The sequence below is a fragment of the Trichoplusia ni genome, unplaced genomic scaffold, assembly GCF_003590095.1.
Source record: "Trichoplusia ni isolate ovarian cell line Hi5 unplaced genomic scaffold, tn1 tig00000182, whole genome shotgun sequence".
Taxonomy (NCBI): domain Eukaryota; kingdom Metazoa; phylum Arthropoda; class Insecta; order Lepidoptera; family Noctuidae; genus Trichoplusia; species Trichoplusia ni.
The window spans coordinates 139,003-211,091 of record NW_020799994.1 but is presented as its reverse complement, the minus strand read 5'-3'; the positions used below and the strand labels follow the sequence as shown (position 1 = coordinate 211,091).

Sequence of the window (72,089 nt, the reverse complement as noted above, 5' to 3'; positions counted from 1 at the left end):
CATTTAAGTGATACACATATCTAGCGAACCATGAATACCATAAAACAATATTACAGCTTGCAATTAAATGTCTGAATATCGTTTTACTTACGTCCGAGTATGTGGGTACTTACTACATACTTAGTGACTATTAGTGGACATTGCTAAAATGTGTTATCATTTTTTTACTCTTACTTTTATTGGTATTCTGTTTTAAATAAGTTCTTGGTTTGGACGTGAGTAATTTAACTGTTGTGTCCGGTGAGTATGCAGTAAATAATGTCCACGCGATCAAACCTGATTAGTAAAGTGTTCACCTAGTAAAAGTGTTCCATATTCAAGTTCGTTTTACACGCATTGGATAGCTAGCATTGTTAGATAGGAGTTTTATAACTGGTTCCACCTATTCCGGTTGTGGAGGTTATATCAGGGATTTGAACAGAAACGTCGGTTAAGATATAAATAACTTTGATTTACCTATTATAAGTTCTAAATCTAAGTTACGATATTTGTTTTGAAGTTTTAAGCACTTTCTATAGTTTGGTTTTATTCAGTTCAGTATTTGCCAAAATAAAAGGTAGCGTGAATCAAGTCGTGTATAGAGCCATCCTGTGCAGTTAATTACCGTAAAGTATGAAAATCATTCAAAGATTACAAAATTAATGTATTTGCGATGACCGAAAAAAAAAACAATTCTGTTTCATTAATATTTAATTGGTCGTAGGAAAGGATTTAAGCCATTATTAAAGGCAGATTGAACCAAACACAGCTATATGAAATGAAGCGCAGCATTCAAGAACATTTAGTCCCTTAATTATAAAGTCCTCCGGCTATTAAACCATCGGCTGTAATAAATATAAATAAAATTTATTTCTGTGAGCTCGTAATTATAGATATTCAATACAGAATCCGATCTTGTTATGGTGTCGTTAAGTAGATTGGACAAAATCATTTTTCCATTATTTTTAGGGTTCCGTATACAATCGGTTAGAAGTAGAATCCTAACGCTCCGCTGATCTTCCGTCCATCACCAAGTTGAATCTTGTGAATAATCGTTAGGTAGACAGTTAAAAGTTTCATAGAAGATTTATTCCTGCTGCCCCTATGTCATGAAACTAAAAGTAGAAATAAAGATCGATATTAAATTAACGAGGTGAAAATTTTATAAGTACTAAAAAAATTGTCCGGAACCCTGAATGTCGAGAGTCCGCCTCGCACTTGACCAATTTTTTTATTTCGATCTAGTAACTTTATCCCCATACTTGATAGTCGTAATATACTCTACCTAAAGAGCTTCAGTGGTTCTTCTTTGAAGATGACAGATGCTTTTGTTTTATATCCAGGTTGGTTATCTTAATACGACGTTATCAGTTTTATTGCTGTTTCCTCTCAAAATAATATTCTTTTATCTTTTTGTAGCATTGCTTGAGAGCCTTGTGATTAAGTTGCGTAAGGTAGATTATTTAAAAACACATGTGGTTGTTTATTTTTCTTTCAAACCTTAATTATTTTTTAATAACGGTTGACTCAAGCGTAGTTATCATAATTATACGACCACCACAGCTTCAGCTCATGATGAAGGACTCCGGTTAGGTCTGAAAGTAGTCGGGGGATCCCGATAAATACGCGTGAATAAACCGAGAGATTACAGAGAGTTTGAGGAATTGTAAAAAAAATGAACATAAACTCTATGTTTACTTGTTAGGTGAATTGTTTGGTGTCTAACTGGCGACCCAAAGTGATAGCAATTTTGATAAAAAAAAAATACTTTTTTATTTGGTGCTTTCTTTTTGAATGTTAGAGAACTCCGCTGGAATAAAAAGCTCTTTTAAAGAAGAACTCCTTACTTATACCAGTTTATCTCCTTGATAATACATCGTTTATTAATCTTGGGCAAGTATAAATAATCCATAAAAGGCGATATTATATAGATCACGAAATGATGCATCGAGTTGATCTAGTGCGGAATGTGACCCCGCCCCAAGTACGACGTAACGTTTTAAATTTCAAAATCGAAACGGTGTATCGTTTCGATTTTTCCATAGAAATATATTAATGTTGTAATTAACGTTGATGTGGTGTGTAGATGTTTAAAAAAGTAACTGGTCAAGTGCATGTCGGTCTCTCAACGCTGAAGGATCCTTTAAAAAAGTCTTAAGAAAAGCAATTCGGTTGGGTTTCAAGTTTAAGTGTGGGGAGACCAGGAAGTAATTCGTCACCAAAACAGTAATTGTAATAACCGTTGCTTAACCGCGATCACATCGGTAAAAAAAAACTTTCTAGCAATCACCATCGTTTATGAGATTCAGCCTGGTGAAAGACGAAGGGACAGCCAGCGGACCCTTAATAATAACTAATAAGGTTGCGTTTTTATCTTTTAGGCCTGAAACCCTAAAAAGAATACATGATACACAATTACATATTTTTAAATTATGTAAGTAAATTTTAATTTTGTTGAATGTGCTTGGGTAGCCTTATGCCAAAAGTGGTACAGGAAAATCGAATTGACTGTGCAGGCGACGTTTTCTAAGAATTGGTATTGGTATTGTGCTAGTCATCTTTCAATGAATTGAAGTAAAATCGTTTATTGACATATTCAATTTGGTGTCCTGGAACAAAATATTAAAATGTAGAGTCGATCTGACATCAGAAGTCAGGAATTAAAACTTCAGCGTTTAAGTAGAGACAAAATTATTCTCTTGGTTTTAGAACTTATCTAATGACCTTTTTTAAATGCATATATCAGATTTATGAATAACCAGCAATTAAAACAGTCGTTTCAGAAACTGACCACAAAATAATATTAAATAGTTTTGTTCCCATATTCATACCTACGAGTATATCTTGTATTGTATCATATAATTTTGATTAGTCATGAAAGGTAATCGGAAGAAAAGTTTTTGTCTTATACTGTACGTATCCTCGAAAGGGTTATAATGCTTAAACAACTATTCCAGCTAAACTGGGCCATGAAATAAATAAGTTGTAATTAGCCATACGAAACGATTACCTGGTTTGTAATAGTATGAATTAAGTAAGTTATTTTGTATTACAAATAACCACTTATCAAATGTTCTAAATTTATGAACTGAAGTAGCCCGTTAGATGCCTGACAGCGTTTTGCATACAATAAAATTATTTGACCGAATAAGGCTCGCGCGAATCTCAATATGGGCAACCCGCCCGAAATCGAATGGTCAAGAATAATGTGTAACACATCACCGCTAACATTCTATTTATAACGTAACCAAATAGGTAAGAAAGCATTTTATTTTGATCCAATTTTTTCAGTCTCGAAATTGAAAATTAGTATTCTAACCTCTTTTATAGGTAACTCGCATCGTAAATGTGGTATGTGTACAACTAAATGGTGATAAAGTATCTAACATATTAACTTCAAGGACAAATAGTTTACGGTAAAAACTTGAAATCTATGTGTCGTGTGGTGAAAGGGAAAAGAACCTACTTACAAGTACGTACTAATATGTTGAAACAATTTTGATATGCCTTCATACCTCTACAATTCAAAAAATGTTTATTCTTATAAGCGTTTTCAATTTTCGTTATTTTTTGTTCTACAGCTAAAGAAGACGTACAGCAGTTAAACCGTAAAATTAAAATTACTGCGATTATTTGTTTCATCGGGAAAGCCCCACAATAATCTTAACGACTACATTTGTGTAAATTGTAGAGCTATTTACAGTCAGAGAGTGTGTGTAAAAATTCCATAGCGAGAGACGAGGGTGCCATGTTTATAGCTGTTAAGAAATGAAACCATACAGTATCCACGTCGTGAACACTATAGACACGCCATCTGGTGGCCATCAACCATTCCAGAAAAAATAAACCTTGAGTAAAAATAAATAAACGCAGTAGGTATTACAAATAAACAGTGCTGTTGAAGTTAAACAATTTCTATATTTTGATTTAATAGATGCGTTTACGGCATTACTGCTTGGAAAGGTGTTGCGTTGTTCTATTCCATAACCGCGCTCTACATACAGGTACTAGATAAACAATTACTTAATTTATAAATAATATATTTTCTTTTATATCCATAATAATTGTTCAATGTCATAATGAATACACTTTAAACTAATTAATTATTACAAGTTGGTTAAACAATGAAGAAATTAATTTGAAACGAGCATATTATTTGCAAAATATGTGATCATAAAAGTTTAAAAATGAATACCTCTGTTAAAAACTTAAAACTCAATAACATTAAAATTCATATTAAATTATTTTAGTTGACCACGCAGTAAAAGTTAATTCGATGCTGACTCGTATAAACATTGTTTAGTCTCCGCGTCGTGTATACAAAAATGAAAATAAAAAGAGACTAAAAATTGTAGAACCGGTCCCGGGTATCGTGGCTCGGAGAGCGTCGGAGGACTGACCTCAGTTGGCCTTGACAGCTGCGCTCACTCCGTCCGACGTGAGCCTCTCGGCTGATTCAACCACTAATAACTTCACTATAACATTATAATGCTCTCGATGCAACTATGCGTTACATTATATTACATACTCATACACCACGACGCCACGCTCTGTTCTCGGCGACTGAATAGTCAAGCTCTCGTCTAAACATGATTTGTCGATGCTCATTTGTCTTCACCATTAACTATATGGTGTCCTATTATGCAGAGGTACTTGCTCTTCTTATAAGTCTTAAGGCAGACACGTTTTGTTGTGAATGCAAAGAACTCAGTTCATAATTATGAGGTACCTACTTGCGTTTTCTTTAAATACTAGGCTACAAAAGTTAAGCTGACTAATATAATGACTGAACACGTCTCATGAGAAGCCTTATTGGTTTGAAATATCGGTCAGACCACCTGGCTCAGTATAAAAATGTCTAGAACCAATCGCAACACTCATTAGAATCAAGTTACTTGAGTTAGAACTTCGACAGGCTCTAATATGTGATAATGACTTTATTTTATTAAAGTACCTACAGATAATTGATTTATTGCATTCGAACTTTTTCATTTTAAATTAAATAGTATCTATGTTTTAGTAAAATTACACGTGTGCTTAATCGCCCCATCATGTTTGACAGCTTCTTCTAATTCCTAGAGTTATAGTGCAGAAAACTATCATTACATCATTTTTGGTTTTGTCTAATATATTTCTATGTAGCCGGTTAGATCGAAGTCATGACACAAAAACAAATGATATGATATAGTAAAATAAAGTCGCATGGCATAATATAGCCGCAATCCTGAAATGTAATGCAATTCACTGAAATTATGATAGAAATGTTAACTTTCAAAAGAAGTCTTAATTTGCAATAATGCTCTTTAAAAGACAAGAGTTGGTAAAATATTGGTTACACTTAAATATCCGTGGTAGAGTCGATTTCGAAAGTCCTTTTTGCCATATTTATCTTCCGCATACACTAAGGGTGGACGTTGTTAGAGTTTCTATTATTACAAAAAGTCATCAATCAACCTTCTCGTTAGAATAATGTGTTATCAAAAAAAATGTGATAAATTTGTCAACAAAACCAGAAAGCTTATAATCTTATACAATCGTATCAAAATCTACCAAAAAGTTGAGAATATTTGAAAGAATAAAATTCATAGTTCAAATAAACAAATGTAGCTATTGACATTAAGTGGCTTGGCAATACTTGGCATAACATCATATCGACGGGACAATGGGCATTCCAGCGCGGGCGGGCAGAGGGGCAGCCGGCGGGCGGTGCGGGGCGAGACGGGGGGGGGGGGGATCGACGTGTCCCGTCCTATCCTATTGTGCAAGTCGACGTTTCCCGGACACCAACTTATTAATTAAGTACATAATGTTAATAACAACAATGTTTGCTTTGTTTTATCTCTTACACAGACTGATGGTTTTGCTCTGCTTATACACAGTTCCTTACTGTATCAGCTTAATAAAATTTATTGGTGATGGGCTTTTGTTAGTTACTAACCTATGTCTAAGCATCGAGTATTTGCCGTTGAGGCTTATTTTTGATAAAGATGCTTGCGTGAAAAATTCAAAGGAAACTCGTTCAGCGACGTCGGGAACGCGCCCAACTCGTAAGAATATGTAGGTAAGTGGGTATTCAACTAGATTGTGTGCGAGCGGTTCATTAGCCAGCAAATTGTCTCTGTAATAGGTACCTCTCTGCCTGTTACAAATCTATACAGGTAAACAAAACAACTCAACTTTAAAGCGCCAAGATTTTAGGCTTCGCATTCCAGCATCGAATTTCATTTTTATGAATTTATTATTACGTGTATGCTATCAATAAAGCGCATAAATGCATGAAATTGAAATTGGATATCAAATAAAACTTGCTTAACAGAATATACGTGATATACGGCTGCCTCGATATGTTTTTGTAAAACGTTATGTAGAGCCAAACGATGCATCAGCAAATAGTTTAAATTCACACTTAAGCAATTACAAAAAGCCTTCATTATATTTAAAGCAGTCTTAAACGAGCTTAAGTGATTTTTAAACGTTAAAGGTAGGTCAATGAACATAATAATTTATTTATAACTTACTTAAATTTAACCAGTCGCAAGTCATAAAGCGTACATAAGTAAGTTTGTTCAAACTTAAGAACCGGTCCGTAAGAGAAATTGTTAACTGTACTTGATGACTTCGTAACTAAACACATATTACGGAATAATGTATCAACACAATATACCTTTTATGTTATTAAATACGGCTCTCAGAAAATTAATTAAAAAACTATGACTAGTTTTTTAATAAAAAATAATATAATTTACTTAACAATACTAAGACTACTTACGTAATAAGATTCTACTACGTTCTTGAGGCCTTTTGTTATTATAAATTTAATATAAGTTGTATTAAGTCGTACTCGCCAAATGTGATTGTCCCAAAAATAATATATCTATTTGGTATTTGTACAGATGTGCTGTTATTTATTGACGGTCTATATATTTTGCTTATACTAAGATTATAAGTATGTATGTAATAGTGCAGACTAGTGATTTAGTACAGGTTTTGCTCGCGAGGATCTATATTTCTTAGTTCGCATCGAGGGAAGACGTTATGACTGAAACTTAAACCAGTGGAATAGTGTTACCACGATATTTTTTAAAAGTTTTGATTTTATTTCTATTTAAATTTATTTTTTTTTGTTTTATGTGTAAAAAGTAAAGAAAATATTTTTTTTCATTACCTATTGATTTTGATGAATGTTTTTCTTTATAGGAAAAATTAAATTTATCTTTAAATTAGCAGTGCTTCAAGTAGTTATTTTTTGGAAATGCTATTATTTACAGATTATTTAGCTTTATTTAATTTTCTGAAAAATAATAGTTTCTCAAACGTAACGGTACTGTTGCCTGCAGATATAACACCGACTTAAGTCTCTATTATTATGATATCTCCGTGTATAATATACTGGAAAATTATGATGGCAACATAAGCTTAAATTACCTAAGGAATAAGTTCTAAGTCGTTTTATATTAATAATTAATGAATCTCCAAGGTTTCCCTGTTCTGTTCGCAAAAGTAGGTTTACCCACACTAGAGAAAATCCAATTCGCTGTGTCGTGCACACGCGCGCACACAGCGACGCGTGACTTGAGGGAAAAATAAAATTTCTCGCTAAGTTTATAATGGGAAAACTTTGAGAACCACTTAATTATGTTAATGTTTGAAACAAAATTTTAGAAGAGACGTTTAAACACGACAATAATTTAATTCTAAAATAGTAATGTATTGGTGTAGTTATTGGTATTAGCTATATTAGGACAAGCTAAAATGATAAACGATTATGTTAAGCAGATCTATAATGATTATGCTAAGGTAATATGTACGAGAGATTTCAAAAGCAATGTTTAAGTAAATAACATTGCAGATTTAATTGCATTTTAGTAGGTATGTGAGGGAAATTAATATCTGGAACTAATCAAAGTTTAGTTGGTGTTGCCGCAGTATGAACATATCTAACTAAGTAGCTAGGTATTGGTTTGTTTTCTTATTTCTAGGATGTATTACGTAACTTATTTTAAGAGATCGCTACTTTAAGCTTTCGAGATTACTTCAATGAAATACTATTTGTACCATGATTGTTTTTCTCAAAGTAATTTTTACGCTTTCAGCATATTTTTCATTATTTCCTTTAGACATAAAATATGGCAAGCAGGTTTATCCTAGCTTGCAAGTAAGAGCCTGCTGCTGAGCAAAACGCATATGTTTAAAAAAGAAAAATCCCATGAACCTCATTTTCATTTTAATGAAAATATCATTTCCTTCCAAGGAGGTATATCCAAAGTTTACATCCGTCATTTTGCATGGGCCAACGGTCGAGTGGCGGTGGCAGGGGTGCAAGGGGGTCGGCGCGGCGGGTGGAGCGGTGCCACCCCGCGAGCGCCCCCCACCCCCTTCGCGGGATCGATACGTCATTTGAGCTGGTCGCCATGGAGACCGCGAACGGAGCGGGGCGGCGCCGCGGCCTCGGGATGGTGGGTGCACGGCACTCCGCGGAGCCCGCGAGCCCGCGCCAAATGAAAAAATAGATACAACCTTATTTGGGACAAATCCCTCTATAAAAATTTGCCATGTTGAGATTCCTTTAAATTATATTTCGTATTTGTATTATCTAGAGATTAGTTAGATACTCTGCAAGTAAATTGGTTTCTTAGCTTACGTTTATCGAAATTATTTCATTCGAACGATTATTTTGTTCGAACAACATAAAAAATAATTTAATTGATATTTGCGTTGGCATTAAATAACCAAATTGAATAAATACTCAAAGTTTGCTTTATGTTAAATTTATAGATCTTTTTCCATGACACGAGTATCGAATGAACGATAATTTTAGTAAGTACGTCAATAAAACTCCTCATCCTACATTCTAGACATTGCGAACATTCCTACCTACTGTCTTTTTCATCGTGTCATTGCCCTATGAAAATATGTATATAGGAGGGTAGCTGGCAGGAACCTAGCAATAGGTTTCATGTCATTTTGATTAAAATGTTGTTTCTGCTCTGTAGCGATCATAGCGTTAGTATAATAATGTCTAGGGTGATGGGAATGATGCTGGGCTATGTGCTGTAGTATTAATTAAATATTTCGCCTTTATTGCTTTCCGCGTTCACGGTGATAGTTTAACATTATTCTTTGATAAGTATAAAGTTTTGTAAGGCGTCTTTATCGGTTATTGATAAATGAAATTGTTTAATAAAATGCAGAGCTTTATTTTTGTTGGTTATTGGGGAAATATGCCTATTATTCAAACTGTGGTTTAATCTACGATTGTTAGAGGATTTAATCGGCTGCTCACGAATACTAACTGTGTCGTAAAACTCTATGGACCGTTAAGATGAAGAGATGAATGTCCAGTACATTAATTATGTGTACATATAACAATTTATCAACTGTTGAATTCCAATACTTTTTGGATTGATAACTGTGCTGTCGAATAATGTTTAAAACTTTAATTAATTGCAAATAAAATCTTTTTTTTAACAAATTTCTGCTACACTAGATAATTTAAACTACGGTTAGGGTCATATATATTTTAAAATAAAAACATTTATTGTATTTAATAATAGCTTAATCGCGGAAACAAATCTAAAATCATAAACCTATATTGTAGTGTTTGTTATTTAAGTTCTGTAATGCTGAGTTCAGACCGAAAATCAAATCCACTCATATCAGATAGTCGTGTTTGCATCCACGAGACCAGACATGCTCTGTTAGATCGATATTTATTGTAATGCCAGGCTTTATTGCTACACGTCGGCATGGCGGGCCAATTAAAATATATTTTGCATCTTATAAAAAGTTATTACTCAATATTTAAAGCTTACTGAAAGATTAGACACAAGCAGATAAAAGCCCGTTCCACGGTACTAAGGCATCAATACTTAATGAGGGAATACAAAGCGAGGGAGAGCACAGAATTCAGAGTTGCTTATTTTTCGTTCATGTAAACATTTTATGTGTTTATTTTCGTCGTTACTATTAAATGTTTGTTGAATAAAGGGAATACACGTTGGTTATGCGCTGAGAGGGATCGCGATCATCACAGACTGTGTACCCCATAGTCTGCGTTCCTATAGAGATTGGTGTGTTGTTACACACACACAACATTTCGCCAGACAGTATAGACCTATGTAATGGGGGGTGAGCTATTGGCATTTATCGGACACAAATTACTTTAGTAGGCGGTCATTGATATTCGTATCTCATTGTAGATCGATTAGGTAAAATGTAGAGATAAGATTTATATTTATAAATTAGTTTGTGGTTTCAAATTATGGTCTCTTGGAGATGAAATCGTGAGGTTGACTATGATTGGGTAAAATAATCTTTAACTGTGCAGGTATTGTGGGTGCTATGTTTTCTATTATTTCGATATCATCGATGGAATTGTAAGGGTTAAAGTATATAAAATAAGGGTAAACGTAAGGGTCGTTCCTCAGTTTCTTTCACCACAAATTGTTAACTCACCTACCTATACACTCAGTTAGCAAAAATTATGTCAAAATTTAAAATTAGTAGTCGGAATGCCATAAACAAATATCAATAGACACGTATCGTGGTCTGCTTAAACCGACCCATCTGTGTAATATGTACTCAATACCTGAACGTTTATAACCAATTCATGAATAAAACAAAAGCAACACTCTAATGATACATTAAAATCTTTAGAACTGTACGAACCGACATCTACTTATCACTGTACAATACAATCTACAAATATACAAACTTTCAAATACGTGTATTTGCTTATACAAACAAGAAAGTTAGCGAACAATATAAAAGTAATGGGATAGACAGAGACAACACGGGCAAGTCGGGCCTTGTGCGAGGGAGATGGAGTTATTCAAATTGAGGGTACATATTTCTACATAGGTAACAAATAGCTTGTTGAGAAAAATATGGATATTCCGTTTGCGCTCCAGATCTCGAGTTATGAATTAAAAATAAAATAACCTACATTTTATAAATAGCCCAGAAAACTGTTTTAGGTGAATGTAACGCACTATAAATACTTAGATCGTGAGTTTATTCGTATCGTGTATATCGATAAAACTGATTACTTTCCCAAATGTAATTTTGTATTCAAATACATGTTTATTGGAGGAATTCAATCAATATCATCTTGGAAACGATTAAAGACAATAAAATACTTTTTGTTATTCAACGTTAACCATCACATTAATGCGGTTGGGAATAATAACCTATTATCACGCGGAATGAGCCCTCCCACCGACATCGTCTATAAAGAAAACATTTATCCATCCGCCGTATAAGGTTTTACTTCTACAAAATCGATTTCATTTGTTACCTTATTGTGGACAAGTTTATTAATTTCAGAGATCTTTATCTTAATTATAATCAAGTTGTACTATTTTTAAACCAGCGCTTGTGTATTTAACTTTTTAAGTTAATGTAAAAAAAAATGTTTTATAATTATTTTGTAATTTAAAACGGTTTTTAAATGTTTAAGTCATAGACTTAATGAATTATCAAGCTGTCATTTTGTCATTATAATAATGTTGTTTATTATTGGTTGGGCCTCTAAGCTGCCAGCGTGGTATTTCCACGTTATGATTATTGAACAAAAAGTAGAAAAGTTGAAGAGAGTTGCAGGAGCAACTTCAAGAACAGGTATTTACACTGTTTGATTATGTAGGTTGTGCAGGTAGTTTGAAATTATTTTCTATAAATTTCGTTAATTCATAAGATGACATAATCCTCAATGAGTTTTCTTGTATTCTTTAATAGAAAATAAGAATGAAAAGATAAAACATAAAGATGGTGGAATATCGTTCCAAAAAGGTTTTATTTTATCGAATGGTAAAACAAGTATTCATAACTTTATGATTTATAACTGTAGTCTGTTAATAAGTGTTAATATACTGTAATATTATTAAATTACTGTGTTTAAATAGAAAACCTTTTTTATATTCTAAATTTGATGTGAAAACTAATTATAAATTTTGATTATTTTTATCCTTATTTACATATTTATTTCGAGTTCCTTTTAATTTTTAAGTGACGTATTTCTACATTAGCGACTATCAAGCATATTGTTGTAATAACCGAGTTTTATTCATATTAAATAAATATCTAAGTTACTAAATTGTCTTCTAAGGTGAAGACATCGTGCGGCACCTAGTGGCGAAGCTTTGTATTAGAATTCAAAGGTTCTTCTTTAACAAGGACGGTAGAGCCATCTCTGAGAGATGAGGGTCAACCGTATGCGTCGTGCATGTTGCATTTGACTCTATATTTTTAACGGACACTCGAGCTGCATTACCGTTTATCTTTATAAATCATACATTAGATGTAATTATACGACTTAAGTTATCCCTTAAAACCTTGTTTTAAGGTAAATAGTATTTTATAAGTTTACTAACATTATAATAAAAGTATATACGACGATACGATGCTCGTCAGACGCCTTAAAGTTTTATCACTGCTACTTAACAAATAAGGAAATGTTTTGTTTATCATAGGCTTCGTTACATGTAAACTATATATATTTTTGTAAATTTTTATTTTTGTGTGAATCGTCAGTACTACTATATCTAATATATAAAATTCCCGTGTCACGATGTTAGTTACCGTACTCCTCCAAAACGGCTTAACCGATTTTTACCAAATTTTATATGCGTTTTCTGTAGGTCTGAGAATAGAACAACATCTATTTTTCATAAACATAAGAGATAAGGGTTGCTGACACTAAAAAAATATATTTCATTTTTTGGACGAAATTGTTTGTTTTTATTTTTTTTATAATTTGGCATTAAAACTACATAAAACTAAAAAAAAAATCGGCAAAAAAAAGTTTGCTGGGTCAGCTAGTATCATTATAATAATAATATATTCGTTAATCGTTAATAGTGAGTGTGAATCGTCGGTATTACTATATATATCATTATAAGTTCGTTAATAGTGAGTGTGGTGTTATTATTCGTTCACCTGGACCCTGGAATTTTATTCATGGCATTATTAAGGTTTTTATTTTTGAAATTTGATGTTTACTTATAACTTATAACATGTGCTGTATGGTAGAGTTCTTGCTATGACATTCCTAGCAGGCGAAGAAACTTAAGGACCTTTTTACTGACTCTTTATCGTGAACTTATTATTGACAATCTTCACATATTATAAGTTCAAAGTTTTCATTAATATAAATTGTACGATACGAATGATAAGTTTTAACATTAATAAATAGAACTCTACGCTAGCACGCAAATTGCTATGACTAAAATATCACGCTTTTAGATTGTACGAAATGAAAATATACTACTACTTATACTAATATAAGAATAACAACCATAATCGGAATAATATTAATCGAATATATAAGAATAACCTTGGTAAGGTTTTTGGCTGCCCACAAATACCTTATACTCTTTAAGTACTGGTACTATATAAAGTACAGGATTTTTTTTAACTCATGCCTATCGTATCGAATGTTTTGCGCAGAACTTCAGTCCCAAATAAATATTATGCCCTCTGATTCAACAACTATTTCTTTTTAATTCTTAGTTGATAGGATTTAAAAGAATTCAACTCTACGATAATAATTATTATAATATTCTACAGCTTTCACACAACGCCTCCTGGTCCTAAACTAAGCGGAGCTTGTGTTATGAGTAAAGGACTAGTTTATACCTTAGGCTGTTTAAAAAATATGATAAATTTTCGTTTTAATACGCAACTGTAGAGCTGCCTACTATGATAAATAAACCAATAAGCAAAAGTTTTCAATTGCGTAATATAAAGTGCTACTCGACTAGTTAAGCACTCAGTGAAGTAGGTACTGTAGCTGAAAAAATAAGTATCTTTTTAGTTATGAAAAGAACAATATCAATAGCAATGAGAGGTCTTACGGTAATAGTGATCTGTAAAAAAATCCATACAACAATAATAATTGAAAAAGTAAAAAATGCAATGTACAGCAAACGCGATTATTCATATTGTGAGTAGACTGTAACGATATTAGCTGATCTCAAAGTGAAAAATAACGTTGATTTGTTATCTATACTAATATTATAAAGCTGAAGAGTTTGTTTGTTTGTTTGAAAGCGCTAATCTCAGGATCTACATGTTCGAATTGAAAAAATATAATATTTTTGTGTTGAATAGACCATTTATCAAAGAAGCCTTTAGGCTCTATAACATCACGCTGCGACTAATAGGAGCTCGATGGAAATGTGGAAAAAACGGCGAGTATTATTCATCTTTGAGGGCTTCCGTTGCTTGCGCTGCTTGCGCTGCGAAAACGGTTAAAGATCTTCTAGCCACGTGGTCCAAGTCGCGGGCAACAAATAGCGATTTTATGCAATTGCAGAAGGCATGCTTTAAGCTCTTGAATTGATAAAGCTTTGTGTTTGATCCGATTGCACTTGTTTTCACGTAGGTGGGCACTACATGTGTAGTGGATTAGAAATAGTTGACAGTTTAATCATGAGTCAATCTGATTACTAGAGAGCCAGTAATAAGAATATTGCAGTAACAAAGGTGCCCTAAAAATGAGCTTTAAGGCTAAGTTTATGGGGATCTCTACAAAAATTGATGTCAATTTAAGGTACTTGAGGTAGAAAAAGTTCCAGAATAAAAAAATATTAAACAATGCAACGGTTTACCTACTCAAGCGTATTTATCGGTAGTGCTTCTAAAAGCTTAAGAAACATACTGTGTCGTACCATCAGCATCTTAGCAGATTACATTGTATGGATGTAGGTTTGCACCATTAAGGAAGATCTGAAGAAACGAATTGAAGCTTTCTGAATGTGGACTTATAGACTTCTGAGCCTAGTTACAAGAGAGCATTTGTCTTTCCCTCTGAGGAATCGTCTGAGATTGTTGGCAAAAAAAGTAATCCAGCAGTGTATGTATCGTTACCCTATAACAAACTTTCATAGGGTTCTGATTAATAAGTTATTATATCATATTGATTCTAAGATTTTTACTTTAAATCATAATTGTAATTTTTTTAAGTCATCAAAATTTCGGTATAAAATTTTGAGTAAGTTCCAAGGTGTAATAGAATCTAGGTGTATGTTTCAATCAGTTCCAATGCAATACTGTAGGTATAATTTTTATGATGTTGGCAATCTCACATTACGGCTATCTAAATATTCATAAAGTGTTTAACTTTTACAAGATGTTGAAGGTATCTTTAGGTGCAGAACATCTTGTAAAGTGTCATGAATAAGGTGATTATTACTCTAATTTATAAAATTCATATGTATGTTTCACTTTATTTATTGAATTAAATCATCCTAATATTCTCTCAACGACATTTTCAAAGGACAATATTTTAAAACTCATTGTAGAATGGGTTGTGTGAGGAAAAATGAGGAAACAAGGTATCATTTGAAATATTTTATTCAAAACTCATTCGCACAGTTGTACAGACAGCAAGATCGTCGCTTGTCTTGGTAAAATATCATAAACAAATAAAATATGATTTTAATGATATATTTTGTTGTGAATTAATTAATTTCTTTGTAAAACGGTGAAATTTTCAATTCACAATATTTTTTGACCAATACTTCTATTGCTACGACTTTAAATAAATAAGAAGAAATATAACTACAACTTGCGTACAGATAAAGGTTGGTACGAATTAATGCAATCCAATCGTGGGCATCTACTCACACCCACAACGGTCACAACAGTCTAATTAACTTTCGTACCCATCTCGATCTGCTTCTGTTTAAAAACTACCAGCACTTTAATATCAAAAGTTACAAAAGATCCTACAATATGTTCTTTCATGTTATCATATTGTAAAGTTTTTTTTACAAAACGATTAAAATATTGGCCACTATCACTGAGTAAGTGCTAGTAAAAACACGTCTTTCACGAATTAAAGAAAACAAGGTTGGTCACTTTCTGTAAAACGTGTAAGAAGGAAAAGCGTCGGCCAAGGATACCTCGTCGATCGGCGCTTTTCTTATGTATCGTAAACGGCCTTTTTACTTCTAAAATTATAATAGTCACTGGTCTCAAAACATGGCTTAAGTACTATACACCTAAAATATATAAATTATTACAAATTAAGTAAGGCATTTACAACATCAGGGATCCTTAAGATTACTTTATACTTACACGATACTAGTTCGCTTATAGTAACATCGTGTAAAAACAAAGAAATTGACTAAGCTTATATCGGTAAAACAATTAAGTTTACATTAAAAATGGTCAAGATTTCGGCTATCTCAGTGACCCTTGAAGCTTATCTTGGTCTAGCTTGATTATTATATTGAGAGTATATAGCTTCGCTTTGGTCAATACGATTTTGTGAGTGACATTTGATAATTTTGAACGTTTTTATTATAAAGGCATAGTCGTTTACAACTTAGCACTATCGTTTGGCACTGACTTTTGTTAGAAAAGATAAATAATATAATAATAAATTAGCCCTAAATTGAAGACTCAAAATTCGTAAAAATTTTAGTTTCAGAATTAACATTATTTTAATCACAGTCATGAACAGTTATTTTCTTAATTGATTTGCGCGTGCCACGACGTATTGTGAAAAGTAAAAACAAAACAATAGCATAGATTACTACATATGACACGAAATCTTAAACTACTCCATGGGGATAATTTGAGTTGAGCATTATTCTTGTGCATAGAAGAGTAGATGGAATTAATTATCACATAGGCGCTTCACCCTTGTGATCGCGTGTACGAGACAATTTGGGATCTCTCGTAGGGCTTTCACCTTCGTCTTTTGGCGGATACAGCAGCTGCTATCATTTGCCTTAGCATGGGCTCTGGAGTGCACGCCTTGGGATCGCATTTCATCTGGCCGTCTCCTCCACATCTGTAATTGAGAAAATTGATTAGCATTAAGTAACGTTATTTAAGTAAATGATTTAAATAAGTTTTAATATCAAAATCATTCATAAGTTGTGTAAGAGTATGAAATGTATCAGAGTAGGTACTTACGTGCAATGTAAACATGGTCCTGATGATGATCGCACTACTTCCCCTACTTTGTACGTGTGTCCCTTTATTTGGCAGCCTCTTCTTTGTGCTGCGCCCTTGTACGAATGAGTCGGGAAATGTGGAGGCAGGGTGGTAGTCGTTGTCGTAGTGGTCGTTGTGACGTTGACTGTGGTTGCCATAGACACTGGACATTCATATCGGGGACAACAGAAACCTTGAATCGGTTCCTCATGACATCCATGAATAGGCGGTGGACAACTTTGTTGTAAACAGATAATATCACTTCTAAAGCAGAAGCAGAAATCGCATGGATCGTCTCGTGGTATCTGTTGTGCAGAAACATATACCTTGCCACCGTAGCGACAAGTACCAGGGCCGAATGCTTGATCTTCTTCAATATAATCGGGTTCGCCGTATCCGTTAGGTCCCGTTGAAGGGAATTCTTCCTCTGGCTCCGGAATCTTTTCGGTAGGCTGTGTGTCCGTGATACTAGGTTTCTGAACTTCAGCGGCTGTGCTTGTTGGTGGCACTTCACTGGTCAAAGCAGGCCTGTCTTCTGGTTTAGCTACCTTATCATCTGAGATTTCTTCTTCTTGTCTAAGAGTTGTTGCTTTAGTTGTAGAGAAGATTATTTCATCTTCAGCTACGGATGTTTCTTGTGTTGGTTTCTCTGAGGAAAGTGGTTCTTTTGTGCTCGATTCAGAAATGCCAGTTTCCGAAACAGAAACTATTGCTGGTTCTGTAATAGCTTCTGGAGTTGTTTCCTCGGAGACTTGAGTTGGTGCAGAAGTAGTGTATTCTTTATGGGCAGTCGTGTACTTACTATCTTCGGCCGTGTCTTGTACAGTGACTTCTACTTCTTTTTCGGTCACTCCTTCTTCAACAGGGGTTTCTTCACTAGGTTTCCTGTCAACTTCGGTATCTTTTGTAGCAATCTCTAGTGCTTTTTCTGTAGTCATTTCTGGCTGTTGATGTTCAGTTCCGGGGTAAACTGTCGAGCGTTCGTTGTCGATTGGTGATTCGCTTGGATTATGTTCTGTAACCTTTGGAGTATGGTCTTCATAAGGTGAAACATCGCTAGTTTCCTCAGTAACCTCATTTTCAGAAGGCAACTCTGTTGTAACTTCTGCAGCCGTCTTATGAGTATGTTCTTCTAAAATAATTAAGTCTGGTGTCGTTTCTGAAGTTTCAGTCTGAGATTCGGTAGCTTCATGTGGTTTGGTATCTACTTGCGGTTTTTCTGTTGGCTCTTCATGACTATGAGGGGATGATTCTCGTAGAGTAGTTAGAGTTTCTTGTTTCTCAGTAACTGGTTCCTCAGGCACTAAAGTTACTTTACTAATATCTTCTGTGGCTGTTTCTTTAACATCATGTTCTTCCGCAGGTTCTGTCATATAAATAGGTACCTTTGTTTGTTGCTCTTCAGGTACGGTAACCACATCAGGCAACTCTGGTATTTTAGTAGTTTCTTGAATTTGTACTGTAACAACTTCCTGATCTTGTGACTCTTTTTCGGAAATCGTGGTTTCTGAGTGTTCAGTTACAAGTGATTGAGGAGTTTCACTTGTCACTTGCACTTCAGGTTGCTCTGTTTTTGAATCTTCTGAGGAAATTGGCAATTTAGTAGACTGTTCTTGTATTTCTGTAACAGTAGGTTGTTTCATCTCATGGTCATGCGATTCCGTATACAACAAACTTGGTTCAGTTTGGTCCTCAATCTTTTCTGTTGTCTTCGGAATCTCAGTGGGCATGACTTCAGAATCATTCGAGCCCTCTGATTTTGTACTACTTTCTGCAATTTCTGGTGTATCATATGTGTCAGGGGCTTTGGAATGGACTTCTTCTGTAGTAGCTTCATGCTCTTGTGAATATTCTTCTATAGGCGTCGTACCTTTATGTGTTTGATGAGTTTCTTCAGATACACCTGTCTTTTCGTCATCCTTTTGAGATTCAGTTATATCCAATACTGGCTCTTCTGTAGCGTTTGTCAAGTTGTCTTGTTCATCTTTGTTAAGTTCTGATGATTGTGTACTATGTTCCAAATCGTCCCTAATGGCTTGGTCAGGTAGTTCTGTTGCTCCAATTTCTGGTATGTAGTATTTAACTGTGGTACCTTCTTCACTTATTTTTTGAGTTTCTAAAGGTATTTGATGTTCTGTTGATACATCTTGACTACTCATTGGAGTTTCTGTAATAGTTTTATCTTGTTCTTCATCTTTTGGTTTGTCCGATTCCGAAGTTTCGGAAGTTGTTTTCTTATCATCCTGAATATCTGGCTGTCCAGACACTTGAAAAGGGTGCTCGGTTACATCAGATGTACTTTCAGATTCAGGTGTAACAGCAATTGCTTGATCAGTCATATGTGACTCTGGAACTGGTTTTATGTCACTTTCTTCATACATTTTCGTTGTCATTTCATCCTCCATCAGACCACTTTCTGGTTGTTTATGTTTATCATCTTCAGGTCCTTCTTGAGGCTCTATTTTCACAAGTTCATCGCCTTGTTTTCGCGTTGTTAGTGATTCGAGGTCTGGTATATCAGTGGACGTCTCTTCTTGTTGACCTAGTGTGGACTTGGTTGTAATTTCATCTGATGCTGTTTCATCATGTAGTTTTGTCGCTTGAGTACTGGGTTTCTCTTCGACGTCTTGTTTCGGACTAGTAACTTCATAGGTTTCTTTTTCGATGTCCTGGCCGGAAGTAATAGCTACATTAGGAGTAGTTTCATAGACTCCCATTGTTGTCGCCTCGTCTTCGTCTGGCTGAGATTTGGTTGGTGTTTCAGGAACGAATTCTGCTTCCTCAGTTTGCGTTGATTTGGAAGGTAAATCTTCGATCGGCATTGATGTACTTACATCAGATGGCTCAATTACAGCAGATTCTGTGCTAAATGCGGGTACATCTTCACCTGCAAGTGTAGTTGATTCATGATAAGGCGTCTTTGTGACTTCTTGTAATTCTGAGGTTGAATCTGTAGAATGTAATGAAATTTCAGGAGTCACTTCTTCAATATCGGATTTCGTTCTTTCTATTTCAGGAAGCTCGGTTCTAGATCCTTCCTCAGTTACCATTGTCGGTGTTTTCGTAACCTCGTTTATGGATTGGTCTGTTACTCCTACATCATCACCGGAATCTGAAACAGGTTTCTTTGTGGTTTCCTCTGCTGGTACCGTCGATTTAATTATGTCTTCATCAAGCAAAGTAGGCTTATCTGTCATCTTTTCATCGATTTCTGTGGGTTTTGTTCTCATATCATCTGTTGGAGTGTATTTTTCAGTTACTTGATCGTCAACGACTGTTTGTGTTTCCTTAACATCAATCTCGGTGACAGCTGGTTTCTCAGTTATAACATTTTCAGTGACAGGAGATGTTTCCTTGTCATTATCATCCATTGGCACAGGGATTTTCGTTATTTCTTCATCAGCATCTGATGGTTTGTATTTAGCATCTTCGTCTATTTGGATAGGTTTCATTGTGACGTCAACTTCTGTGAATGAATCTTTTTCATCATCATTGGTGACAGCAGGTATTGCAGTTACTTTTTCTTGAATATCTAAAGGCGTATCGGATACGACTTCATCTATGGCTGTCGGTCTAGTTTTTGCATCTTCATCAATCTCAGCAGGTTTCTCAGTTAAATCTTCAACGTTGGCAGATGTTTCTTTTCTGTCATCTTCTGATAGTACGGGCTTCTCAGTTACATCACCTTGAAGGACAGGCGGTTGTTTATCGTCATCTACCAAAGTAGGTTCTTGTGTCGTTTCTCCATCAGTATCTGTTGGCTTTCCTTTACCATCATCAAACTGGGAAGGTTTATCAGTAACATTTTCATCGATTACCGTGGTTTGTACTTTGTCATGTTCGTCATCAGTCAATGAAGATTTTTCAGTTATTCCTTCTTCAGTATCAGTAGTTTTTCTCCTGCTGTTATCATCTGTCACATCAGGTTTATCTGTTACATACTCATCAATAACTGTTGGTTTAGATTTGTTTTCTTCATCAAAGTAATCAGGTTTGCCCGTTACTTCGTCGTCATCGACTGTCGGTTTAACTTTGCTATCTTCATCAGCAATGTCAGGTTTAGCGGTAGCATCCTCACCTATTTTTGCGGGTTTTATTTTTTCTTCTTCATCTACTGCATCTGGTTTATTTGTTACATTTTCATCAAAGGCTGTCGGTATGATTTTGGTATCTTCATCAATTGTATCAGGTTTACCTGTTGTATCCTCATTAATGATCGTCGGTTTTACTTTTCCATCTTCATCAATCAGTTCAGGTTTTCCTGTTGCATCCTCATCAATGACTGTTGGTTTTATTTTGTTGGCATCATCAACTATATCAGGTTTGCTTGTTACATCTTCATCGACGACTAATGGTTTTACTTTGCCATCTTCATCAATAAAATCAGGTTTACCTGTTACATCTTCATCAATGATTGTCGGTTTAACTTTACCATCTTCATCTTCCACATAGGGTTTACCTGTTACATCCTCATCAATGACTGGTGGTGATACTTTGCCGTCTTCATCAGGTTTACCTGTTACATCTTCATCAATTATTGTCGGCTTTACCTTGTCATCTTCATCACCCATATCAGGCTTGCTTGTTACATCCTCATCGATAATTGTCGGTTTTTCTTTACCATCTTCATCAGCCATATCAGGTTTACCTGTGACGTCCTCATTAACGACTGTCGGCCTAAGTTTGACATCGTCATCTATTGAGTTAGGTTTATCTGTTACATCCTCATCAATAATTGTCGGTTTAACTTTGCCATCTTCATTAGTCGTATCAGGCTTGCCTGTAACATCCTCATCAGTGACCGGACTCGTTTTGCCATCTTCATTGGTAACAGCAGGCTTTTCAGTCAATTCTTCCGTTATAACAGATGTCACCTTCTCATCACCTTCTTCAGTTAGCACAGGTATGTCTGTAACTATGTCGGATGTTTCTTTTTCGTCATCACCAGGTAATTTTGGCTTCTTAGTTACTTCTTCATCTATAGCTGTTAGCTTTTCTTTACCATCGTCATCTGTCAGGGCTGGTGTTTCAGTTATTTCTTCACTGATAACAGTAGGTTTCAATTTTTCATCACTCTCCGTCATTGTGGGTGACTCTGTAACCTCTGCGTCCATAGATGTGGGTTTTACTTTATCATTTTCGTCTCTCAGAACTGGTTTTTCAGTTACTTTTTCATCAATATCAGTTGGTTTACCCTTAAAGTCTTCATCAACATGTTCGGGTTTCTCTGTTAAATCTTCATCAATGACTGGGGGTTTTAATTTGCTGTCATCGTCTATGATGGATGGCTTTTCAGTTAGTTCCTCTTCAATTTCAGTAGATGATCCTTTTTCGTAATCATCGGTAACGGCAGGTACGTCAGTTACTGTTTCTTGGGCATTGACTGGTTTTTCTGTTATAACCTCATTAACGTCTGTTGGTTTAAATTCACCATGATCATCTGTCACAGTAGGTTTCTCAGTTATATCATCTACCATGGCAGATGTTTCTTTTTGGTCATCATCGTAAGAAACAGGTTTTTCCGTCATTGTTTCTTTAGTATCAATAGGTGTTTCTTTATCGTCATCTAAAATCTGTATTTTTTCTGTCACTTCGTCATCTATGTCTGCAGGCTTTTTCGTTTCCAGTTCTTCATTAATTGCAGGTTCTTTTTCACCGTCATCTTTGCTTGGTTTCATGGCATCAAGTTGTTTTTCTGTTGTGTAAGTGTCTGTTTCTTGTGGTTGTTTTGTTGTTTCGGGTACTTCAGTTACTTTACCTTCATGCAAAACCTCTACCTTTTCTGTTACTTCCTCTGTAGGTATAGATGATTTTGTACTTGTGTAGACAACATCTTGGGTTGTTATTTCCTTTTCTGATATGCAATTAGGACCATCACATTCAGATGGTATCTTTGCACTTGTATCAGATGTTTCTTTCCTTCTACAAGGCTCTTCTCCAGTGCATTCTTGGGCGGCAATATCTTGAGGAGTCTTGTGTGTGTAGTCAGGTACAAATATAGCGTTAGGATCACAATTATCTCCTGTGCAATCAACCTTTTTGCACGAATCTCCCTCACAAGAAGTGGCCTCTTGAGTAGGAATTTCCACGGATTTGCAATCTGCCTCATTTTCACAGGTTGGACTTGTATGGGGTAATTCAGATTTCGGACCAGTCTCACCTGAACAACTATCAGCAGTACAAGGTTCAGATCTTTCTGTAGATTGTTTGACTGGTTCGCTAATTTCGCATTGGTCACCACGGCACTCAATTGAAGGTGATGAAAGAGGAGACTCAGTTCCAGACATTTGATTGTCTGATTGAGGCGGAACTGTCTCTCTAGGATGGTCACAAACATATGTAGGACAACAACCATCAGGAGAGTCATAGATGGATTGACAATTGTCCATGTAATCAGGTGGTGGGCTACATATTATAGGATCGCATTTGATAATGCTACTCACGCACCTACATCCTGTATGGCAGTTGTTAGTGCTTGGCACCACTGAGTTGTTTCTGAAAGTAACTCCGTTTAATAAACAATCTCCTTCGCCGGGAATGCGGCTTGGTTCCTCGTGATGTTCGACATCTTCAACAAATGCAGTTGTTTCTGTCGGTTTTTCTGTGCTGTATAATGTTTCACCTTCATGATCTGCGGAGGGTTCAGAGTGTTTCACAGGTTCGCTTTCAGTTACTTCTGAAATATCGAGGTTTAAGTCTGGACTGGTTGATTTCGAACCTTCAGTTTCTTCCATATCTTTCGTGTATTCTGGTATTAAAGTGGTCATGTCTTCTTCGATTGACGGACTTTCAGAACTCGAACCAATCTTTTCATCATGCGTCGATGTAGGTATTAAACCTTCATCTACGAACTCTGGCCTTACTGTGGTAGATATAAAGTCTATTGTCTTTTTGGTAGATACACTAATTTCATCTTCTTTTCTAAATGATGGTTCTGTTGTCACTGTGTACTGATCACCTTTAGTAACCATAACATCTGGAGTCAGAGTTGCGGTGTCTAGTGTCATTGTTTGTTTCATGTCCTCATCTTGTGTTTCTGGTTCAGTAGTCTTGGTATCTACTAAGTGGGGGGCTGAAGATGTCGATTCTTCGTTAACTTCATTAGGTATAGTATTCAATCCCTTATCTGGTTCTTCTGTACTGATTTCACCGTCATGTGAAGTGATTGTTGTAGTAGGTACAAATTCACTCGGCCTTGAAACTTCATCTATAGCTGTTTTGTCAGTGGCTGATTCTTGTTCGACATTAACAACAGTCGTTTTCTCACCCTCAATCGAAGGTTCAGGTACTTCCGTGACATTCGGAATATGTGAATCGGTTGTATCCTCTTCAGCTACAGCTACAGTATTTTGGGCGTGATCTGGTTCAGTCGTCTGTTTTATATCCTCTTCTGCTGGAATATTTGTAGAGCTTGAAATGAATGGTTGAGGTGTAGAACTTTCTAATTCATTATCAATTTTTTCTGTTTGTTCCTCTTCTTTAGCGACAGTAGTTCTTGAAATATCTTTTTCACCATCAGAGATTTCTTTTTCTGGTGTAAATGTTGATGTGTCGAATTCAGATGCAGAAGTAGCGGCAGTAACAAATTCTGTCTTTTCAGATGATACTGTAGTTCTACTATCTTCATTTACGGTTGAAGATGTGCTTTCACTGACTTCTATCGTTGGTTCACTTGTAGTAAGTAGAGTTGGTTCACCATGAGATTTAGTATCGTCAACATCGTGAACTTCATCAGGAACAGTATTTAGGGATTCAACATATTCTGTGCTTGTTTTTTCAGGGCTTGTTGTGGTATAATGTTCGTGAGGCTTCAACTCTGCTGTTACTTCGTCTAACTTGTCAGTAACTTTTTCTATGGAAGACATCGTTGTTGCTACACTATCATGAGGTTCTAAGGTTAGGTCTTCTACATTTTTGTCAGTTTCTGTGGCAGGATGCTCCTGATCTTCATGCATAGGAGCCTTTGTGACAGATATGAATTGCTCACCATCTTCAGTGGGAGGTATTGTTTCACCATCATATTCTGGTTTTGATGTATCATGATCATCTCCGCTACCTTCGACTTCAGGTTCCATAGTCGGAATGGATGTGTATAGAGCTTCGTCAGGTTCATTTCTGTACCCGCTGCCTTCAACACCAGTTCTTCTTGGAGGCAATAACGTTGTGACCTTTTCCAATACAGATTCTGTAGTTGTTTCTGTAGGCAATTCAGAGCTTAGCTCGTCCCCTTCACATATATAGGTATCTGGGCAGCATTGGCCCTCTCGTGGAGGTAGGGAAGTGCAGTTCTTGCCTTCATTCTCCATGGGTGCGCCACATTCCTGTACAACACAAACTATATCTCCCTTCATACAATAGCAATGTTCACAGGCTTTTTCGGTTTTTATTAAAGCTCCATCCGCGAATATTTGGTCATCGTGCACACAGTCTTGAGTCATTTGTGTAACAGGCGAAACAGTTGTTGTAGTCAGTAAAAATCCTGGAGTTGGACGAACAGTAGTTGACATGTCGTCCAGTAGAGGCATTTCGTCGTCTAGGTGATCTGAAATGGTAAAGCAAATCTATTAGCGCACCAGACATTATATATAACAAAATGGTGTAATAGGTACTAGAGAAGTCGTGCTTATTTTGTTCTTATTAGTACTTTATCAACATACTAAATTTCAAGATTTAAAACTTAGCAGGCAAATTTACTTACCACAAGAATAACGGACCGGGCAGCAAACATCTTTGTGGTAGATCGGTGTACAACCATCTACATGCAGAGTACATTCTTGCATAACACAAGTCGTCATATTTCGTATACAGTAACAATGTTCGCAAGGTTTGTTCGGTGTCGGGGGCACTTTAGATCCTTCAGGGAAATATTTGCCGTTGATACTGCATCCGTATTTGTCCAATTTGCCAAGTCCAGTTGCTCCATATTCAGCTGGAGACGTGGTCGACGTAGATGTGAGTAGGTCAACTGGAACTGTTTACAAAATTGAATTGAATTTACTGTGAATAATTATAATTAGCAATGATCATATTGTCAACCTATGAAACTATTTTAAATCATAAACAGTGTACTATAAATGGCAGTAATAAGAAATGAAATTATTGCCAGGCAAGTCCTTAAAACAAATATGTAAACAAAATTCCCATAGCTATTCAAAAACAATGGCTGCTTAATTCAAAGTGCATGTGAACAAATCGATTAACATATTCGAAGATTTGCAATAAGATTTTGATAAAAACTCACCGTCCGGGCATGTAACGATAGGGCAACACTGGTCCGCTCGTTTTTCGACAGTGCAGTCTTGACCGATGGCTTTTGTGAAGGGACATACCCTCAAGTAGCACATCAGCATTCGGTTGTGGCAAGTGCAGTTTAGGCAAGGCTCGTTCGTCATAATTCGATCGCCTTCGCCATAATGTTGGAAGTTGTAGTAACAACCTTCCGGAGCTCCTGGAACATAAACGCCAACATTAATTTTAGCAGATAGTGAGAGGCGCATATATTTTACATTTCATGGTGTTTTCAAGGCATAGCAATTTTAATTGGGTTTATTTACGATTAAACCCTAAATTGCGTAAAACGTACTTCATTGTATTTGTAGTCAGGTAATGATTGTGTTAAAATCTGATATTTTTATTTGCTTCTACTAGGAAATGAAAAGAGTTACAACACTTTGGATCTCATAACGTATCCATAATAGTGTCTCCCCGTCACGTAGCAAAATAATAATGACATTATGTCCGATTGCCTTACCTTCGTATAAATCTAAAGATGTCTGATTGCTGGCTGTAGGTGCTGAAAACATAATAAAACGAAAATTAAATACAATTCATAAAACATTTAAATATAATGTTAATTAATGTTGTTTGCGTACTGCCTCTCAGTGTTAATTTAATTTTTCAGTTTCTCGTAATTTTCTTATCGGGTATTGCGGTAAAGTGACTCGTGTAAAATATGTTCCGCTTGCATGTTGCCGGATTATATTTTTTTCTTCAATCATTTTCAATGTCATGTAAACTCATAGTGAACCCTTGTAAAAGTAACAATCTTATTTCACGTGCTCAATGTCGATTGATTAAATACATTATTTTGTAAAATATCTGCTGAATGTATTTAACGTGATGAAAATGAAAAAGAGACTACTCTATTGTTTGAAGGTTTTGTTCGAACATCAACTGCTGTTAAGAGAAAAATATCGATACAGACATTAAAGTCAGAGTGTTCTGAGAATGTTTTACTGCTGTTTTACGACTGACTTATTAAGCACGTTACAGCTGGGCAGGATATTAGCTGCAAATCGCTCGAGACCCGTGATCGGTCATCGTCTTAAAGTCGTTTTACATATCCGTTTTACTGCGTATAATTACTGAAGCTGAGCGGCGAGGCGACAAAGCTGTAATTAAACTAACGGAGAGAGTCGTTAACATGGAAACACCGACTTCTCTTCGATTTTACTTAAAAATGAATTAAAATACTGAAAGAAGTGTAATTATATTGAACACAAAACAGCTTATTCATAAGCTTGTTGCATTTTGTAAATAAGTTAATAAAAATAAATGATGTAATTGACCATTAAGAGTAGCAAAGTACCTAACAGTTCAAGTTACTAAGTAATGTATAAAACAAGCAAGATACAGCATTTAATTTGAATAAGTAGCGAAGTAAATGCGCGTTTCAAAATTTTCAGAACTTGAATAGTTTAAAATCAAAATGCAAGTGGTGGAGTTGATGCAGTGTGTGTAGTGCTTATCAGAGGACACCGTTAGGGCCGCGGTCTCGGCGGTGTCGGCGCGCCGGAGTATGGCGGGTGCGCGTGCGCAGTGGCGCCGCAGCCAGATCGTCCACCTAACGGTCGCCAGGAATGTCGTTAGCATCCAGTTTTTGCCAGTTTTTGGATTTCGAATATGCTATTTCCACTCTCACGATCAAAGTTGGCTCTAAAAGCAACGGAGCTCTGATTACATCTAACGGGTACATATTTCCTGTTTTGAATATTTAAAATAACTTAATTCGCGATAGATCGCTTAATTTGAGATGTAAAGTGGGTTACTCCCACGTAAAAAGAATAAGTATGTACCGTGAGCGATGAAATGTCCAAATTCCAAGTGAGCTAACTGAATAATAAGTACCGAATCATACCCGAGTTTTCGGGTACGTGACGTAGCATTTCTAATTCCCATGATACCTAATGAATCGCGTTTTCGTATAAGTGTGACGTTATAAATGGCTTTGCATGAACAAAAAACTACTTAATGCAAAATCGTGCGCTTAGGAACACGGGTCGAGGCAATCGAAATGAGGAGGCAGCTTGAATTTAAAATTTGCACTACATTAATATGGATTGTTGTTTCAATGAATGAATGTCGGCGTGGTCGCCATGCGTGATGAAGTTCACACGGGTAGACCTAAACATTGTAGGCCGCATTTAAATATACTTCCTATGTATAACATAAATTCAATTCGAATTCTTTGAAGGAACCGTGCTGCGGATACTAAATCTGCGCGGACCAAAATAGCTTCATTTAATAACATGCATCGCGAAACAGACACGCACTCGGAGCGTTCAGACCTCAGTACAGTTAGTCGCGGCTGAGGGAAGATACGGTCACGTGGCCGCGCCCTGCGAGCCTGCACTCTCAAACTTGGGCTATTATACTAAACTTAGCACTTCCATAATAACTACTCTTGTTGAACTTCTTTCGACATTTCGCTAATTCAAACATAGTAACCATAAACATACACCATATTTGTGAGAGAGGCATTCGTTTAAGAGAACGTCGCTTGTAACGGTGCGGCACATTTAATGTCTGGTTATAAAACTGCCATAACTTGAGATGCGTATGTAATTATTGAGATAAATGATACACAAACATACATCATACCTGACCAAAAGTGCATAGACGTTAACTGTGAATGAGCTATAACGTCGAGGCCAATTAAAATAAACGTTCAATAGTCCAATTAAATAGATAGCGTTTTTAGATCATAAGATTACCTACATATTTCATTTAATTATATTCCTGACTTTTGTACAGTTATTTTATAATGTGCTCTTGGATTTGGAAAAACATTTTGTGTTTGACATGTCGTTGGAACTTGGGCACGATATTGTCACGACTGCTACGAAACACGATAACAAAATATAAGATCCTATTGTATAACCACGATCAAAGTACAATAAATCAGAATTGGTTTAACGCCTAAACGAACTCATTAGCATTGGTATTACCTGTTGGAATTTATTCGTCGAAATATATATTGTCATCATCAGACTTGATATTATTTATAGTCTATTTGCAATGCATATGTTTACAAGGATATAAATAACTAGGTGTATCCACTGTAAATACATACATATTAATGAATAAATGGAAAGGAAGACTAAATAACGACACCTATTGCATAATGATTGTATGCAGATTTGTCCACTGTATCAGTGATAATAGTTAACAATTAATTGAATTATTTCCTTTCATTATTTTAATGTGTGTAAGTGTTGCCAAAAAAAAAATACATCAGTCGTAAAAATAGCAGTGAATGTATAGTTTTTGATAATTTCATATTCACGATAATTTATTGTGCGGCATTTACTCGCTCGTTTACAGTTTTATGGTAAACATTAAACGTGTTTTGCAAATAAATAGCTTTATAAAAGCCACAAAATGTAGAGCTAAACGAGCCTAGCTTTATTTTCTTTTTCGTATAACAAATTGTGTGTTGGTTTGTTCGATGGAGAGAGCAACGCAAACACAATGAGAGCAGGCGGGTATCCCCACAGCAGCATCTACCCTTGTAGGAGGGACTCACCCGCAGCCGAGCACGCGAAGCACGCGGCCAGCGCGATCAGCGCCCCCGCCGCGCGCCGCCGATCCATCTGACCCCGTCCGTCTGCAACAATCACACAATCGAATCAATTACTGTCGCATCGTATCATCTCCACCTACGGCGACACTCTTACAGTCACAGGGGGAATGGAATTGTTTTACGATTCAATTCCAAGCGCGTGCCGGGGATAGTTAACGTTAACTATAATGGTGCCAATACATTTACACTGACACTATAGGTTAATAGAAAATTTCTGAAAGAAAAATATTGTTAAAAGTATCGATTTTGCATTAAACAATCAGCAATTAAGTTGTAACATTTAAAAAACTAAGCAAGACCCGAATAAAAAGTACTACTTAAGTAAAAATACTCATAAATAAATGACAAGAGTTCAAAACATTTTTTTTCATTTCTATAACGCCGATCACCAAAAAAACTTGTATGATGAAAGTCAACTGCTGTAACATTTTCACTATTATTTGGTTGATTAACATTGTACTGTAGAACAGTAAAAATACTAATTGACTATATTACAAAAACGAATATGTATTGTGAGTACAGGCACCTTAAGAGGCTCTTGTTACTTACACCCCTGCGACGCGTGCTTGAGAGGGAGAAGCGTTAGGGTCAAAGTACATAAAGAGACTCGGTACCAACATATACTAGCTTACTACCATACGGATATACATATAATAACACAGTATCTTATAAAATGTAAACATCTGCCTATAAATTTTATTCGAAATCAGTAAGTAGGTATATTACTCTTACTAAGTAGGAAGACGTGTGTGTGGAAGGGCAATATGAAATTCTACTTAACCGATATTGTTGAACGGTACTAAGAGTCGGGAGCTAGGCCAAGAAATGCGGAAATGTAAGGTTCGCACAAAAATGTGCCCATTTAGCTGTGAGTGAATGGGGAGTTTAACTGTCCATTCAGAGTGGCTGGAACGACAGCAATTCAAAACAATGTTGGCAGTGGGCAGTTTTAAAGGATTTTCAATGAAATACAACATGCTCACGTATGTGCTAACATATTTCTAGAAACAGCTGTGAATATTAAATATTGGCAGTCTCTGACACCTTCCACTATAGTTTAGGACCACATTCTCTACAGTTACTGATAACAGTTACACGTTAAGTATATTTCGATTTATGTTGAATGGTTCGAATTCACGAGCTGAAATATTTTCGAGTTGATATTTTATCGATATTGTTTTTATAATCATCGAGTAAATTGTACCTTATGTTCTCGATACAAATATAACCGTTTCCATGGCTGAAAGAGTCAATAACTGCGGAGCAAATTATTGTAACTCCAGGGTCCGTAGCGTAAGGCGAGCGTTACCGTGGGAACGCATCCGCGCCCGCCGCGTTCTGCACACTCGCGCACACACACACACCTACTCATTACGTACCGCGTACACCTTACACGCATTTTTTAACAGCCACCCTTACCTCCTCTGTCAGTCGTTGGGGAGCTTTCTGTATTTTTTCTTGTCATAAGAATACTCACATGCCTATGCGAAGGTATGTGAGGTCATGAGTACTCGTTAAAACGACTCCTTTAGTAATAAGTGATGTATTATTCCAATCTAAATTTTTGGAAAGTTATGTCTTATAATATTCGCTATATTCTGCAATTTACAAAATACACGAAGAAAAAGGTGCGCAAATATCCATAGATATAATCTAAATGGTTATTGTAGGGTACCCTCCGTCTAGACACTCTATGCAAGTCACCTCTGTCGAGAGGGTGAGGGTGCGGAGAGCCACCACTATCTATTTATTTGCTTTACTAAAATACCACGTGTTCCTGACGTTGAGAGCTATTCACAATGTATATATAAAATGTGTATAAAAACGCTATATTTGTACGAATATAGCGTTTTTTCTATGGCCTGTGTATAAATAACAACATTATAATCGTTTAACTCTACTATAATTGTCCCTACTATAATATACACAAGTACCGAAATAATTAACATAAAACTCGTATTACATTATGAATATATGTCTGGGACTCTGATTCTTTCCTTGTACACAATAGAGACCCACTTCTCAAGTATAATTTGGCATACCGTTTTTTACATCGTAGTGACGTCAAAAGTAACAGTTAATCCGATTAAAATAAACCAGAATTTGAAACGCAGTCAGATGGAAAGCCACAAAATATGTGGCGCACTTAATTGTTTTTGTGAACTCGTAACTGTCGAGCTTGAGACGAGTGTCTCGTCATTGATCTCACCTATCTACTCATCTACACGAACACTTCAACAGCTACGCGGCGCTACGCAGCCTCTGTAGACTAGACTTCATGCTTTAATTGTATTGTCTTGTAAAAAAATCACGCGATATTATTGCGTATTTTCCATAACACATCGATTAAATAAAAAATGTCTTCACATACATATGTGAATAACAATGCATTTCTATATTTTGGATTGAATATTTATAAACATAGGACATAGGTAATGGTCCTATTGACTGTCGTAAAATTCTTGGCAAATACGTGATGTGATTGAATCAGATCAGAAGGGCGTACCGGGTGTACGGCCGGGGCCCGCGCGGCATGTCCGCCTTGCGATGTTGCCCAACACATAATTTCGGAACACTGCAACCGCAGCGAACATTGACACCAATTTCTTGAACATTGAACAACTGCTTTGTGATTGGGAAGCTCTATAATGCATTGTTATTTTAAATGTAAGTTCGATATTTCTATTCCATTTTTCGTGAATTATTTGTTGATTTGGATTCATTTCGAAAGTCCATTGTTTTAGGTGTTTACTTAGGTATTAGATGAATTATGTTCTCATAAATAAATAGTATTAGTTTCCCATGACAATTCAAATAAGTACTGAGCTTCAAAATTTATTCGTAAATTATTTATAGTAGCAGCCTCATGTATACCGAAAGGTATATTTAGCTGATGAATGTTCTCTACCTATTATTTCAGTCCATAAAAGTGTTTAGCTAAGGCCGGATCGTAGGCTAAGAGACAGCGTACTAGATGTGAGCCGCGATGACCGGCGGGTCACTCGGCAGGAGGGCACAGAGTCACGGAGCACTCCCACCTACTCCGCGAATGCGCCATGTATCCATGCCACTTTTATATTCTCCTTATAGATAGCAATCTAAACGTGGTGCATGTACAATTATATCGCAGCGCAGTCGTATCGATTTGTAAATTCTCGCAAGACGTTCTCACAGCTTTGAGTTCGCAGGCGCAGCTGTATTGGCGAAGCACTCACCTACCCAATGCGCGCACGCGGTTCGCACAATGCGCTCACGTACGCGTGTCGCGATTATCGGTCGTCGTAAATTACAAGTGATTAGCATAGAAGTCGTGTACACGGCGACGGTGCGACGTTATTAGATTCGGCTACAAGGCGACACTACGTCGTTATTAGGCGATAATTGTCACTGAAGTGTAGCGGTCGATTAACGGCAGACGCGAGCAGCCACGTACATACTAAGTAGACGCGGCATGCACACGTCGCATACCACATATGTAATGTACACTCACCCGTGTATGGCGATTATTATAAAAAGGAATACCTGTTTTTAATAAAATATTACTCCAAAGATTTGTACTCTAACTTATAGCAACCAGAGGATAATAAAAATTGAAAAAGGTTATTCATAAAAGTAGAAGCATGTCGAGGAAGTAACTCGTGGCACGGTTTGTGTGCCTCAAGGGAACGGGTAGGAAGATGGCAAATATTAGTTTCCTTCACGAGGTGCTCGCGGTATGTTGACCCACGCAAATTTTGTGCCAAGAGACGAAGAGATACATCGGAATATAAATTATCTATACCGCTCTTTGCGAACAAAACAAAACTTGACATTTCTTATTTGTAGTCAATATTCGTTGTGAGTAGGAACTTTATGGTTATTTATATAAAGTTAATAACAAGCAAACACAAAACTGAACATAAAATTCATGATTGTAAAGCATGATTCCCGCAAGGGTTGCAGGAAAAATATTTTGTCGAAAGAAAGAACAGTGCGCGGAGGCACGCACTCGTAGCTAACGTAGTCCGAATAATTTAGGTAAAACCACTTTAGACGTCTCCATCACCGTTACATACCGTGTTAACATTCCGCTCATGCACTCGAACGAATTATCTTATTTCCAGGCTATTTCGTGATGTCGATCCGATCAAAAATTTTAATCGACTATTTACAGTAATTCATGCTAATCATTATATTGAAAGTATTCAAGCGTTATTGTTGCGATATATCCGCTAGAAGAGTTAACGCGATTTCTTTTGCACTAAAGCTCACTTTTAATGTCACTAAGACCATCAAAGCTCAAAACTCGTAAGTACATTCTATGTCTGTGTGCTCGAGCCTCGAAGAAAGCCACCGTTAGTGTGAGTGGCTGTTGCTAGGCATAGCTTGAATTCGCGATTGTTGGTCCGCGGCCGCGTCGCTCACACGATGAGCGTTGCCCCCGTACGTCGCCTGCTGCTTACTTAGCTATAACTCCACTCAGCTACGTTCCAGGTTGCCGTTTACTGACACCTCTCACAATTAACTAATACAATGTTTTGTTTTTGTAAATACAGCCATTCTTTAATAAAAACTTTATGACTTTACGTACTCACTTTTATGATTTGAGAAATATTGCTGTTTAGATTGGGAGCAGCATTTTTTAAGATCTATGCGACTAAAAGTGATGTGATGCGTGTACCCCTCGCGGTTAACGACATCCTCGGTGTGAGCTCGCCGGCCCCGCCGCGGAGGACGCGCCCTGCGGGTCCGCTCTCTGACACAAGCTATTAGGGCGTCCGCTGACCCGTGCGCCACCCACCCCTAACGCGGCCGAGGAAACCATGTGTGTCTCATTGCCCACTAAATCAGTGACCTTTGAGTTCCGCATCCTTTTTATAGACATGTGTATATAATTAGAGTGCTAAAGTTTGACGACATTGTCGTGTGGGGTGTGTGGGCTCTATGGCCGTGTGCCACATAACAGTTAGGTACGCGGACCAGGAAGTGAGCGCCCTCGGCATGATGTCTATTGACTTGTATTCGCAGCCATGTTCGAATGCTTCGTGTCGAACAGTGTTTACGAGCGCCTGGCCGATAGCTGACCAGCCGGCCAGTCATTACCGGCCATATCTCTATGTAAGGAATGAATGCCAAGTGTTCACAAACGAACGCTAGAGTTTTGCTTAAACGAGTGAGCAAAAGCACGTAGTACAGTTTAAACTTTGCGGATATTTCCTTGTTAACCGTTTTACTGTTCGCACATGAATTTCAAGAAAACCTTGATAGTCGGTGCTTTGTTATGCAGGAACACTATATTTAAGAAAAGATTACATGCAGAAATCAATTACAACGATAAAGTTTTGCGCTGAGAATTAATAGCATGAGAAGTTCAACTCGATACTTTCTCAAAGTGCTAATAATGCACTTGCATAAACTTACTTCACGTGCACTGAAGTACCTACAAAAATAACAATAATAGCTATAGAGCCCTGTTTTCGCAGTGGAACTGCATTGTAAAGAACAGGTTATTGCGCAAAAACGATAATAAAGAGCCCTAGACATGAAATATTTATACATCGCATTATCATATTACACGGGAATCGTGGTCATCGTTTAGAAAATTATGCAATTCATTTTCACTTGGAAACCACAGGCAGTACAAAAAATACGGAAAAAAATAACAAAGGTACGCTTAGGTGAAGCAAGCTGACCCTCGTCCCTTTCTGCGCTTGGATAACTTCCATAAACATATATTACAGCAAATGCCAGCAATTATAAATGTATGATAGCCAAGAATTATGAGAGCCAAGTTACAGAGTAATGGACATCGTAAGTAAGTTGTAAAGAAAAAGTTAAGTACTAAATAATGGCTATACTCGACACAGATCTCGATTTCCCGAACTCGTTGTGGACTCGGAACCGTGACCTTAAATACATCGAGGTTGATATTTTGAACTCTCTTATGTTATACGTATTGAGATGCGCGATCAATTTGAATGAATTACCCTTCAGCACAGCACGGCCGGGGTCAACTAATGCGTGCGGCACCGACCTACATTTGAAGGATTACAAGTAGCTGCCGAGAAATTTTACCGCTAACATTGCCATATAAGCTGTATGAATTTTAGGTCGGTACAAGCATAGCATGCTCTTGCGCCGACATCTGCGCAAATATTGATTTAGTAAGTGGAAGCCACAATGGCGGCGGTCGCCCGCTTGCGCGCCCTACGCTCTCCATGCCACGGTACCACCGCCTATCACCGTTCTTTCACCAACGTACTCTATCATCTATGTTAAGTAAATAATATCAGATTTTTCTCACGAGTTATTCACTTGCGGCTAACTTATATAATATTTGTTTTACAGTAAGTAAAGAGCTTGTTTTAATGGCGGAACAAGTATTCCCGTAGACTTTGTCATACTCATTTGCTGTGAGTATACCGATAACCAACATATTTTTATATAATTCTCAATTTAAATTATTTTCAATCGCGACGGGGCTAAAGTATTAAAATCAGTACAATGACCGCGTCCGGAGATCACCGTGAGTGTCGTGTTTACCCGTCGATTATATAGTTGCAGGCATTTGGTTCGCTTTGAATCATCACTTAACAATATACTGATCGAATTCACTTAAAAAGCTGTTAACTCTCTGTGACTTGAATTTTGTTAACTTAATTTACAGTTTCGTTTGGTTTAAAACTGTTTATTTGTGAATCGTTTTACTTGGAGGTGGTTTAACCTATAATTTGCTAAAAACTGAGAAAGGCACTTTGCAAATAACGATTTAATTTTATATTTAGTACCAGGAACTGTAAAAGCAGATAATTGAAAGACATTAACTTTGACTTTACACATTTCAATAACTCGGAATTAAGATTACCGTTAGGGCATTACCGTCATTACAATTTTAATATATGTTTTTCAGGACAATTTATGTGTCATAATTATGAGTTTATATATTTATACATATTTACCGTTTCTTTTTTTATTTGATGTTAACAATTAACCTAAAACTTAATGATAATCGATACTACTTTACCATTTGATAATATTATTGAGAAGGATTATACGAAGAAGGCATCGACAGTGATGATTGGGCTTCCTATATAAATTAAAATAAACTAAGGAAGCGTAATATTATAAGAGATTACGTCAATTCTATAGTTAGCTAAGCTCTATAATCGCCATCAAGCACGATGCCTTTTTTTAAGTCTTATGAGAACAGCGACGCTCGTGATTAGCTCTAGCATCAAGATATTGAATGAATACTTGTAAAAATTATCATTATTGGTGTAGAAAAAACTGTCGAGAAAAAATGCCTATGTTAGTTCAAGGTGAAGATGTCGGCGCACGAATGTTTAAAAGCAAATTCAGGGAAGCGCCACGAATCAGGAAGTACTACGCCACAAATTAATCCTAATAACCTAATGATCGTTGTAACGCGTAGACACGAGCCTCGTCAGTCTGTAAACACGACGGCTGCTATTGTTAACGAAAATACAATAAACAAAAGAAATATGCTTGTTGGAGGAATATTGTGATCGAGATTCAGCCAAACCAATAAGTTTCGGCTTTCGATATCATAAAAACGGATTATACGAAAGAAAAGGGCCAAACATTTGGACGATAAGTATATTTTCATCTCATAATATCTTATTGATTTTCAGGTATTCATTTCCTTTGAGTATTCTTCTTGTCTGAATAATTCATGTGGGGCGTCCGTTGACATATTACTTCCATTGAGACCCTTTTAAGATTAAAGGGAAACAACGGCGTAAGTAGGATGGTACGTACTTCATGCTAATGGTTGGGGTGAATCTCAATCTAAAAATACTTAAAAGTTGAAACATATCGATTGTGTATTTTTTGGTCTTTTTTGAACTTTGTGCAGTAAGATTCGAACTGGAATTCTGTAAACATATGAATGTTTACGACAACAGTTCAAAACTTTATGATCTCGTCGTGATTGTAGAGCAAGTAATGCCTATTCTAGTCAAGTACGAGGAATCGTGAGAATGGATCGCTTTGCCAAATAAACGTAACGGCTCTTAGGTATGTATAAAAATGTTAAGAAGGTGCTGGGAGTCGCCGACGCCGGTGGAGGCGGCGCGGCGGCGGACCGCGGCAGAGGTGCATGCGCCTTACCCACTCGTAGGACAATGACATCGCACGTTCCGCACTATAAAACAACCTCTGGACATTATGTAGCCTCACCTAAGCCTTTTTATTAACGCGAAAAAGTTTGATACAACATTTAAAATTACCTATTTCTTATTTTAAATTTCATGCTTATTTTTGATCTAACGATAAATGTTATCAAAACAATTAAAAATAATGGACGTGGTCTAAATATATCAAAAATATATTATCATACAATATAATAAAATATTAGCGAAAAGGATTTTTAAGTATTTAAATTGCTTATGGACAAAGTCGCTACGTACAAACTTTTTTAAAACGCTACATTGACTTAACCTTTTTAAGAAACCTCCGAGAAACTCATATCCTTTTTGAACAACGAAATCTTTAATAGTTCACATGAAAGTTCAAAACGACTGGTGTTTAAACATAAACAATGGGCTGTTAGTCGTCGAGTCTTTATTCTCTCACACTTTAGATCGGCACGCAAGGGTCTCGGTCACTACGGTGTTCCGTGAGTGCAACAGACAAACCATAACCGTCATATATCGGTCGGTATAAATACTAATTGGTAAAAGACCTATTCAAACAAGACATGAGAATTTTTACTCGGTAAATGGTAAAGTGGACATGTCTATTTGTCTTGTTACTTAGTGTGTGGGTGCCATGAGCGTGGGCACCGGCCAGCCACTCCGTAGGGAGGTAGCTAATGCATCGCTTTACTCGAGCCTCGCCGTATATCGACACGATCAATTTCACGTCTAGTTATAAATTCTGTCAGTAGTGTAAGTCTACGCCATTCTTTATTGTTAACATGAATTTAATAGCAATACTTGGAGGTTGAATGCGAAATATCGAAATGAAATGAGCCGTCTTGCGAGCACCGATATTATCATTTCTTATTGTTAGGAGCACGAATAAATATGACTGCTTGACAAAGCGTCGCGATGTGAAGAGCTTATTCGCATTGTAAATCAATATTGAAATGTCAACTTAAATATTTTCTAAAATGTCAAATTGATTTAAATATAATTATCTAATGATTTGCAAACCTTTATTATTAATTATTCATAATTGTATTCTCGGGAATCCTATTTTAGTGAAAATAAATAACAACTATTTATAATTTCATCAATTGGTCAAACGTATCAGTAATGTTTAACAATTAAAGTGTTATTATAATCAAAATGTTACACGAACGTTAAATTATGTGCTGGTTAGTCTATTGTTAGAAAAACCCCTAATTTACATTGTACAGGTCATGAGAGTAAGACATGGACTCAATAAAATAGCCGCAGGTATCACATTGAACAACACCAAATTTAGCACAGTGACGTCAATACTTTCACGCCTTATATGAGATTGATTGGCACGGAAAGAGATAACTATTACCTATTGTAGGTGATAAAAACTTGCGCCGGCAAAAAACTTGGGCTAAATAACATCATAACCTACATTCCGATTGGTGGTACCGAGCACCAAGCGAGCTGTTGCCACTGAACGTGAATTTTAAACAGACTTAGTGTAGGGCTATATTCGTATGTTTCTCTTTTATCGGTCATTGTGACTGGCATCGCGGCTTGGTTATATTCCGATATTGATATTCAGACGGCGACGCGTTCCGAGGCTTCTTACACACTTGCACCAGCGCTATGTACATCGGAAACCAATAACCATCCTGTAGCAGAACAATACTTCTCATTGTGCGTTAACGTAACTCGATGTGATACGCTACTACTGTACAAGTTACCTGATGATTCTATATATGTATCTACTGGTTTGTGATAAAAACTTCCGATTCGTGACAGATCGACTGAAACATATAATTATGTGGGCACACATAATTATATGATTTTGAACATGAATTGAGTATCCTAGTCACCAAAAAAAGATTAAATTAAATTGGCAGACGATGATTTTTATAATAAACAATATCACGAACTACACGCTTTGATTGTTGCATAATAGTACACGAGAGCAGCCTATTGTTGGTAAATCTACTTAAATATACCATGAAATAAAAGTCACGTCACAAAATTACAATATAACAAGTGAAACAGAAACGGTTTACGAGCTTTTTTGCGACATTTTTGTGGTCCGGTAACGGTTTCAGCTCTTACACCGGCGCAGGCGCAGGCGGCCGGCCTGGCGCGATGGCGGACACATTGCACTCCGCCGACAACCGAGTTTCGATGACATCTATAAAACTACCAAGAATATTATAATAAGACTTGGTTTTCTTAAAAATTGATAAGGACCAACATTTTATATTTTAACCACGGAATGTGGTCATTTTAAAATTGTCAGTACGATGACGAAGTATGTTTTACAAGAGAACCAAAGGTCTAGCGAGGATCATTGTGAAGTCGATCCACCACAGTCATTAAACCCATAGTTTATTCCGCTCCATTGTGGCTTTCGATTCTTACGAGTCTATAAACCTATATAAAGTGGAGGTAGGTATGTGGGTAAATATTAAATGTGAATGGCAACACATGTGCGTCGAGTGTGGCAGGTTGCGCGGGTCAATGGCACCTGCGAGGCCCAGATTCAGTTCCCCATAAGTTGCCATTTTCTCAGGAAGCGGCGGCGGCGCGTGGCACGCAGCTCTGTCGACGGACGCCGCGAGCGCATTCTGTCACGGCGGGACTGCGTGCGCGCATATTGACGCGCGCTTTCATTAATGCGGAGTCACTGGGGTCGTCGAAGACGTTGCTAACTTTTAAGGATACTTAACTTTATAGCAGCCATATATATATATAACGGATATGTTCCTGAACTCCTGAGACGAATAACCGTATCTAACGTTCTATTGACTGGAGGCGGGGGGGGGCTCTTCAGGAAGATTCAGAAATAAAAAATGTTGATCTCATCTTTGTAACAACCCATGAACCTAAAGTGTGGGCACTTGTATCGTTTTTGCCATTGCTAAAAAAGCGTAGTTAGTTTAACATCACGGCCATTAGGCATATTTAAAGGAAGAACGTCAGCCAGGCATTTAGCTCCCGTCAACTAGGCGTATTTCCGTGCTCTAAGTGTGAAACGTTTAAACAAAAGAATCGGAAGCTTGGCGACCTTGTGAGACCATCATCAATGATTGCAGCTATTTACTTTTGATTTACTCTTAAAATTTGCTAGTCAACTACTACAACTACATCATTCGGAGTACAAATTCTATTTTAGCCTTGTTTCTCACACAGATTGCGTAATATACGTTACGCATGTTGCCCAAGTTTTCGGTTTATTTGCTTCTATTAATAAATGTCAGAGCGAAATAACCTTATCTCGGTTTCTTTTTTACCGTCGCAACACAAGTATGCCTGGTAAGTTGGACACATATCTTAAATTAAAATATCAAAGGAGCCAAATACACAGATTAGCGCGTTAAGTAAATGAACTAAACTGCCAGTGTTATATTATGTTCTGCTTAAATACCGCGAAGAATAGCTACTTGTAAGGGTTCTGGAAACAAAGCGTGTCTGCGGAGATGGTAGTTGCAGCAGCGGCGGTGGCGGCAGCGATGGCGAAGGAGCCGCGAAACCTTCACCCTGCACTTGAACTCGGCGGGCGCGGCGAGCCCACCCGCGCCGCCCGTCGCCCACCGCCGGCCGCCGCCGACCGCCACCGACCGGCGCAATCAACCGAACCGAAACCGACAATTCGTACAATACATTCACCGACTTGCGTTACATATTTTCGGAAGTACCACTGTAGCATACAAGGAAATCCCTTAAGCTATAAATCTAAACTTCTCAGAAAGCTACAGAATAAAACCTCCTGGGAAATATAAACTTTTGCAACTTTACGCGAATTTTACATTTACTGAATTATTTCCATAAAACTGTGTACAATAAACTTAACGATCAGCTTGTGAAAGTCTTCGTAGCCGTCACAACGCTGTTGATGCGGTTTTATTATTTGAGCCGTATAAATTCTGAGTCAGAGTTCGCAGAGGCAACACACTGACCCCGAATAATAAATTTCGCCGCTCAATGAGCCCCGAGGGGGCTGCCGATCCGCAACGAATCCAACTCAAGATAAATACGAGCTATAGAAAACAGACCGCAGACTATTCATCTTTACTAAAACCCCGAAAGGTAAATGTACCTAATCTCGTAGTTACCCTCTCGTTCAAACAAAAGCCTTATGAAGTAAATGGTTATTGTCATTCCTGTGTAGATACAAAATATTGTTTATTTCATTTGAATATTCCACATTACTCGCGAAACCTGTAAGAGCTTTTGTGTGTTATAAAAAATACTTGACTGCATTTTAAATGCAGGAAGAAGTATGAATAAACGATAAAGAAACAGCTAAAAACTATAGGGAACAGCATTCGTCAGCAAAAGTTATTGTTAACTATGTGAAGGGCTAAACTAAAACAAGCTGTGCCCCGAGTGAATGCGCTTCCTCCTTGTAGCGTACGTGCCGCCGAGCGCGGAGTTTTCCCTAAGACAACGGAACCATCCCTATTCTGTGAGAACATATTATTCAGAAAGGAGAGACTCAACCCTACGTTACGAATAAGATTTCCGTTCTTGTACAAGGAACATTTAATTAGTGTGATAATTTAATCGGTGGCATGATATTTGTACAATTATTTTGTGAACAATATCTTTTATATGCATCAACTGCTTGATTTGAATTCAATCTACTTTGTAAGTACAATCGTGAATGATTAGCGGTGGTGACTGTGAAACATTGAATCCGCTACGCTCGTTGTTGTGGCACGCGGCTGTATCCGATTCACTCACGCTATGTATTTCACCTTTATTTAATTTATGCCAATTCGGCTGTTATTAATCATTCAATAAATTAATTTATTGAAAAGGTAATTCGTAACATTCGCTATTTTTATTTCAATAAGCTAAACAATGTGACCCGCGCTACTCAAATTAAAAAAATACTAATAATTACTGCTACTTAAATCCAATTTCTAAATATTTTGTTTCTGTATTCATTTGAATGATTTTTATGCACGATAAACTTAGAAAAACTGGAATAAGCGTGGATGTATGCTTCTTTTTATAAAGTGCCGCGGAAAATGTATTACCAATTACCACCCAATAATTTAAATGTAAAGGTAAATTGGAACATTGCAATAGAAGTGCACTATTACTAATCTTTACATTAAATACATTTAAGAGATTTAAAATATTTATTCGTAGTTCTTAAAGGAAAAATTATCGACTTAATCACACACGTTCTTTGGCCTGAACAGCGGAAAAGCTCGTAGACCGGCTTTTTCAGATAAGTACCTCGCCAGTGCGCTCTGTGTATCTGTACGAAATAATATTTCGCAGTCTCCTTCACTTAGTGATGCAATTTTATTTCTATTTAAATAACGAAATTCTATAAAAAATGCACAAAAATATTCAAGAGTATATAAACTTGAGAAAAAGAAATAAGAATACTTACCACTCTTTCACAATGAAAATATTCGCGTTCACTAGACGGCCGGCAGATTATAATTCAAAGTTGTTGATACAGTGTGTGTACCAGTGTCCTGCAGTTAACAGTTAGATCGTATCGTTGCCGGAGCGTGGTGCTTTCGGCACGGCCGGGCCGGCACTGACGCGAGGCGGGCGCTCGCGCGATGCCGCCGCTGTCGGAGGCTTCGCGGCGCGAGCTTTCAGCGACACAAGACCCGCACGCACTGCACACTGCACTCGCCCTCGTCTACCCACGCGTTGCGATTCTCTCGATCGTCTACTGTTCCGAGCGCCCGACGCACGTTTGAACTCTTAGCGGCGTCCGCTTTAGCGTATAAATATGAGGTCCGGTGGCGGGGGTCGGCGTCGGGACCCGACGCATCGCGAATCCACATCGGCATAAATTGAAGATGCAGCCGATGTCCTCCCCATTGATTTTATTGCTTATCTATTAGATATAGCCAATTAGCAAAATTCTCACTAACGCTGTCGTGACCGTTTCCGTAATCAATGCGCATGTTACGTATAAATTATTAGATAAGAGATAACGAACATTACCTACAATGTTATGAGTCGTGTAACGTATGAATAAACCATATTGTAGATATGTACGTATACTTTTGAGTAAATAAATCTATTTATAAAAATATATGAGCTACATGATTAATTCTATAATTACTATATTTGTGTTTACGAACCTCTAAAAGTATGTATATTTTATTTTTAAAATTTATTGTTCATTATTATTTATTATTACAGTTTCACAAGAAATGCAAAATTAAGTTCGACCTAAATCTAAAATATCTAAGATATCTATTGTTTAAAAATTACCAAGTCAATCAATTATTCGGTTTTTGTAAAGCTTTTGCATATGGACTAAAAAAAATTGATTGATGTAGCACTTTCACTGTTGAAACAAAAAGTATTAATGTCTGTCTATAAAAGTGGAACAATATGGTACGAGTGCACACATCTCCGAGTTTGAAACCTTTAGTTGTCAATCATCAGGACCGGGATAATACAAAACTGCACCCTCCTAAAATATGTATTTTGAGTGCGATGCTAATGAGATATGACGTGCAGTAAGGACGCGCGACGCCCGCCGCCGCCGCGCCGCGCCGCTGCAGCTCGACGCATCGCGTATTCGCATACTCACGTACTCGCGTCTCCATAGACCCACACAAGCAATGCTTCATAATTCGATACGGTGAACACGTCAATTGCCAGTTACTTTTTACTCAGTCACATAATTTCATGAAAGAACCTTTTCAAGGTGCCGCATCAAACATGTAAATACTAGCGTAAAATGAAAGACGAAATTAATCAAAGTAACAACTTTAACATGTTAATTAGCTATTTATAAATTATAATATATTCTTTGACAATATTTGTATTATTTTTGTTTTGATCTATGTTGGTTGAAAATTGTAAAAACCGTGAAATAAGTGTTTTATGCTAACAAATAACCGTTCATAAAAATTTATCATGATTATATTAGTAATAGTGCGAGTCCGTAGTGCACAGTGGAACAATGTACGTACTACGTACTACGTACGGTGTCTAATGTAACACGTGTTTTGCATTCAGCGTGACATAAGAAATAATGCATTTAATTACGTAAACAATTTCAGAGATTACAAAAAAGCTGCAGCATTTTCTAATTTATTTTATTTTTATTTTTTTCGCAGATGCGTTTGCATGTGCGAAACGAAGAATATGAATATATTATGTTTATATTCATATTCTTCTTTCGTATTTATATTTACCGCATGTTTTTCTGTACTGAAAATATACATATTTTACAGGTAGTCTGGAAACTTGTTCGCTACCTGAAATGTAGGTTTACCAAACGAATAAGCGGAGTCTTGATAACATTTGTACACCACAAGTATTATTGTTCTTGAAAACTTCTTTATTCAGGTGTTTCCGAAATCTGTTACCTTCAAATTCGATCACGTAATGGCCGCGTCACCAGTGTACACTTTCGTTCAATGTGACAATAATTGTAGTGATTGTTATTCTTACAATATATTATTTGTTATACTTAAAGTAAATGTAAAATTTACAAAAACATTAACATCTTTGGGTCTATGCATAATTTCTATATGGATTAATAATAGTCTCAAAGTGTGATATTTTTAGAGAGTATATTTTCTAGTAAGTTAATAAATACTAAATACCCCAGAGCGGCGAGTGTGACGATGCTACGATGGCCGCCATCTCATTAACATTACACCTTTAATTATCACGTTACGGCTGAATATCAGCTAAGTTTATAGTCGTGCTGAAGCTACGATAATTATGTACTATGAAGGCAATTAAGTATTTACTCATCCTAGTGGTTTTATTAGACATCTTAATTTTAATCAAAATCTACCGATAAAACGGCACCGTTACGTATTAAAGTAACGTTTATTTAAATTTTCCGGAAGGACAGTAATTAATTTATACAAATTCCTTATTAAGTGCTAGACATCATTATCGAATTTAAATAACACGTTCCTTCATTCATGTAGTAACAAATATAATAATATGTAAATACTTTTTTTGAAACATCAGTATTCTGAAGAGCTAAAGTAATACCTAACGTAGAAGTTATAAATAGGTATATGATAATAAACTTTAAACAGCAATTCACAGCGTAACGTAACGTACTTAGCATTGTGGCGTAGTATAGAGTAACCAGCTTCATAAACATCATTAATTTTATTAAAATCATAGCTGTTCTTATGAATTTAAAGACTCTGTTAGTTTTATTTTAAGTCGAGTGAGCAACACCATTATTGTATGACGACGTCTACTTTCCCTAAACCTTTACACGAGCTTTTAGAAAATATTGAGTTGCTAACTTGAATCGGTCTGTTGTTCAGACTAAAACGGTAATGTTTTAACTACACAGACACAGCTCTCCTGACTCGGTCAGTTAGGAATCTAAGTATTGGTGACGTGACTAGTGGCCCCTTGCCAGACCACGCCACTATCTAATTGTATTTATTCCATTCCCTGGCCACAGTCGACTGTTATGTCTCGGAAGCTCTAGTTACTGAAAGTTTCTTTGTCGCTACAATACCTACCGTTTGTATTAGCTATTCATTATTCAATAAGACGATATCGATTTAAACTGCATTTATATTTTTTATTTGTAATATTAATAACCGCAATATTTTTTATTTACAACTCCTCACGAGATATTGTTGGAGTGAGATCTGCTGAGGCCAGTGACATTGCGTGGCGCCGCTTTTTTATATTAATTAAAGCGGACTCAATCCTAACATAACGGCCTCAAACATTACTATGCTAATTTATTATTAGGGTATTTTCTTGGCATCCGCAATGTGACATACATTTTTTTAAGACGTAACTGTAGCGGAAATATGATTGATAGTTGACCGTTCAAGTATGCTTCAGTTGTCCGGACCTCTACATGCTCAGTCGATGCGCAAATCTTAATCTGTGTGCCACATCGTAGACCTGATCCCAAGACTATACATCAAACGATATATTATCTAATGGCCAACCAAACTATTTATCTTTCTTAATCTATCTAATTCTTATCTTAATGAATGAGGATGTAATTTATAACGTGTCTTTAGATATTGTTTGATTTATGTTGTTCTAGTCACATTTGTCAAATATATCGTTTCGTGGATTCTTAATCACTTTTTAGATTATAATCCAGTTCTATGTCCGAAACAGAATCGTCTTCATTAGTGTGAAAACTTAATTTCTTTTGCTTCAACTCCGAACCATCTTTTACACGTAACGTAATATTGTAACAGGCTCTTGTATAATCTTATAAATTCGACACCCCACGCCAGGGTTACTTAAAAATGTGCATACGTAGTAGGTACAATATTATGTTCATGATAAGCGCCACCTGCTTGGGAGATAATAATTTTGGGCGTGTATTCGGGGCGGATATGAGCCGAATAAAGAATCGCGATGTGTGCAGATTTCACGGGTGTAGTGGTAGCTATTCGTAGGTAGCGACTATTGATTTTGTCCACCCCAGACCGCACACCCGCCGAACTGCATCCAGTTCCGCTGCCTAACACTTAATACTATCCATTATAAGTAATCAATTTATCGACTGCTATTATATTAGGTTCAAGCTCTCAAATGGTGCTTCTATAACGATCAAATGTGGGTTATATTTGTGTGCTTCGTATGGCTGTATTGTTGTGTAGTCATGTTTGATATCAGTCGGAAACTATCACAGTTTATGATGTTGTTTGTGTACAATTATTTTGTCTGTTGTTGTGATATTGTTTTTGTTTAGGATCAGGCCTTATTGATAAAATGTTACTTGAAATAAACGCTTACCGAATTTATTATTACTATGGGATTTAATATAATATTACACTTTTTGGTTAGGTTACCGTAAAATGAACGGATATGTAAAAATATATTTTACAAAAAGTATTATACACATAGGTACCTACATAAAGCTGAGTCTATATCCATTAAAATTATTGCTTTTAGCAAAGCTTTTGACATGTTATCTCTCACGATGCTCAATTATTTTTATTTTTCTTCTTTCCGTGTGTTTGATATAACTTATCATCTCATTAATAATGAACTAAAACTACAACAAAACTACAACTTAATTAGGAAAGTGTTGAAAGTCTTGTGTTCATTACCTACTCACGAAAACATAAACTTATCCGTATCAAAAAAATCGAACATCCTAAAGATATTCAATATTGTATCGAGATACCCCTTTATATGCAATTTTTTAAGCTATATAAAATCATTCATAAATGCTAAAAACCTTCGTCCCTGATACAGAAGTAATGACGAGGTCTGAACACCTCTGTCCACCATCACGTTTATTGACCATTTTAGCGTTTTGGTCAAATAAAATTGAATGCGCAAGTGATTTAACTTTTATATTAAGGGTACTTATTTACATTCGTGGGTTTTATAAATGCCACATTTGTTGGAAGAGTTGGGTCTGGAGGTATACTTAACATTTTATCACAAGTTTAAAATACCTGCTGTTGATAAAAGTTAGCCGTGTAGGACAATGTTATGAGGAACGCAAGCTAATGTAGGAATTCAAATGCGTCAACTGTTCTAAAAAATCTATTTGTACTGATCATGAGAACCGGGGAATATACACATATCTATACAAATTGGTATTGCTAGATATTTCTGCTTACTTCATTATTGTAACCTGCGTGAGTAATACACGCTGATACTTGTGTATTATTCGTTGATTTTCCTCGCTCGGCATAAAAAGAGAGTAACCACTGGAACTCAAGCGGGTCGCAGCGAGCCTTCCACGAATTTCCCGATTATAAAACCGGTTAATTATTCACCGATACCATGTCTCGAAACACGTGATAAGTATTCGAGTATAGTTTCTGATAAACAGTTACTGCCTCCCAATGAAACAGCCTACTAATTCAAATAGCAAACAGTTCAGGGAAATAAGACTCATATTAGCATCTCTTGAGGGCAACGAATCCGCGTAGTATGCCGTTAATTTAAACGATGCTAAGCACACTCTTGCTAAATCATGTGTCATGTAGAAGTGAACAGCCATGCGAAATTATAATGACAAAACTTCGCCAGCTCAACCTTGCGAAAGGAAGTACAAACTTCCGTTTACAATTTCGTTTTTAAATCGATTTAGCAATCTACTTACCGTTAAAACAAGAATTTTATTCTCTTTCTTTACCAACCTGACTGTGTTCTACATAACGTCGAATAATAACGGGGCTCCTTTTCTGTAGCAAAAGTTAATTAATACGTCACCTAATTCAGAGAATATTCTCACGCTTTGCATACGAGCTGTTAGTTGTAGAACTGGAATATTTTATTATGACTCATTTAATGTGTATCATCCGAGTACCTGTCGATGTATTAATTTGCCGACAAACTCATCAAATATACATGGAACTACCATTTTATAGAATGGTCTACCGCGAACTGGAATATTAAACAGATGTGTATTACCTGCACACATCTGAATCAATACTAGAAACAGCTCAAAGGAAAATAATCCTAATCCCACAATTCTATTTATATTCCACCTTATCCTGCATCTAAGGATTGGCCTTTTCCTTTCTACCTGTTGCTACCCACCTTCTTGACTGGAAGGTTTAGAGATTATGTCGCGATCCCAGCTGAAGCCACCCTTCATAAGCCGGGGCGACGAGGATGAAATGAGATCAGTCTTCGTATCAGGCTCCTTCAAGATTTTGTTAAAATTGAGTCCCTAGCAAAGAGAATTATACAAATAATAAGATCGCTGTGGTAGCACTCCCACCAATAGACTTCTAAACTGTGTTATCAAAAAAATTTGCACTCAGGAAAAACTTTAATTGGTATTCTATATTTATGAATATTCTTATGTTCTAAATGTTTTTCTTCAATGAGCCAAATGCAGTGTAAGAGTTCCATTTTTTTACTTTGTAATTGAACGCTTTATAAAACTACGTATTCAATAAAGTTAAAGATACATTTAGATTTTGTATTGTTATTATTTATCAGAGAAGTGTATTGTTTAATGTTTATTATTATTAAAACCTCCATGAAATATAAACATAGAAATATTCCAACTTTAGCAAAATAAATTTCACCTACATGTTATTCTTATATTACTTTATATAAAGGAATAAAGCCTGGCCGCTGCGGGGCGTCGCGGAGAGGAGTGGGAGGGGGGGGGCGTAGCGGGGTGGTGGCAGGACTCACACTCACCACTGTAAACATAGTTCTACACTCCTGGCTCTATATTTAGCCCAGTTGGTTTAAAAGGAATACCTGATTATAGAATCGATCTAATACCATTTATACTTTTTGTTTAAGTTTCATTCTTCCTTTTATTAAACAGTTACACTTATAAATAACTGGAAATGCTATTGATGTAGATCATGTGGTGTCATATTGAACAAGTGTTTTGAACGAATTATATACCGTATATGTATATAGTCGTATTAGACTTTTATTTGATGTCGGCTTTATTATTCTAATTTACATTCAAATTCTGTTTTAACATCGGGGTTTTACGACGTTCTATGACTCCATTTATAACTAATTTATTGATGTCTTACTCAATAATTAGGGTATTAGGTACTAATGCTAATATATCATAGGATTATTAGGTATTCTAAGACCATAAGCAAATATCCTAAACCTGCTCCTTACGCAGTAAAATAATGAACTCCCTTAATCAGATCACTTCAGGGTTCGGAAAATTAGATTACTTGAACTTACGAAGTTTATTTAAGTCGTTTATATTATTAGATCTGAGCGAATATGTAAGTCCTGTCACGTCGGTACCTTCTCTCTATAAATAAACTACAGCAAAACCTGCTGGGGCTTAAGTCATAAAGAAATATCAAAGCCGATTCCTAAAATATCTGCTTAATGTAATTTTCATACGTAGACGGAATTTCAATTTGAAGAATATTCAATTACCTCGAGGTAATTTACTAGTACATTGTGTCTGTACTATTTATATACTGGCATGGGATGAGATGTCATAATTTTTTATTATGGCTGTAGTTGGTGTATTGCAGGGGGCAGACTGGGCAAGGCGCGGCGCCGGCGACGATTCTCGTTTGCGCGATGGCTATCAGAAGCGCAATCCCCTATTCCTCGCAGTGCTAATCAATGAATAATTACTCTGTTTAAGGGGCACCTCTATAAATAGCCGGCTGGAGCGCTGACCTGGAGCGACGGGTTAGTCCGGCCTGACAGCCGCGGACACTCGCAGCAGCCTCGCTCGCTCCACCCCCCGCGCCGTGCCCGCACCACCGCCTCCGCCGCAGCCGCCGCGCGCAGGGTTGCCGCCTGCCAGCGCCATTATAGCTTTTCACGGGCGCCGAGGAAATCTTGCCTCTTATCAACTATTTCCATAGCCTTGAATATGATTACGTCTATTATAATTAGATGAACGCGATTCTTTCCGCCTATCATTCGAAATGTTTTATAGCTGGCATTTCGACAAGCGTCTCCGGGAATCAATTAGTTTTCAGGCGCCTGCTGATATAATAGCACTCACATTTCACAGCTGTTGCAACCCTACGCCACGGCCGCTCTACTCGACACGCCTACTACTCCGCATCCTGCCGTTTTTTGCAAAATTAACTACAAAGGAATCTTTGTAGGCAAAATGTGGACATAGTTTTTCCAAAATGATTCATCTTAGTCGTCACTATGTTTACATTAAAAATATTCTGCTTTTTAAGACGAGTTTTATTTAACACTTGTTTAACACCTATATCTATAATTAGAAATAGAATTCCTGATGCATCGATAGGTCGTGGCTGGTGAGCGCCGCAGCACAATGCTAGTAGGATTGTGCGTGTGATTTTACAAGTAACGGCAGTTCTAACCGAGCTATCGGCTCAGGTACCTACGGTGCCAAGAGGTTATCGGTTATCGAGCTGTCTGTACAGAGATAACCACATATATGGTGCCTATAAGAATTTTACATTGAAATTTAAAAACTGGCAAAATAACTAGGTACTACTCACGTGCTCTACAATAATTAATTGCGTTGAGTTACTTGAATTGTACATTTGTCTCTGTGGGTATAAAAATAGTGACATCCAAATTTAATTTAATGTACCTACTACCACTCTTGCCTAGATGTTATGGCAAATATCGACAAACGATTGTGAATTGATTGCGTCGAAACAAATAACAATGACAAAGACATTGGCGAGGTGGATACAAGGCTGAATGTGGCGCGATGTGCGGCCGGCAGCGCGGCCGAGCGGCCGCCGGGCGGCGCGGCGACCGGCGGCGTGGAACAAATGCGGAGACCACGCCAATTTGCCACTCGTCATGACAGACACTTGCCACCTTATTTGTATAACGTTAACATACTCCACTAGATCTATATTTGTATCTGTGCCCAATACATAAGCACCTATACTGCGTATAAATAAGTATAAAAGCCATATTTTAAGAGCACTCTATGACTCTACAATTAGGTGGGTAACGAAATTGATCGTAATGTCACGTTAAGTTCAAAGAAAAAGTTTGAATTAAAAGTTCCTTTTCAAATTAATTAAACCTTAGAACATAGAAGTTATTAAAGCTAGGTCAAGACGATCCCGCCTCAATTAATCTATTGGATAATATTATTTATGGCAGTCATGTCGGGAGTCCAGACTGCAGAATGTCTCTAAATCGGCCTTGGATATAAGACATGATAGAACCTGTAAGGGAAAAAATGACAAAAATGACTGCACACCGATTAAACTTCTTGTAATGAATTACGGCATTGCAAGGACGCAGTAAAGTTGAATATTGCATCAGAATGGTTACGAACACAGGGAGGCAACGATCGCGTGGAATGTTGGCGCGCGGCTGTAGGCTGCGCGGGCGCAGGCTACTGCCGCGCCGGACGGCGGCGCCGCGCCCGCGCCCGCTCCCGCCACCGCGCCGCCCATGACTCACGCTATCTCACCTCCATCTAGATTGGGGAAGTACGTGCTTCATTCTTAGAGGTCCGAATATTTCTTGCAAACTAACCACATTGACGTCACACTGGATCAATTACTGGACCATGTAGTTTCCCTTCGTGTCGATTTTATCGTTTGAATCTACTCATCGTACATAGCATATATTAAAATGTAGTTTTGTAATGAATAAACAAAATTTACTTTGATGTAATAGTGTTTACCTACACTTAGTTTAATCTTCTTTTCAAAATCTTTGCACGTTGGTAGTTGGGTTAATCTCCTATCTCTCAGGCTTCAAATAATTAAATATATACACAAAATCCAACACCCAACAATAACAACTATAAATGAATTAAATACTTAATACTAATTGATCATTCAAGCAAAATCTATACCAATTACAATTAAGATTTTGGCTCTGAATTAATGTTTAGAAAGTTTATTTATAAACGGTTTTTGCGATAAACGAAATGGCTGCGTATTAAGTATAAATTCTTAATCACATGCCCCAGATTCGATTTGTACGCTCGATAACTATTTATGTTAACAATTTAAAATAATGGGCAACATATTCCGTGTACCTAATTTTAATAAAACAAACGAATACACACTTTACCTTTTCTTTTATAATTTCTAAAACTAATTTTGTTAAGAGTAAATTTAAGTATTTTAAATTATTATTAAAATTACTAACGATTAAATGACTATTAAAATAAAAAGGTGAACTGTGTAATTGTGCAGTTATGACTCACAAAAAACAATTGCGAAATTCATAAGAATCATAAACTTTTGACAGTAACAAAAAAAAATAAAGGTCATTTCGAGTGGAATATTATTGAAAGTGCAAGACGTCATGGATACCTACATTAGTTTGTCGGATTGATGCTGAATCACTGTCAATGAGAGTGGACGAGTGCGGAGAGCGAGCAGCGAGTGCGGCAGGCGGCGGCGCGGCGTAACGCGTCTTCTCCGATATATCTCTCCGCTGCTAAATAATATCGATTTGATGGCGCGGCAGATGGCCGGCCTGGAGCCCGAGACCGCCGTCTGCGACCCTCCCGCGCGCTGCACCGCCAAACTCTCTTCACCCCCGATTGAGATTTATCCTCCCAAAACATCCCCTGCACAAGAATAGATTATTCGATTTATATTAAGTTTCCGCAATTTCTACTTAGAGGGTTCCCAAAGCGAGGTAAGCATTTGCGCGACGGATTTGGTGTTCCTTTGTCAATATTTCGAAGGGTATGTCACCAAGCGACGGTCATTAATAATAACAATGGGTAATGTTAGTGGGCTAATTTCAAATCGATCCTTGTGCAGTAGGCCATCTGCCGTTTTATATTCCAATTCAATTTTGTTTGTTTTGCAGAAAACTAATCTGGACCATTTATTTATTAATGTATGAGCTTGTCATTTATTGTGTTTGTAAATGTACTCATTATCGAAAAGTTAATAATTATAATTTATAACGTATTATAAAATACTTATTACTCTTTAATTTATTGAAAAGTAAAGTGAGGAAGGCAAACATACTCGAATCATTTTTAAATGTTCCCACATCCACATAAACTGAAAGTATAAAAATGTAGCTTACGCAAAAAAAAAATTTAAACTAAAAAAGAGCTTCGAGAGCCCTTCGTTTTTCTCCAAAACGCCAGAATTCCATCGGCAAACAAACTCGCGTTTTCGATATGGATTGAGCACACGGGATAGCTCAAAGGAAACATCCCAATCAATAATAAAAGGATATCCATATCAAAGAACGTAATACGAATTTGCTTTTTCGATAAAAGGCCGTTAAAAAGGAATAAGCTTATATTCCATTTTACATAATCTCCGTCTAGACGGAAGCTGGCCGCTCCTACGGTCGCAGTTCTCTTATTGAGTGTGGATGTGCTCGCAGCCGAGACTCGAGCCTGGGATTTGCATCCCACGTTTGTTTGTGAACTGCGGATGAATTACGAGCGATTTTCACAGCTTCATAATTTTTGATCCAGGTAGGCTCGTAAACTTATCTCTACGTCCGACTTTTTAACTCTATTAACAAAGGGTTCGTAGTCGAGCGGTGAGCCCAGCCAGTCGTTAACTTTAACATAAAAATCATATTTATCTTTTGTGTTCAATCCGCGATTTAGAAAGAGTACAAAAAGCACAGAGGCGGTTCGGCTGTATGTATCATGTTTCCTTGTGTCAACGGACGCCTCTGTCCATTTCTCATTAATTCTAATTACGCTCAAATGTTTAGGGTTTCACAGGGATCGTTACACAATAAACCTTTTGAGCTTAGAGACGTTAATTTTCATTAATAATTACAGCTAAAGATGTATATTTACAACAAAATCTTTAACGCTTTGTTACTTTGTTGACTACGTTGTAACTAGATATTTGTGTAATGCGAGCTAAATTATGTTGTAACAGTAAAATAAAGGTTTTACCGATCGCAAGGCATTTTAATGAAAAACTACTTGCAAAAGGTTCAGCATGTGTTTACGTAAATTAATACAAATTTTGCATTGTTATAAAATATTACCTCATAGTAGGTTTAGTTAGGTATAAGTTATTGATATATAACTATTACGTACGTTATTCTTGTTTGTGAGCAGCTGCATTTGCAACTTATACTTGCTTTTTATTGGATAAAATACATTATTTCATCTGAGATAACAATCTACTCATCATTAAACAGTTTTACGGTGCGTATTTTTTTAATTATTAGTTTTATCGGCAATAGCATAACATCATTTACATAAAGCTTGTTATAATAACGAGACACAGAAAGCGATAAAATAAAGCAAAAAGCTGCCTGACGTCACATTTTATGCTTTAGTTGCTGCTTGGAACATAACTTTATTCGTAGGGGTAAAAATATTAAAAATATAAAGCCGAACGATAAACTGCATCTCAAAAAAGTTTTCGTTGCCGATCAAAACAAAGCCCGGTTTCTGAGAAACTCGCGAGCCACACATTTGGTAATGGTTTGCACTTCCGCTTGTTCCCATACGTTTTTTAGTCAGCCCTCATGCGTCGTACGGAGTTCAACGAATTAATTTAGCCAATGAAAAACGCCAGCAGTCTCCCAGCAGCCGCGTGTCTCATTAAATCGCCCGATACAAACAACCAGTGTGCAACTTGTCACTTGTACATTGAATATTTGTTTTTTCCTCGTTCCAGAGTCGAGAGACAATAAAAATGGAATTTGCTGATTTCAATTACGTTCAACATGTAAAAACAACGTGCAAAGAAAATAGCCTCTTCGACTTGGGGTAATATTTTTATAGCGCCGAAGTTATTTAAAACTTTACTAATTTGAGAATACTTTGTTACTCACTTCAAATATTTGTACGGGTATCTCACTCTTGGTATTTCCCTCGCGTGCGAAGTTTGAACCGGTATTAATCGGAGTTTTTTTTCTTGATTTCTGGTGAACTAAACACGGGGCGATGTTCTGAAGATACCTTTTGATTTTGGAAAAGCATTTTTATTGTGGTACAGTATAACATGCGACGTAGTGTAAGTGAATTAGTCATGTTTATTTAGCATGATTAAAACATGCTCAAAAAACTTGTTTTTGTCTTTATTTTAATACATTATATATATTTTGTCTTTAAAAAATGGTAATAACTTGACTCTGTTTTATTAAATTGTATTACAAAAGCCGCCCTTTTTGGCTGACGACTGCTCGTCGTCATTTCCTTTCCCTTCTAGTTCATCTCGTATTTCAATACTAGAAAAACTTACACAAGCCGTAACTTCAAAACGGTAGCGAGACTCCTCGAACGCCCGGACGAAGTTCTTGTAAGATCATGATCGTAATACCTTCCCACAGTATCTCCAATATTTTCACAGTGCAAAACAATCAAGTGCTTGGAAAAACCTTTTGATCGATACCTAAACTGCAACATACCTCTTTAATAGTCACCTGCTGATTTACCAGCTACCATAATAAAAACACATTGTTTTGCAATAAAACGCTAACAAAAAGATATTGTATTTTTTCAACTTTAATGATTTGCGTTAAATTGTGGTGACATCATTGTTAACCGGTGAAGCGTGACGCGCGTTCTTATGGTTCCATATCTAAATACAAGTCGAGTTGCCTGAAACCCCGAACACAAAAATCAATAGCCATATCCAACCTAATTATATGACCCTATCAGTACTTTGATCCGCTTGTACTATTCGATTTCCAAACAGGAATGGTAAATAGAGGGGTCGCCTGTCGTAACATATTATTTGATACGTCATTCATCAAATTCGGTCGCTGCAGACGCAAAAGCAGAACAAGTGAAGTTACCCGCACCCACGGAGAATATTAAATATATTCGTTACTTGGCATTCCGAGACACGCTAAATTCGACGAGTAATTTGTTTAAACAATTTATATCAAATAAATGAAAAGTACTAAATATCTTACAGATTTTTTGTCTTTCTCTTGGAATGTTGTAAGAGTCTGCAGTGCACGACAAGTTTAATAATGAGGCTCGTAGATTACATGCTATTAGAGTGTAGTAAGAAGCTGACATTCGTATAAGCAACACACATTGTTTTATGATTAGTTTACCATCGTAATTTACTTTCGTCGTTACTTGATATTCCAGTAACGTGTGGTGAGATGATGGTAAAGAAGACTGTTCATGTGCAGGCGTCACCGTTTAGAACAGAAGTATGCAGCTATTTATAACAACAAATTATACGAGACACAAATCCCACGATCCACGTTTCGCACTTGACTGACTTATTCTTAAGAATTCTAAGCCGATTTACATATCAAGCTTAAGATTCAAATCTGTTGAATAAGTTTAAACTCTGAATATAAATAAAGCACTAGGTATAACGCTTGTGGACTGCAAAGTTGTCACCAAACGTGCGACTAACTGTACCAGCCAGTACCCAAATATTTAATGAGATTAAACGGTAATGCTCTGCAATCATTATTGGTCTCGTTGTAATATCCGCCGACTTTTTGAATTTGTGTGCACGTATGGGAACATTGCATGTTTTTAAACGACGTCCAACGAGAAACTCGTCGATATAAATATCCCAGCCTGGGAAACGAACCAGCTAAAGTTCCTAATCTAAATAAAATATATTACGTTGCTAAGGAAAATAAATTTACAGCGTATTCAATGGAGTGGGAATACAGATAATTCTTCAAATAATGTGGATTAGACAAAAAGTTCGTTTTTCATTGGGCGTCGAGTTGACTAAGTGCACATATTGTGTTAAGGATGGAGGTACACAGCAAGTCTAAACACTTACATGCCTGGAAAGTACCGTAAGCAACTGTGGGTCATTGGCTCATGAAGATGTCAGGAAAGCAATAAAATTTATTCTATCAACACGACAGCATCGTTAAAATTAACAATACTGCATTACAGTCTAGGCAGTATAACGATTAATCTCGACGCTAGGCAGGCATTCCGATGGTGCGCGATCTGCGCGGGCGCAGAACCCCCGTTGCATACGAGCATGTAGCGAGGAGCCGGCGACGGCGGACAATGCACCACCGCGACCTGCCGCCGCCCGCCGCGCCGCCACCACACCACTGCAATGGACTGTTCAAATGCCTGAGCATCATCACTTAAAACATTTTAACAAGGCTTTTCAAGAACTTAACCTTATTAATATTATGATTTCAATGTAATCCTACACTTTTTTATCGAATACAATGTTGAAAAGTGCGTCCATTTAAAAACTTGGTAATAACAGACATTAATACATACTCATTGCCAACTGTTTAACGATCACTGCAATATTCTTACAATATAACAGTTAATAGCAGCTTTAATATCTCATCTCCATATACCATTTTTTCTAAATGGAACGCAAGGTAAAGTAGGTTTTTTGAGAACATTTTTTTTTAAATAATAGGTCTTAACAAAGGAGAGGAAAATGTCTATGTGAGTGTATAAATATTGATGTGAGAAATAATAGAGTTGCACTTGACAATCGCACGATAAGTCCATAAGTCGTGGAGCAACGCACAGTTTACCTGTTTAGTCTTCGGCACGAGTGATTTATTGCCTCTCATGGGATGCCCCATTACTGTGTCACAATCAATAACCACTATACTGACGACTGATGAATTCTGCCTATTTCTTCCCTCTCAGCATCGAACACCCGACGCTAGTCTCTATTATCGCCAGTAACTCTGTGTGCAGTGCAACCAACGTAATTCTCTCCCTCAAAAAATATTTAAAGATACGAATGATATGTAAGCAATATTCATATGCGCTATTTTCATCATTTTAGTCTACGGACTAAAACGATGATAATTCCGGTCATTCATTGCCCAATGAATCTCCAAGTTATTATTGAAATACAAAATAACAATGTCCCAAGTCTCTTCCTGTGCATTCTATGGAACAATGAGAGCTAAATCTTTATTTCTAATAGAAAAATGAATTATTGTACAATACATCACGTTGGTTTCTAAACATGCAAGTTAAAGGATAACGGGAGAGCTGAGTTATTACTATTACCCCCTAGCTTTGTATCACCACATTTAACAAATTACATTTTCGAAACAAAGGCCTAACTAATGTCAATTTAAATGACTCCTTCGCCAAAACATTGTGTTAATATTTTAGTGAAATAGTGCATACATTCTAAAGAAACCAATTTATTGCTATTTATTAATTCCTTTTATGTACCTATTGCGCAATAATTATCGCATATGATTTTATACCCTTTTCAAATAAGGTTTATAACATATGGAACTCTGAACAAGTAGAGTACAGCCTGAATGACAATTTACAAAAGGTACTTTTTGAATGTCCGTTTTTCCGTTGCTTACAAGTAAACAGAATTCAAAATTAATCTTGGAAAATGATTCTCAGGATGGATGATGTTTATTAACAGACTTATTAATACCTCACGTTTATTCTTCCAAGCTTGAAGCAGTAATTAAGAGATTACCGGAAGCGAGAATAAAATTTCATATTTATTGATATTAGATTCCTGGAGATTTGCAAACAAAATCAAATTATCTACATTTCCGCTACCAAAAAAAACAAATGTTTTCAATAACTGGCATTGATGTTACAATCAATAACCTGCAATAAACCTAATGATTCATACGCACGAAGTAATGTAGACTAATGTAGGCTACAAATAAAATACAGACAATCAATCATTGTAATATGACTTTAAACTGTTGTTCATTATCCTTAAGAAGTAATTGATACACTTCGGGCTACAGTTACTCGTCAAATGTAAACATTCATCTAGCTACATATATATGCATTAACAAAAAATATGCTAATACAACACCGGTAATATAAATGTCTTAATGCAGGGTAATCAAACTCAGAACACGGCAACTTCTCCACTCAACGGTACTTGACATAATTCCTACACGTTGATGACGTTGCCGAGCTTTTCGCTTGCCACAAGTCAGACTCAACAATAATAAGATGATAACCAAAATCTGAAAGTGTTTCATTATGGAAAGTAAAATCAGAATGGCTTTATTATTATTTGTATATTTATATTTTTTAAACATGAACCATTGTTTCGGATTACACAAAATGTAAGTAACAATATTTCATAAAAGAAACATATATTACTTTATCAAAAGTAAATTAATTATCTTCCTTTCACGAGCCAACATATTTTAGCAAAATTTTTCTCTGTTTGTGTTCAGAGGAGATATTTCCTTAAATTTGCTACGAGTCCACCAACACGCGAGAACAGTTAGGAAATAAAGGTACTTACATACTTGCTTACAAGAATTCCGTATTTACCCTCGGTGATTATTTACATAGAAGTTCTCAGGAGGTTTGTGGTCGTATAGGTACTTGCGTACACTCTCATACATGGTCAAGTGAACGGAGGTCTGTGTCAGCGCCGGAACCTCTATTTGTCTTAACGCAATACCTGTCAATAACCGTCTTAAGTTCATTGGCACTCCCGCTTTAGCGCATCCATTGCGTAGATTTGTGCAGTGCGCTCGCGCACCACCATTTGTTCAATAGGAACCCATCAAACTGGTACCAAGCGTTGTAACATGATCTCCGTAAGGCATTAACTTGTTGACAGTATGAATACCTTATAAACGCTGTACATATTGGTGGCTCCAAAAGAATACGAGTATAACTTTCGTGTGTCAGTTCAATTGTAATAAAAATTACCGGCTTCTGACCTCGTTGCGCCTAGACGCTCTTAATCAGCATTAAGGATCACCGCTTGCATTTGAAACTAGTCGTTCAATCCTGACTTGCTAAAGATTTATCATTTTATTTTTTAACTAGCAATCTGGACTGAAAGGTTGTTCTGACAATTTACTCTTTAATTGTTAACGATTTAAGTATATATTTCTATCATGTTTAATAGAATAGGAGTATAGCGTATTGGACAGCCAGCCAGTCAACCCGATGTGCCGGAACAGTCCGAATAACGTATTATTACCTCAGCTTAGCGAGCACCATTTATTTTTTACGAGCGCCATCAAATAATCTAATTTCCCTTCCTAGATTGTTATGACCTGCGCGAGGCGAGGTCTCTGACGCTGGTGTACTCCACGACTTTTATAGGACTTTAAAGAAAATAATTTACGTATTATTTTATATTCTTTATTTCATTTGCAGAGCTTGTATTGACTATTTAAAAAGGAGTACTAGCTAAAAAAGGAGGTCCCATATTAACTTCATTACGAAAAGGTAATGTAATTTTGAAACCGACCGACTGGGTAAAGACGACTATGTTACTAACTAACACCAACTTATTACTTCGGTTAGAAAAAAGGAATAGAAGATTTTATAGTTTTACAGTCCGGTATATTTAAAACTAAAACTAAACAGTTCTTAGTTTCTTAAAAATAGCCTACAAGATAAGCGTTTACAGTTCTCGTTAATATTTCAGAGCTGGTTTTCCCTAACTCCCGAACTACATGAGACCGCAAACGCAGTAGACACGGTTTCCCGGAAAGACTGTTATTTCTATGAGTAACACTTAATTCTGTCTTGAAATGTATTTTCCGAGAAGAAACAAGTGCACATATGCGTACCGTATGCCATCCTAATTGTTGAGTAGCTTTACCACCTGTAAGGTCAATTACCTAGCCACACCTATATTCGATATGACACCGGCGTCTACGTCCGTGTGAATTACTTAAATTTCGTAAGCTCTTTTTAACATCACAACTCTAGCTGTCAATGCATGTCATAAGTAATTTGAAAGCTGGTGTTAAATAAAACGGTGTTCAATATTTTGTAACAAAACAAGGAACACAAAGGGCGTTACACTCTTTATGCAAACACTGAGCAATAAGCGCAAGCGCACGACACGTGTCTCTCACGCTCGCAGCACGGCGACGATACACTAATTATTATCATAGCCGGCAAACAAAGAAAATAATTACTATCATTTTACCAAAGTAATTATCCTAAACATAAAACGATTATACCCAAATACTCGATAAGAAATTCCACAAAACCTTGTTTTTAATACACTGCAGTTCTTAACATAACTGTTATCGATATCTGTCGTCTAGATTTAGCCCCAAACCAATATAATTGACATTTCAACTGAGTGTTATGAATCAAGTGTTAAGTAAATACGAATGTTTGTTTAGTGGTTGTAAGTGAGTACAGATATTAATAGGAATGTACTAATAGTGACATGTCAACAGTTAATGTAACGGTGGTAACACCTCGTAAGGAACTAACGTTTTCTCACGTAGCTAACTAACAAACAAAGAAAACACAACCTATTATTAAGTACCTATATTTACCCATTTTCTCAATACAAACAAATACTGTGTAAGAATTTATAGATAATCATTGAAATGAGTTTATGTGAGAGGGAATTCTAAGCGAGCCCGTCTTAAACTTTTGTAATCTCAAAGTAATAAAGTACAGGCATTTAACTGTGTTCAAATTGAGCTACACCGGCCAATGTTCCTTGAAATAAAATACCCTTCATTCTAAGCAATAACAATTTTGTATGACTTCACATGTAAATGTTAATCATCCTTTTTTTGTTTGCGGTTTATAATAAGGCATGATAACACTTATTACTCATTATTCCATAAACGTGAAAGTAATTACGTTGTCACTTAAAGAATATTGACGATTACTTATTATTGTTAGTCACCGTATAGCCACTTACCTGCACATACACAGTATGTTCATATGAAAATATTAGTACTATGGCGATATCTAAAACAGGTATTTACTAAACGTGAATAAGAAAACGGTTTCGTGATTAAACAAATTAAGACATAGCTTAATTAAATCTAAAATCGTTTTTAATAACTGTATCGTCTTTAGCCTAAATCGTTGTGCATGATTAAGTATGGTTTGTAGGAAATATTTAATTCCCTACACTTTTAAATTGTGAAAGCACAAGGTCACAGAGATTGATTTTAAACAGATCTAGCGGTTATATTTATAGCTTGTTAGTTGTTAATCTAAGCGCAAGTTTTATTATCCCATAGATGTAGTCGGATTCTAAAAGTTTTTAATATTAGAAGTATTTTCTCAACGCTTGCAATCTTATAATTGATCATTACAACAGTTCGTATGGACTTCTGTACAAGGATCTTTCGCGATACATCAATAGTAAAAAAGGAATACGTCAAAATAAATAATTGTGCCTTCAATACACCAAATCGATGCGTCATATCGTAGGAATCAATTAGTTGCGTGTTATTAAAATTTCTGGCACTTTTTCAATCATCACTCTGATCGGATGACATCATATCAAATCAATTATTGTAATTCTCAGTTCCTTGGCCCTGAATAATTTAAGCAATTAGCAATTCAGGATACGATTTCGGGTCACAAAGCGAGAACAACACTACTAATGGAAGTATTCTATGCCTACGCCATGAGTCTTTGACATGGATTTACTGATTTCTGATTTATTTTAAAACCTTTTTTTGTAGTTCAATTATACATATATATTTATTCGCAACTATTACTGCTTTTTACAAAAGTAAACGAATTCTTTAAATACCGTTTTTCAAGAATATTTTTGAGGTTGGCTATATTTTAAAGAAATTATAACAATGTAACTGTTATGATGCTGTATAATTTTACTCTAATTCTGATTTATTGTGATCTGGTTTTAAAAACCACTCCTTGTCGCCATACCTAACAGTTAAAAGTATACTTATAAAAGCTGTATGAGAAAGAACAACAAATTATAAAGCTTTTTTAAAAACTTTTGTAAACTAAATTTATTGAGAAATTGCGCAGTGAGTGATGCGGATGCGGTCGTGCAGCATACTTAGTGGGTATAGGTAGTGAGGGCGAGCCGCGAGCTCGGCAGGTACCCGCCATAATTCGGGCAGTTGAGTGTGACGAAGCGCAATCCAAAGCTGCGGTCATTGCTCGGCGCCCACCGTTTGGAAGGTCGCGGCGCGGCCTTCTTTCGCGCAGCCATCAGCGTCTAATGTGGCCGCGCCCCACACCCTGTATTTATTTCGATACACTAACAGTTATGAGTGCTCTTGCATGTTTATATGTAGGTTATTTATCTGTGTCGACGTGTATTTTGATTTTAACACGAATAACTTCAATGAAACGGATAATTGGACTCTAAACGATCGCAGAGAATTTTAAATTGCACGAACGGATACCATATCAAATCTAACCCATCTATCGCTAGGCAGGTCATTTAGTGTTTTCTGATCTCACGGTGACATTATCATAATAGCTTAATAAGTCTTTCCTGCAAATACCTTTGTGAGAACGTCAGGCCCGAACTGAGTCACTCTCACGCGACACGCATTCTGCGCGAACCCTTTATGTTTACGACGCGTACGGGCTTATTGTGTGCGTGCATAATACGCGTCAATATACACATGACGAGGAGATAATACTTAAATATTGTTATTGGAAAAACATTTGGTAATAAAAGTTTTTGAGGTGAAGGTACCTAGTGGCTATAAGGCCAAGCTTTATGCCCATTCTGTCTCTATCCTTGCATACGTCAACCTACACCTATTGCTAAACAGTAAACTATAATTTTATGTTATTTTAAATAATCGAGATTTATTTCATAAGAATGTCAAATGCAAACGTTTAATCCCATTCATCACATATTGCTTTGTATACCAATATACTTAATATGATATATTCCATTTCTCGCAAAAAATATTCAAATCATGATCCGCCTAAAAAGCATGTAACATGCTTTACAAAGAAATATAGTGACCTCGAAAAGAAATATATCATGCAGCGCTCCTACCGTTACAATAACGAGGTCATTTATCAACTCTATATTTGTTTGTTTCTACGCATTAAGACGCGGGCTTAGAAATCTCCATTCACAAATTTGTTTCGTAGACCGTACGAGCAAATGGGTTGAATGTTTACCGTGGCATCGTGATTGCTGCTACTATAATAGGTATAATCACGATAATAAACATGCAAATCGATGTGTACGTATGAAATCAAACGATGCAGACTGGTCGGGAGTCGGCGATAAATCACGAACTCTCCACGATCCTTGCTGGAGGAGGAAGTGACCGCACAAGTATCTCCTCACCATCGTGATTCCGCAATTCAACGTTAATCAAGTAAACTCGTTATCATAAACACTGCGTTTACGTTTTTACTTCGGTGCAATTTTGTATATTATACAAAGTCAGATAACTAACAGAAAGGCGAAATTAACTGGATACTGTAAGTGTCCCAAAATAAGCCCATTAACACATTATAAAGTCTGAATACATCGGGATCGATTGTCTACGTATATTAAATTTGCATAATAAACAGCTTTGCTCTCTTTTAATAGCACTTTTAAGTTGCATACGTAATTAACTTATCTTAAAATAAGTGTTAGTGTGTAAGTGTATTAATAAGCATAATCTGCGCGTAATGTTTTAAATAACAAGTTGAAAGTAAAAAATATACATACTTTGCATACCTGAAGAATTAATTCGTTTTAAATCGCGTCTAAAATTCGGTATAGCTTATCATTCCGGAGCCCCAAATAAACACAAAACAACAAAAAAACAGGTTCGTTTTAAAGTTTAATAAAGACAACACGATTAAAAGTTGCGGAAGGAGATTGTCTTAAATAAAATACTAGCAAAGTATACGAAGTTCAGAAAAGATCAGAGAGACATGATCAAGGCAGTGAACGAGCACTTGAGGGAAATGGGATTCAGGTAGGAAAGTTTTTGGGAGAGCCGCGGAGCGCCGATGAGGGGCTGCCGCGGGAAGGGAGCGTAATCAGAAACGTAGACGACGCGCACTTAACAAGTTCCACACTGCAAATTGCTTTTTTAACAAGTTTATTTTACTTAAATTTGCAGTCAATTACAAGAATCACGATTAAAACAGTTTGATATGATAATTTGTTCACGCGTTTGATTTTGGTTAAATCAAAAATATTGTAAACGACCTTTTATTACGTCCTTGTGAAGGCCGCTCGTTTGCCTATTATTAAAACATAGTAAGTAAGTGGATACGTGACGAGGCTCTCTATTACGCAAGCTCCAAGCACGATGAACAAGGAAGTAACCTTTATCATCTGAAACTGTTCAAACAAATATAAGTATTACATTACCTCTTCGATATGCACGATTTTACTTAATTTATAGGCGATTAAGTAAATTACTTATCAGGAGAATTTGTTAATTATCCCAATAAACGACCGTGAACATTAAATCAATGACTGTAACTGTAAACTTATGTAGTTTTTAGTTACACTATCTACGAATATTATAATTAAAAAGTTGATAGTTGATTAAGCAAGTACATGTTATTATGAGAACATTATCTTCGGGTGAAACAAAACTAAAGCAAGTAAAAGCGCGATGATCGAAGCTACACCTAGATAAGCAGTATACATGCGCTTAAATCGGGTACGTCGGAGCTTAAGTTATAAATTATAAGTTTAATGAAGTGTCATAGAGGCGGGTGCGGTGGCGCGGTGGTGCGGCGCAGGCGCCCCGTGCGCCGGGCGGCGAGCGGCAGCCGCGCCGCGCCCGGCCCGCGCGCCATGATTGATGTTAGGCGCAGTGAAAGCACTTGTATATGTACAAACATCTTGAACCTTAGCGGTATCAAATCCAACCACAAAAACAGCGTGCCCAAAACACGCGTTACAATTTTTCTCCTACATTGCACAATACGAATCTGTTAACGGGAACCGGCCATCTACATTCGACTTTTTTGTTTGTGCACGGGCGAGTATAAATTGATAATGTTGGTAATTTGGCGCCCGACTCGAGTGCCGTTGCCCGCTACACTAATGAGTTTATAATGGACACAATAATATACGATGATAATATATTTTCAGAATCAATGTCTAGGTCGAGTACGCACTGCAAGTATAATAGCCAGGTATTAACATGTCACGAATATCAAAACATTATATCCGGGAGAAACCGGGGTGAGTATAAAAGGTAACATCTGACTTGTGATAGCTTAGAAAGTTGTCAGCGCTGCTGATATAGACATTGATCCTAGCGTACAAGAAGACTTTCGGTTTGAAACCAAGTGACAGATATCCACAGCTATGTAAAGAGCCATATTTTTGCCTGGACTTCAACACGAAACTTACTTAAATACCTTTTTTAAAATCTGCTTTCTCAAAACAATATTGATATAAACAAATTAAAAATAATATAATGTAAAAATAATTGTAAAATCGAAATCGTCATACTACTGTAAGGACCAGCCAAAGCGTCAATACTTATAGCAATAATATGTCTAGCTTCTCTTCAATGTATTCAGTAACAAGCTCTAACAACCAGTATCACACCGTCTAGCACTTAAGTCATCAGGTTTGTACCTCAATAGGAAAACCTCATCAAAGTAACAAAAAATCTTGCGCTCTATGGTTACAGGTAATATTATTTGAAAATTTTTAAATCACTTGCAAAAAATAAGGATATTAATACTTGTCTATGCCCCGTCATTAATAAAATGTTTATGTTAAAACGGTTCTTAGAGCTGTGCGGATTTGTGTCACGCACGAACAATAGCGAGAAATGCCTTGCCTGGGATCGTCTAGGGCCCAAAAATAAATCAAGCATGACATCAGACACGCAGTAGAGGTACCGCCGCGGTCCGCCGTAGCGCACCTTCTATGAAACCACTTCACTGAACAAACCTGCAACATAAGCTGACCTAAAAATAGGCAGACGAAGTAACTTGTTCTTGGAACTTATATGAAGTCAGTCTACAATTGTCATATAATTCCTGTTAATTAACATCGTATACAAGTAGCACATGCACACAAATATACAATGAATTCTAAATATAATCGCTGAATTTACAAATTAAGAATTCAAATCTCAAACTACGATAGCGAAGTGTTGATGGATAACGAAAAAATGTGTTTTGATGAAACGTAGACATGAACCGCGCTTGGTGCGGGATGACGGCATTGCCTTCTGATCTTCCTCAAACTATGAGTCATCCGCCGAACGTTCATGACCTGATGATTTTGTTTACCGGCCGACTCTAGCCTGTTAGCGAAATGACTTAACATTAAAAGCATTATTCGTAATCTTGTATACCTACTACTTAGCTTTTTGTAAGTCTCTTAATTGCGGAAATACCTAAATTAGAGGAACTAATTTGTGGGTATCCACCACGCACATTTCACTAATCATCAAAGGAAAAAATACACTCTGCCAATATAAGGTACCTACATAGAGAATACTGAAGCAATACAAAGCCCCAATGTTCGAACACATAGAAGTTTGCGGCAAGTGCCACGAATCGTCAACAAAAGTTTACTAAAGCACTCACTAATTGCGATTACATGTCAGTACGTAAAAAGCACTTTATTACGAGCTCTCGAACAAGTCCCAACACTCGTTGAAGGCCAATGTCTTAACATAATTTTTGTTTTCGTTTTAGTTCTTTTCAAGAAATATCAGTTGTATAAGAACAGTAAAGTTAATCGCCTGCCGTTCGTAAGAAGTCGTACAATCCCTGGGATTGCAGATGATATCTGGCTGTAAAATGCAAATGCTGTGCTTCACATCCGGCTCGGAATATCTCGAGATATTATTTAATCTATGATTATGATTATGCCTGTATCACACCCGCTCTAACCGAGCTAGCTTTGAATAAGATGACATTTCATTTTTTGCCATCATTCCCTTTTACGAGTAACTTACCATAGACATTCGCATTGCAAATATAAATAAAGATTACACTGGCACGTTATTGTTTATCTTTATTCGTATTGACCTTCCTTTCATTAAAGACGTTTACGGCAATTGAAGATCCATAATCAGTGTGATGCTGATAGTATTGAATCTAAGGTTTGTTAGTTCGTTTGTTGTGCAGATATAAAAATACGGCAGTAATTTTCCTTATATTTAAAAAAAAACATGGAAAAAACAAGAGCTAGCAAAAGCTAAGCTTTCAAGCTACAGACCCATTAAGTATGCAAGTAAGCTTTTTGCAATGTGGTTAAACTGATTTGAAACGACTTACGATAGGACAAGATCACTCGTAAATGTAGCATGATTGTAGTCTCAATGTCCTTTGTCCAGCCTCTTAATATTATAATATATACTTAGTATATCGTGAATATAAAGATATCGTCCATAAACACTATATAAATACAAAGATAAATTGATTGTTATCGTAGATCGTAGCAAAAACTTGTAATGAAATAATAACAGCGGGGCAGCGCTGAGGCTGTTATGAGACTATAAGAAATAAGTACGTATCCATTGAGATCATTCAGCGATATCGTAATGTGTGCCTCGGTAAGTACCTCGACATGATCCTTGTAGCGTCGCTGCCATCGCCGCGGTCGCTGCGTGTAGGATCTCCTCTCCTTACGACGATCGCCTCAACTATTTACTTCCGCCATCTGTTTTTGTAATGCGTTCTAGTATGTACTTAAATAATATGTACCGTTACCACTTAAAACTTTCGTGAGAATGTAGAAACACTCAAATTAGTTTCGATTCAGTGTGCGAATACACGCGGATTTAACTGAATTGCATTGCAAATACAGACAATGCGGGGTGTACAGTTAATACAGGGAGCTTAAGCGTCGAGCGAGCGGTCTTTAGTCGTCTTCGAACTTTACTTTGTTAGTGTTGTCAATGAGAAAAATCAAATAAATTGTTAATTAATTATATTATGCTAATAACCTTATTGCCAGATACTTATTAGTCTACTTAATTAGTATCAGTAAAAATAAAAAAAATGTGTCCTTGGCTTTTAGGTATTTGAAAAGGTATTTTAATATGAATTGGCCTTAAATAAAATGAAGCAAAAAAGGTTTTTAAAGTTTATTTGAAAATTGTTTGTCTCTAAAAGAACAGCTTTTAAATTTAGGATTATTTAATAGTTTATCTGATCTGAAAATAGTTAATTTAAAAAAGTACATGTCCGAAACTACCATAAGTGGAGACCTACTAATAATGTGGTATGTTCTACTTTTGCGGTATCGCTTTAAATTGTCGGTAGCGTGGAGTACACTGCAGTTAGTGGCAATCTAGCGATGTGGGCCGACGGTGGCGATCGGATCGTGTTAAGTAACGGCACCTAACTAATTATCTATTAAAGGCAACAATGGTCTCACGTCGGCGGTGGCGGGCGCGCGGTCACGTCGTGTCGCACGCACCACTCGGAGCGCCCCCCCTCCCCTCCCGCAACCCCGCCACCACCGGGCACCTTGTGCTTCTACCTTACCTCTTACGGGCAATATCAAGCCGTTTATGGTATTCTCTTGTAGAGATTTAATTTTGACGTAAACACAATTTTTTCGATTTGAGTCAAATTAAAACCTTAAGTAGCCTTTTCATCTCTAATCCATGCAAGCTGTCAGAAAAAACCGCGGAAGTCATGCTTCATATTACAAAATATGTATAAATCAACCATAGCAAATAGATGTTATGATATACGGAAATATAATATGTATAACCAACTTAACAGAGTCTAACAAATAGAAGAGTTATCTGACAACGCTATTAGGATTAAATTTCAGGTCAACCATTTACTGACTACTGATCTAAAAACAACGATTGAACTAACTCACTACGACACAAACAGTATTTCTGTTTATACGAAAGTCCCGCTGTTGCTATTCGCCGATTTTGTAGAATGTTATAATAGCGTAATTTTATTCGCATGTAAATTGTATTCTACAGTTTTTTAAATGCACAGCTTCATTCGTAGTTGCAAAGCGTTCCGCTTAAAAACGCTAAGGATTTTCCGTGACCGAATGAGAGCACTATCTGGCTGAGCTATTCCCAGGCCGCATAAACAAATTCTGATCACACCGGCGCACGGCGGCGGCGGCGGCGGCGCGGTGGCGACGCGCCGTGGAACGCTAGCTTTACTGAATTGCCCACTTTAGATAGTTCGGTACGTGTACACTTATCTCTCGGTCATCACCACCAAATTAGCTTACTGAACACCATGACTAGATTTACTTCGAAGCTCCCGTGGACAGTTAGAAATCTAAGCTATTCCTACACATTTTTATCTCATCAAAGTTGAATAATATAAATAATTGTTGAATAATTTTCACACTTAAGATCGGGACGAAAAACAGCACTGAATAAATTTTGTGATAGACGATCACCCAGGTCTATGGTTACTGGTTAGTCACGAAGCATACAAAGAATTCTGCGTGTGAAAATCAAATACGCTCGTTAAGACTCTCGAATTGATCAATGTTTACATTCCCACCGTAAATACTAAATACTTGTACGTCACTAAAGTAAGAAGTTTTCCTTAGAAAACAAAAATTTATTCGAAGCGTATCCCTTTCCCTTAAGAGCATAAGCGATCGAAACAGAAAAAGAATTTGTCTCCTAAATCAGTCAATTATGAAGACACATATAGTATGCTTTAGATTAGCCAAAAAATAAGGTCGACATTAAAGTACTTCAGAACAGATGTATTCACTCATTAGTGTGAAGGCAATTGTGCTCAACTACTGAAACTTGATAAAGAACTTCCTGCGAAAGCACAAGACGCGCTAATTACAGCGGACAGTATTGCAGGAAATGGAAGAAGTGTATGGTTATGTTATGATTAACGCACGTGATGGTTGCGTCCACCAGACGATCTGGTGATGTCGGTGAGTGGGCATAAGATTCAGGCGCTCGCAGTAACGGTATCCCGTTGGCGGCTCTGCACACAAATTAATGGTTGCCGCTCAAGGCCGCCTACAAGCAATCGACATAGATACATCGTTTTGTCGACTATGAGAACACGGCGCCTTCCGACTTATGGTCAAGAATGGGGCCGAGAAAGCGGTCTCAACACAAGCAGTCGCGAGCAGTCACTCCCGGCACCGCCGCGCCAGCCATCTCCCTGCCAGAAACGAAAGTGCTCGTGATTGTTTGAGTAATTTGATGGCCAGCATGCTAATTGGATTTTATCAAGTTGTAATTGAAAA

The 72,089-nt window shown here is 36.8% G+C and overlaps 1 protein-coding gene across 1 annotated transcript; it reads right to left on the bottom strand.

Moving 5' to 3' along the window:
* Nucleotides 1–16,579: 16,579 nt before the first annotated feature.
* LOC113506975 (microtubule-associated protein futsch) lies at nt 16,580–43,979 on the bottom strand. Its single transcript, XM_026889825.1, has 7 exons — nt 43,310–43,979; nt 29,732–29,812; nt 26,678–26,719; nt 26,168–26,374; nt 25,625–25,897; nt 16,906–25,468; nt 16,580–16,780 (listed from the first exon to the last, which is right to left on the bottom strand). Exons 2-7 carry the CDS (start codon nt 29,796–29,798, stop codon nt 16,675–16,677), a joined length of 9,258 nt encoding a protein of 3,085 aa, XP_026745626.1. The 5' UTR covers nt 29,799–29,812; nt 43,310–43,979; the 3' UTR covers nt 16,580–16,674.
* Between the last annotated feature and the right edge of the window lie 28,110 nt (nt 43,980–72,089).

Excerpts from the sequence above, each read along its gene's own strand:
- LOC113506975 (XM_026889825.1), bottom strand. The coding sequence starts at position 29,798 with ATGGATCGGCGGCGCGCGGCGGGGGCGCTGATCGCGCTGGCCGCGTGC. Across the intron at positions 26,375-26,677 it reads ATCTTTAGATTTATACGAAG|GAGCTCCGGAAGGTTGTTAC; the intron begins GTAAGGCAATCG and ends TTTATGTTCCAG. Across the intron at positions 16,781-16,905 it reads GGACCATGTTTACATTGCAC|ATGTGGAGGAGACGGCCAGA; the intron begins GTAAGTACCTAC and ends TCTCAATTACAG.